At 41.0% G+C, this 62,179-nt stretch overlaps 2 protein-coding genes and 1 pseudogene across 2 annotated transcripts; 2 read left to right on the top strand and 1 right to left on the bottom strand.

Moving 5' to 3' along the window:
- The first annotated feature begins 15,448 nt into the window (after window positions 1–15,448).
- LOC121483425 (nuclear RNA export factor 2-like) lies at window positions 15,449–25,230 on the top strand. Its single transcript, XM_041741933.1, has 20 exons — window positions 15,449–15,621; window positions 15,854–16,007; window positions 16,519–16,602; window positions 16,716–16,820; window positions 16,934–17,014; window positions 17,133–17,202; window positions 17,350–17,438; window positions 17,559–17,666; window positions 17,846–17,955; window positions 19,615–19,651; window positions 20,051–20,119; window positions 20,201–20,256; window positions 20,396–20,503; window positions 20,624–20,682; window positions 20,797–20,912; window positions 21,005–21,047; window positions 21,623–21,695; window positions 22,228–22,410; window positions 24,987–25,047; window positions 25,186–25,230. The coding sequence occupies exons 1-20, from the start codon at window positions 15,587–15,589 to the stop codon at window positions 25,228–25,230; spliced, it is 1,686 nt and encodes a 561-aa protein (XP_041597867.1). The 5' UTR covers window positions 15,449–15,586.
- A 1,364-nt stretch (window positions 25,231–26,594) lies between these two features.
- LOC121482586 lies at window positions 26,595–36,466 on the top strand (annotated as a pseudogene).
- Window positions 36,467–41,879: 5,413 nt separating this feature from the next.
- On the bottom strand, window positions 41,880–44,967 carry LOC121482585 (melanoma antigen preferentially expressed in tumors-like). The gene is made up of 4 exons (XM_041740446.1): window positions 44,672–44,967; window positions 43,597–43,801; window positions 43,262–43,305; window positions 41,880–42,393 (listed from the first exon to the last, which is right to left on the bottom strand). Exons 1-4 carry the CDS (start codon window positions 44,965–44,967, stop codon window positions 41,880–41,882), a joined length of 1,059 nt encoding a protein of 352 aa, XP_041596380.1.
- Between the last annotated feature and the right edge of the window lie 17,212 nt (window positions 44,968–62,179).

The following is a 62,179-nucleotide window of genomic DNA, read 5'->3' as shown; positions in this document are numbered from 1 at the left end:
GCCGATCACCCAGGCACCCCCACCCCCCGCCCTCCTCCCCTTCCACCACCCCTAGTTCGTTTCCCAGAGTTAGGAGTCTTTCATGTTCTGTCTCCCTTTCTGATATTTCCCACTCATTTTTTTTCTCCTTTCCCCTTTATTCCCTTTCACTATTTTTTTATATTCCCCAAATGAATGAGACCATATAATGTTTGTCCTTCTCCAATTGACTTATTTCACTCAGCATAATACCCTCTAGTTCCATCCACGTTGAAGCAAATGGTGGGTATTTGTCATTTCTAATGGCTGAGTAATATTCCATTGTATACATAAACCACATCTTCTTTATCCATTCATCTTTTGATGGACACCAAGGCTCCTTCCACAGTTTGGCTATTGTGGACATTGTTGCTATAAACATCGGGGTGCAGGTGTCCTGGTGTTTCACTGCATCTGTATCTTTGGGGTAAATCCCCAGCAGTGCAATTTCAGCAAGGAATCTGCTTGAGATTCTCTCTCCATCTCACTCTTCCCACCCTCAGGTTTTCCTTCTCTTTCTCTCTCTCAGATAAATAAACAAATCATTAAAAAAAATAAAAGGGGCATTCACCACAATCAAGTGGGATTCATTCCTGGGATACAAGGATGGTTCACTATTTGCAAATCAACCAAACTGATATATCACCTTAATAAAATGAGGGATAAAAATAATAAGATCTTCTCAATAGGCTCACAAAAAACATTTGACAAAATTCAACATCTGTTCATAAACTCTCAACAAAGTGGGTTTCAAAGGAACATACCTCAACATAATAAAAGCAAAATATGACAAATCATCAGCTTAAATCTATGATGAAAAACTGAGGAGTTTTCCTCTAAGATCAGGAACAAGACAAGGATATCTACTCTTACCACTTTTATTCAACATAATATTAGAAGCCCTAGCTACAACCATCAGACAAGAAAAAAAAAACATCCAAATTGGAAAGGAAGAAGTAAAATTGTCACTATTTGCAGATGACATGAGACTATATGTAGAAAATTCTAAAAACTCCACCAAAAAGCCATCAGAAATAATAAATGAACTCAGCAAAATTATAGTATATAAAATTAATACATAGAAGTTGGTTGCATTTATATACTCTAGTAACAAAGCAGCAGAAAGAGAAATTAAGGAAACAATTCAATTTACAATTGCACCAAAAAAGAATAAAATATCTAGGAATAAACTAAACCAAGGAACTTGAAAACCCTACTCTGAAAACGATAAAATATTGATGAAAGAAATAAAAAAGTGACACAAGTGGAAAGATATTCATGCCCATCGACAGAAAGAATTAATATTGTTAAAATGTCCATATTACCCAAAGCAATCTTCAAGTTCAATGGAATCTCTATCAAAATACCAACAGCAGGGCAGCCCAGGTGGCACAGTGGTTTAACACTTTCAGCTCGGGGCATGATCCTGGAGACCCGGGATCAAGTCCCACATTGGGCTCCCTGCATGGAGCCTGCTTCTCCCTCTGCCTGTGTCTCTGCCTCTCTCTGTGTGTCTCTCATGAATAAATAAATAAAATATTTTAAAAATGCCAACAGCATTTTTCACAGAACTAGAACAAATAATCCTAAAATTTGTATGAAACAACAAAATGCCCTGAATAGCTGAAGTAATCTTGAAAAAAAAAGGACAAAACTGGAAGTATCACAATCCTGGATTTCAAAATATACTAAAAGATATAGTAATCAAAACAGTATGGCACTGGCACAAAAACAGACACATTGATCAATAGAACAGAATAGAGAGCCCAGAAATAAACCCACATTTTTATGGTCGGTTTATGAAAAAGGAGGCAAGATTATGGGAAAAAGTCTCTAATTAATGGTGTTGGGAAAACGGGATAGTGACATGCAGAAGAATAAAACTGGACCACTTTCTCATACCATATAAAAAATAAACGCAAAATAGATTGAAGACCTAAATGTGAGACATGAAACCATAAAATTCCTAGAAGAAAACACAGCCAGCAATCTCTTTGACATCAGCTATAAAAATTTTTTTAGATATGTCTCCTTTGGCAAAGGAAACAGAGGCAAAAATAAGCTATTGGGACTACAACAAAATGAAAGGCTTTTGCATAGTGAAGGAAACCAACAAAACAAAAAAGGCAACCTACAGAATGGGAGAAGATATGTACAGATGATATATCTGATAAGGGGTTAATACCCAAAATATATGAGGATTTTTTACAACTCAACACCAGAGAAAAACAATCTGATTTTAAAATGGATAGAGGACCTGAATAGACATTTTTCCAAAGACAAACAGATGGCAGATACATGAAAAGATGTTCAACATTATTCATCAGAGAAATGCAAATAAAAATCACAGTATCATTTTTATACTTGTCAGAATGGCTAGAACCAAAAATACAGGATATAACAAGTGTTGGCAAGGATGTGGGGGAAAAGGAACCCTTGTGCACTCTTGGTGGGAATGTAAATTTGTGCAGCCACAATATAAAATAGTATGGAGGTTCCTAAAAAAATTAAACATAGAAATATCATATGATTAATTCCACTACTTAGTATTTACTTAAAAAATGCTAATTTGAGAAGATTTATGTATCCCAATATTTATTGCAACAGTATTTACAATAGCCAAGATATGGAAGCAACCCAAAATCCATCGATAGATGAATGGATGAAGAAGTGGTATATGTATACAATGGAATATCACTCAGTTATAAAAATGATATTTTTCTATTTAAGACAAGGATAGACACAGAGGGTATTATACTAAGTGAAATAAGTCAGAGAGAGAAAGACAAATACTATCTTATTTCACTTATATGTGAAATACAAAAAACAAAACGATCGAGCAAAAAGAAACCCATAAATAAGAGAACAAATTGATGGTTGCTGGAGGGGAGAAGAGTAAGGGTATGGGCAAAAGTGGGTTAAAGGGAGTGGAAAATACAGTCTTTAAGTTATGAAATGAATAAATCATGAGGATAAAAGGTATTCCATAGGAAGTACAGTCAATGGTATTGTAATAGTGTTGTATGGTGCATCTAAGGTTGTGGTGAGTATAGCATAAGGTATACGCTTGTCAAATTATTATGTTGTACATTTGAAACTAATGTAACATTGTGTATGAAATACACTTCAATAAAAAAGAAGCAGATTCATGATTTCATATTTGTCACTCAGGTCTTTTTTCTCATGTCTGTACTGGGCTTGTCCCTGCATACCACAGCCTCTCAGGAACTTGCCACAGAATGATTATTGCTGAGAAGGGGATTGATTATGATTTATATTTTCTTATTTATGCTTTATATGTTTTCAGACAACAGAGAATATTTTACTGACTTAACAGAAATTGTGTTTGTGCCATCTTTGCTTTGATCCCAAGCCTATAATAGTCATTAACCTTCTCAGCAGACTGTGATACAATTTTCACTATATTTATCTTTGACATGATAGGGAAGAAAGTTAAGATTTTATCATAATTTCATTTCACATATTCTTTCAGCACCTGCAAAAATAAGCATGTAGCAAATTGTTTCATTGCTCAAATATTTTTGTCAAAGAAAATTTAGAAATTGGAGGTCACTGACCACTGGTGTCAAAAAAGTGATGGTTGTATATGTACATGAGACACGCACACACAGAGAAAATGTCAATGTAAATAAATATGTGTGTATATACACACACACCCATATGAAACATACATACTTTGTGTTTATCATCTTTTAATATCCAGAAATATCTTTCCACAATGTTGTTTTTGTAATGAAATTATCAAACAAGAATATATCTAGTTACCAAAATCTTGTCAGTTATTTTTGATGACTTCAAAATTAAGAAATTTATTCCAAAAATACATGCAGAGGAGAAATATGTATTTATTATAGCAAATTTTCTTGTATTTTTCCTTTATCCTGTTGCATAGTAAGATGTCTACTCTTGATAATTCAGGCTTTATTCTCTAGATATATTTCCATGTGTATAATAATATATATAGGTAGGCTAACATGAATATATATACTCTTCCTTAAAATTTGGATCTATCTACCTAAAAAACAATATAAAAATGGTTGACAATCAAAGAGATGCTGGCCAGTTTGGCCTTGGGAACCGTTGGGAAGAGATCTAGGAGAGGCTCATGGTTGTTAGAGGGTCTCCCCAGATACCCGAGCACCCACCCGATTCGTGGACGACGAAGAGCTAGCATATGTGATTCAGCGGTACCGGGAGGTTCACGACATACTCCACACCTTGCTGGGGATGCCCACCAACCTCCTCGGTGAGTGCTAGCCCCAGCTGCCTTGAGAGTGGGGCTGGGTGGGATGGGGCAGCTCAGTGCCTCATTTTCTGCTTTCTGAACATCTTGGTAGCATCTGTGCCACACATCCCCTCTCCATCCCACTACCTCTGTGCTTCCTAAGCTGATGTAGCAGCACCCAAACACCAGGGCTGCCGGCTCTGAAACCGGCCACAACTCCCTGAGGCCTGCAGGAACAGTATATATTTATATACTGTTCTTCAATTCTCTTTTTCATTATTTACCTAATGGCTTTTTGTACTTTAATCTTTATATTTTTTATTGTGGTCCATAATTCTCCCCTGAATTACTTCACTGTATACTTTGAACAACACTTTTCAGTAATCAGATATATCAGATATATTTATATGATAAGAATTTGCCGGACGCGTGGGTGGCTCAGCAGTTGGGCGCCTGCCTTCAGCTCAGGTCATGATCCCAGAGTCCAGGTTCGAGTCCCGCATTGGACTCCCTGTGAGCAGCCTGCTTCTCCCTCTGCCTGTGTCTCTGCCACTCTCAGTCTGTGTCTCTCATGAATAAGTAAATAAATCTTAAAAAATAATTTGCCTATAAAACATGTTCTAAATTTTCCAAATATAAGTGGAAATTTTTTCTAATAATTTACTTTTCTTTATGTGTGACCTTTTGGGGTGGATAGACAAAAATCTTTTTAACTTCACCTTAATTTTCTAAATAAGTTTGTGACATAGTAAAAAGCTTTTTCAGGGTCACACAGCTGGTTATAAATTCCCTTGGTGTCTATATCATGCCCATAATGTACACAAACAACCCACCCACTTGGTGGTGAAGATGGTTGAGAAAAAATTCTGTCCCAGGCCTAGAAGCTTAGATATAGGGCTATGCAGAATTGTGGTGTGTGGGCCCCAGGAAAGGTGACCTTTAAGGAGAGAAAGAAATTATTAACACTTCCCATGGTAGCTCCTTTAAGCCAAACAAGTCTTCAGTTATCATTCACATTATTCAAAAATGTATATTTAGGTCTAAAGTTTTTTCCATTGTGTTCTGCAGCCTTCGTGGCTTTGAATGTAGAAATCCCTAGTAGTCCTGGTACTTGATACAACACTCTTTATTGCTCAACTTTTTTCTGCTATGAGTTGTTCATCAGGGATATTGGCTTGTAGTTCCCTTTTTTGGTGGAGTCTTTATCTGATTTTCGTATCAGGGTACTGTTACCCTCACAGAATAAACTTGGAAGTTTTCCTTCATTTTCTGTTTTTTGGAATAGTCTGAGAAGAATAGGTATTAACTTTTCTTCAAATGTTTGCTAGAATTTGCCTATGAGGCCATCTGGCCCTGAATTTTGTCTGTTGGGAGATTTTTGATTACTGATTCCATTTATTTGTTGGTTATTGGTCTGCTCAAGTTTTCTATTTCTTCCTGTTTCAGTTTTAGTAGTTTATATGCTTCTAGGAATTTATCCATTTCTTCCAGATTGTCCAATTTGTTGGCACATAGTTTTTCATAATATCCTCTTATAATTGTTTCTATTTCTGTGGTGTTCATTGTTATTTCTCTTCTCTCATTTGTGATTTTATTTATTTGAGTATTTTTTTGTTATTCATAAGTCTGTCTGGAAGATTATCAATGTTATTAATATATTTTCAAAGAACCAAGTCCTGGTTTCATTGATCTGTTCTATTGTTTTGTTTTTTAGTTTCTATATTATTATTTTCTGCTCTAATATTTATTATTTGTTTCCTTCTGCTGGCTTTAGGCTTCATTTTTTGTTTCTCCAATCTGGTATCCTCTCCTCTTTGTACACCTTCATATATCTTTTACTGTATGTTTCAATAACTTGCTTTTCTTCAGGCATTTCTATAGGATAAGGCATTCTTTTCTTTTGTGCCACTACCATACTGTTTTGATCACTACAGCTTTCTAATACAGCTTGAAATCTGAATTGTGATGTCTTCAGCTTTGCTTTTTCCTTTTCAAGGCTGCTTTGGCTATTTGGGGTCTTTTGTGATTCCATACAACTTTTAGGATTGTTTATTCTAGTTCTGTGAAAAATGCTGTTGGTGTTTGCATTAAACAGCATTTAATGATTTGATTGGGATTGCATTAAATGTGTATATTACTTTGGATAGTATAGACATTTTAATAATATTTATTCTTTTGATCCATGAACATGGAATGTCTTTCCATTTCTTTCTGTCATCTTCAATTTCTTTTATCAGTGTTTTATAGTATTCAGAGCACAGATCTTTCACCTATTTGGTTATGTTTATTCCTAGATATCTTATAGGTTTTGGTGCAATTGTAAATGGGATTGATTCCTTAATATCTCTTTCTGCTGCTTCATTCATTACTGGTGTATAGAAATGCAACAGATTTGTGTACATTGATTTTGTATCCTGTGACTTTACTGAATTTGTATATCAGTTCTCAATTTTTTGGTAGAGTCCTTTGGGTTTTCCCTACAGAATATCATGTCATCTGTAAATAGCAAAGCCTGCATTCTTCCTTCCAATTTGGATGCCTTTTATTTCTTCTTTTCATCTGATTGGTGTGGCTAGGACTTCCAGTGCTATGTTAAATAACAATGGTGAGAGTGGACATCCCTGTCTTGTTCCTGACCATACAGGAAATGTTCTCAGTTGTTTCCTATTTAGGAGGATATTCATTGTATGGTTTGGGTATATACCTTCATTTTGTGGAGGCATGTTCATTCTAAACCTACTTTATTGAGGGTTTGTATCATGAATAGATGTTGCACTTTGTCAAAGGTTTTTCTGCATCTATTGAGAGGATCATATGGTTCTTATCCTTTTTTTTTTATTAATGTGATGTATCACATTGATTTGAGAATTTTGCACCACCCTTGCAACCCAGAAATAAATTCCACTTGACCATGATGAATGATTCCTTTAACATACTGTTGGATGTGGTTTGCCTTTAAAAAGTAGGAAATGCTGTCATTTGTGACAACATGGATGAACTTGGAGGACATTATGCCAAGTGTTTTTCACTTATTTAGCCAGACCCACAAACATGAGTACTATATGATATCCTCTAAATATGAAATAAAAAATCAGGTACAGTTAAATTAATTCATAGAAGCTGGGGTAGAACAGTGTTTACCAGGGGCTGGGAGGTGGGAAAATTAGAAGATGTTGGTCAAAGGATACAAAGTTTCGGTTACACAGGATGAACAAGTTCTGGAAATCTAATGTACAGCATGGTAAATGTAGTTCATAACAGTCTAGTGTTTTTTGAAATTTGCTAAAAGAGTAGATCTAAGTGTCTTATTACAAAAAGAAAGGTAATTATGTGAGGTGATGAAAATGCTAATTAGCTTAATTACAGTAATCATTAACCATTTAACAACACATACATATGTCCTCTTGGTGAATTGACCTGCTTATCATTATCTAATAACTACTTTGAGGCTTGTTTTTTTAAAAGATTTTATTTATTCATTCATGAGAGACATAGACTGAGAGAGAGAGGCAGAGACACAGGCAAAGGGAGAAGCAGGCTCCATGCAGGGAGCCCGACATGGGACTCGATCCCAGGACTCCAGGATCACGCCCTGGGCCAAAAGCAGGTGCTAAACTGCTGAGTCACCCAGGGATCCCCTATTTTGAGGCTTGTAACATTGTTTAATAAAAGTCTATTTTGTATGATATAGGTATGGTCATCGTGCTTTCTTTTGGTTACCATTTGCGTGAAATATTTTTTCTATACCTTGATTTTCAGCCTCTCTGTGTCCTTTGAGCTAAAGTGAGTCTTTTAAAAAAAAAAAAAAAATAAAGTGAGTCTTTTGTAGGTAGCATATATTTAGCTCATGTAAAAGTCCGTTCAGGTCCTATATGTCTTTTGATGGAGATATAATCCATTTTTATATAAAGTAATTCTTGATCAGTAAAGAATTACTGTTGCCCTTTCTCTGTTCTGTTTTGTAGTTCCTTTGTTTCTTTCTTCTTTTCAAGCCATTTTCTCTTGTGGTTTATTTTTTTAATAGTGCTATGCTTTGATTCCTTTCTCTTTTTTTGTGCATCTACTATAGATTTTTGTACTATGGTTATCAATATGCTTATATAAAATATCTTGTAGAAATATCATCTATTTTAAGATCATAACTTATTTTTGATTATATAGAAAAATTCTAAGTTTGCCTCTTACAGATTTTATTGATATCACAGTTTTTTAAAGATTTTATTTATTCATGAGGGACACACGGAGAGAGGCAGAGACATAGGCAGAAAGAGGAGCAGGCTCCCTGCCGGGAGCCCAATGTGGGACTTGATCCCAGGACCCCTGGATCATTACCAGAGCCAAAGGCAGACACCCAACCACTGAACTATCCAGGTGTCACTATACATACATAAATACGTACATACATACATTAATAATGTGTACAAGTGAAAACAAAGCTGTCCCTATAGTATCGTTATCTTCACGTAAATTCAAGAGAAGTTATAGAAAATTAAGATAATAGAAATTAAAAAGTTAGTTGGGTGTAAGATTAATACATACAAACTAATTGTAACAAAAAGAAAATGCCATTTCCAGGATGTCTGTGTGGCTCAGTGGTTGACATTGTCACATGTCCTTTTACCCTGAATTCCTTGTTTATATTTGCACTTAAAAAACATAAACATTTGTTAATATCTTCTTCTGAGGAACCGTACTGTAATATACAGTTTTCTTTTCTTTTCAGGTTGTTATCATGTAGTGCGAGGAATATTCTATCTTGCTTTTTGTAACCTACCATTCAAGCCTGAACCATTTCTTGAACAATAATGGGTTTCTTTGCCCAAATTTTGGAAATGGGAACTTAAGCTCCCCATTTATTCCTTCAATATGCCTGTTTCAGTCTGTGATCTTTTAAGTTTGGTTCCCTTAATCAGTATATCAGGTTATTTCCCACCAGGGCTGCCTTGTTTAACCATTGCCACTTTATAAAATACGTGAGTAGCTAACACTGCAACCTGCCCCCACACGCCCATCTGTTTGCCTTCTTGTAACAGCAAATGCGATGAACACACATTCATCCCTTACTAAACCTCAGCTATTGTACTAAGGTTCCTGACCTAGTAATAACGAACTTATTTGTAGTGCTTATTAGGTCACAGGCACTTCTCCAAGGGCTTTGCCTGTATTGCCAGATATTAGCTCAATTCTCACAATTTTTTCATGAGGTAGAAATGGTCACTATCCTCAACGTAAGGGAAACGATAAGGTGAGTCACCATGAAGTCAGAGTTACTTACCCTGGGCCACAGAATTTAGGACCATGATTCAAACCCTGGTTGATCTGACCTCGAATCCTATGCCCTTAACCAATAATGTGTGACTCTGTGTTAGGGCTGAAATGAGCACTGGGACGGGACTCAGAGTCCAGTAGGCAATGTTGGATGTGGTGTCTGAGACCAACATGACCCGAACTCCAGCCCTCTGTCCAAGAAACCCATTGTTGCACACTGTTCCCCATACTGTCTCTCCTTCCTAAGACTGTGTGAGAACTGTTTCTCTGGTGTCCAACTTGAAGATGAAGTAAGAGACACACAGGATATACGTGGAAAGAAAGGACGGTTTCCAGAGGGGTGCATATCTCCAGGATGCATCCAGGTCCTCGGAGGCTTTCTCCACTTCTGTTTCATTCTCTTCCCAGCGGTCACCTCATCTTTCTGGCCCATACGTCCATTCCTTGGCCTTTTTGCTCCGCATGTCAGGAAACCATGTCCCTTCTTTCCTACCTATTCTTGATTCTAGGATTCTAGGAACAATCATTTTTACTCCCCTTCTGTCAAATCAGCCACTCTCTGGTCCCATTGTCTTTCTGTGTCAAAGAGCCTGTAAAGAGGAACAAAGTCTTGCCATTTGCAACAACGTGGATGGAGCTAGAGAGTATATTGCTAAGCGAAATAAGTCAACCAGAGAAAGGCAAATACCATATGATTTCACTTATATGTGGAATTTAGGGAATAAAAGAAATAAGCAAAGGAAAAATAATGAGAGGGAGAGAGAGAGCAAGACAGAGATGGAGAGGGAGAGAGAGAGAGAGAGACAGAGAGAGAGAGAGACAGAGAGAGAGAGAGACAGAGAGAGAGAGAGAAACAGACTCTTAACTATAGAGACCCATCTGATGATTACCACAGGGGAAGTGAGTGGGGTGGGGTGGGGGGTGTGAAATAGTGATGGGGATTAAGGAGTGCACTTGTCGTGATGAGCACTGGGTGATGTATGGAACTGTCGAACTACTATATATATTGCACATCTGAAACTGATATAATGCTGTGTGTTAACTAACTGGAATTAAAATGAAAACTTTTATAAAAGTATGAACTTCCAGTCATAAGAGAAATAAGTATTAGGGATGTGAGGTACAACATGATGATCATAGTTAATACTGCTTTATGGCATATTTGGGAGGTTTTCAGAGAGTAAATCCTAAGAGTTCTCATCACAAATAGAAAGCTTTTATGTATTTTTCATTTATTTTATTTTTGCATCTCTATGAGATGATGGATGTTAATTAAAGTAATCGTGGTAATCATTTATGTAAGTGGAATCATTGTACTGTATTCCTTAAACATACACAGGGCATGTCAATTATACCTCAATAAAAATGGGGTAAAAAAGGGTAAAAAAGCACAGGCATATTCTTATAGGTATATATTTCAGCAGAAAATATTTTGTATCATAAGTTTTAAAAGTGCAATGCCTGGGTCAAAGCATAAGAATGACTTTTGAATGGTTAAGCATGCTGTAGGAAATTAGACTCTTCTGCACTGTTAATGGAGAAGTATACTATTAGTGTAAATATCCTTAGGAAATTCTCTCTTATAATTTAAAATATCTATGTGCTTTTTCTGGGAAGCTGTAGAGCACAGACTCAAATCTTGGGACTGCCCGAAATCTCAAGCTGTGCTCCCCTGGGTAATTTGGCCTCCACCATTAGGAAAACCTTGTATAGAGAATTCTCAAATTAATTCAAATATTAAAATGACAAGATGTAAAATAAAATAAAATAAAATAAAATAAAATAAAATAAAATAAAAAGGGCATATTAAAAACAAGAAACAAAAATTGGCCATATATAATACATAATACATGAAAACAAAATGTACATTAGGGTCCAGTATTGCGTGGCAATGCACTTTCCAACATGATTCAAAATACATGTATCTGTAACCTAATCATACAAATGTAAAACAGATAATATTAACACATGCTCATGCACACACACACACGTTCATGCACACGCCCTTACCTTCCCCTGAGACAAGGACGATACTGCTGTCACAAAGCTGAGCACCCGCAAACATGCATGTAGGTCCAGAACCTTCTTCCTACACATACCAGACACCCAGGAAGCTGTATCTGCTGGATTTAAGGAAAGCCTCTCCTCATTTCCATCACCAGTTTGCAATAGCCTCCCTTCCTCAGATCAGAGAAGCAGTAGTTTTAGCATTAATCAAGAGGGGGGTAATTAGCTCTATTTCTAACTGGACACTAGTGAAACATGCTAAATTTGCAAAAGACAAATTCAACACATGCTAGTTTTACAAGCAGGTTATGAAACAGTTCGGCAGCCCAGTGTATTTTCTGGAATAAATAGATGTGGGTAGAAATGGTTGAGATGTATGGGTTCTCAAAAGTGGCTTTGTTGATCCCAAATCTACATTGCCTACATTCATTGAAACAGATACGAATTAGGCCCCATTATATGCCAGGCACTGCCAGCTCAAAGTGACTCCTAATCTGCAAACGCCGTGATCCAAACAGGTTTCCCATCTAGTCCAAGACCGGTATCTCCACTTGGTCCAAGGCACCTGGATCCGCCCAAGCAGGAGTGACTGGCTCCTGGTCATAAAACATCATCCCTGGTATGCTCAGAGAAATCTGTCCTTGAGATCTGAAAGTTCCCCATTAAAAGAGAACCAGGACACTAGCTGGAGGAACACTTAGGATGTGGAGGCAGACCAATCGATGGGGACACAATTTCTGTTCTGCCACTGAGTTGGCTGAGGAATCCTGGGAAATGTACTTAACCCCTGTGAGCCTAATACTTGTGATCTGAAAAGGGACTGTGGATACAATTGTCATTGGACTTCTGTGAGGAGATGAAAGAACTCTAGCGAGTCTGCCCAACACTGAGCAAATGTTGGTTGCCGCTGGGCAACTGTTGATTTACTTCTCACCCTGTTCTTTCCTTACCATAGTAGGGATGCCATTGCCATGTACTCAGCAGCATAGCAATGATGTAGGCAGAATTCCAAACGGACAGGGCACAGGAAGTAGCCATGTGAACACGCATGATGTCATAAAGGATACTCATGACCATTTCTTTGTGGGAGGATTGATCAGTTAATACTGTGTGGTGGAGCCTGAAGGGCAACTCAGGCAGCCTGGGTGAGAGGCGCCAGCTGATTTCCGATACTCCTGTTGTTGCTTTTGATTTTGGCAGAACAACGGTGAGACAGGGATCGTGCTGAGATGCAAACCTTCAGTAAGTGAGATACGTGTGCGTGCACACACCTGTGCACACGTGGTCTATTTAATCTCATGCCCACTCTCTTGTGAGATTCCCAAAATGAGCCTATGCTTGAGATGGCTCCTGTCTGAATCTCCTTGATGAGAGAGGCCTCTGGCCTTCTTTAGGCACCCAGTGTAGCTGGTTGGTCTGGGGATTGCTGTAGCTGTTAGCTGGCTCAGTTTTAACACTTTCCCTTTGCCAACGTTATCTCTGAAGTGATGTCAGTTCTCAAAAATGACTCTGGTGCCTCTGTACACCTTATGTTGACTTCAGGCTGTTATTCCTCCTTTTAATATTTGAGTTTTTTCCTTTCATTGGTGGATTTTCATGAAGACCACGTGGTTTCCTGGCATTCTCCTCTAATAAGGTTCCTCTTTGTGGTGGTTATTGTTGTTTAGAATTATTATGAACTCATGGCCTTTTAACATGTTGATGGGCTTCAAACCATTGTTACATCATTTTGAGCAGAGGAGTGAAATGATTTGAGTTATGCTCTGCAGACAGACAGCAAAGGAGCAAGGATGAAAGCAAAGGGACCAGTTGGAAGGCAGTATAGTCCAGGAGATAGACATTGGTGTCCTGGCCAGGGTGGTTGCTAATAATGGCAGTGGTGAGAAGTGGTTAGATTCTGGAGGTACTGGAGAGAGGGGGTGAGAGAATTTCCTGATCAGTTGGATGTGGAGTATGAGAGAGAGAGCTCTCCAGGCCACTTTTAAGTTTTGAGGACTGAGCCATTGGCATTTCTGGGTCAAATGCTCTATCCATGTTTAATTCCACTTCCAGGGCCACACAGGGAAGGTCCCAAAGGTTGTGAGTAGCAGGATGGTCCTGATAGCAAGGCCACACAGTGAAAGCAATGACTCCTCAGAGGAGTTAATCTGAGGCCTGGTTGTCCTCACTACATCACGGAGCAATCAGCAGTGAACAGATTTTTACTCATAAATGTACCCTGAGACAACATGGAGTAATTAATTAAGGTACAAAATGTACAACACACAAACTGAGAGAGGCTTAAATATTAGAACCCAAAAGGAAGCTGGTTTCTGCCAGTCTAGTTACCTTAATACTCCCCCCACTGCCCGCCCAAACCACTAGTATTATTTTCTGCTGGTACACTGTTTCAGTTGAATGTGGTAAAAATAAAATACCCTCAGTGAATCCACTGTGGGAGAGAGAATTGGGACTCCTATTTCAGTAGATGCCAGGAAACTTCCAAATCTTTCCACAAGGTGAATTATATAGGTTGGCAGGGAGTATTTGAGGGGGGATGGTGAACATCAATGCAACCTGTAGGAGTGAATATCAGGCAAAATATCACCTAGACACTGTCTAAGTATACCTGTGGCTACAATATCCAAGAAAGCAGATGTCAGAGCAAAGAAAATTGATAAGAGATGGAAAGAGGCATTACATAATTATCAAAGGATCAATCTACTGGGGAGTCATAATGATCCTAAATGTGCATGCACCAAACAACAGAGCATCAAAGTACATGAAGCAAAAACTGATAGAGCTGAAAGGATAATAAATAACCACGTCCATAATTATAGTTGGGGCCATCAACACCACCCTCCTTAGCAAGGGATAAAATTGCTGGAGACAAAACCAGCAAGGATATAAGAGATATGAATAACACAATAAACCAACTGGATCTACATGATGTAAATAGAGCACTCCACCCAACGACAGCAGAATACACCCCCCCCCGATAGCTATGTAATATTCATCAAGCCAGATCATCTCCTGAACCATTGAACAAACCGCAGCCAATTTTAAAGTAATTGAAATCACACAGAGAACCTTCTCTGACCATATGGACCCAAATTAGAAACCAACAATAGAGAGAAAAAAGAAGAATCCCTACACACTTGAAAATGGTAGTTGACATTTCATCCCAGTTTGTCATTCAGACCCTTGTTACAGAGGAGCTGAGGTTAGGAAGAGTGGTCTCCTCAGCTGAAGGGCATTTCAGGCTGGGCAAAAAAGAAAGCTCCCTCTGGATATTTCAAACTGAGTATTGTTGACAGCAAGGCTGGAGGGAGGGGGGCCAACTTAGGAAGCCGTTACTTCAGTCCCACCTGACGTTAAAGCTTGTACTACACCAGCAAAGGAAGTACAGCCTGCTGATCATTGGTGGGATAAGTTTGGTGGCTGATTGTATTTGGAAAGCATGAGAGAGATTGCCTCCCTGGGATTGGTGTGGTTTTTTAGACAGGTCTGAGAGAAGGTACAATTCAGATGTCTTCCTGGTGTATGGCTGGTTTCCAATCTAACCCATGGATGATGCATAGATAGATGATAGATGATAGATGATAGATTAGATAGATAGATAGATAGATAGATAGATAGATTAGATAGATATTGATATATATCAATCCTGCTTCATTCTTTAAAAGGTTCAATACAGTTTCCTCCCTATCCTCCAAGATTCTTTCCCTGATAGTGCCATGTGTCAAACAAGGCTCTCCTATCCGGACAAGCAGAGGAGTTTCCTTTTTGGGTTTAGAGGATTGGACCCTTAGGGCAGGTTGACACTTTGCTCACCTAAATGGTGTTAGCCTAGAACGTGGTACATGGTGAATAGACCACTGATGTATTTTCAATCTTGTATTTTTGTTCCCCTTTTGAGAAAACAATGATGATGGTAGTTCATCTCAAAGAAGAAAGAAGGTTTGGAGTTCTTTCCGAGGTAATTTTGGCAAGAGGGACCCTCGTTATGAACATGGTGGATATGAGCTGCAGCCTTCACACCTCCAGGAGGATGATGAAAATGTGTCAATGGGGGATGTCCAGGAGGACCCCCAAGTAAGACAGTAAGTGAACAGGCAGCCTGGTTTGCATGTAGCAGCCCCTGGGACTCTGCAACTCTTTTACTCTCCCTGGTCTTCGTTGTCTTCTCTCACTGGAAAACTGAAGAATGCTAGAAGTGGAATAATGGTTAAGCAATCTTAATTGTAGTCCTGGTGACAGAGAGATGATGGTGTATAGAAGAAGCCTTTCTTAGCATTAATGGCCACTCTCCTCCTCTCCACTTCCCATCCACAGCACTCCCTATAGCACCCGATGCAACAAGAGGAGAGTGAAATGGCATAATGAAGGCCATATCCATATTACTGTGTGGAAAGGTAGAAAAACTCTGAAGAGAGAAGTGGGGGAGAACACACAAGATGGAACCTCAGGGAGCTGGTTCAAGATCACTGTGAGTGTCTTGGCAAGGTCTGCATATTAGATAGACCATCCTGGAATCTTATTAAAAAGGAAGACCAAAAAAAAAAAAAAAAAAAAAAAGGAAGACCACAGGATGCCTGGGTGGCTCAGCGGTTGAGCGTCTGCCTTTGGCCCAGGGCGTGATCCTGGAATCCTGGGATCGAGTCCCACGTCGGGCTCCCTGCATGGAGCCTGCTTCTCTCTCTGCCTATATCTCTGCCTCTCTCTGTGTCTCTCATGAATAAATAAATAAAATTTTTTAAAAAAGGAAGACCACATTAAAGAACCTTATGGCAATTATTTGGAGGGGAGCTTTCCAACGGAGAGAAAGTAGGCTGAGGAAATCCATATTTGGCACAAAAATGAGAAATAATGCCATGGTCTCTTCTTTAGAGGCCCTCTATGGCTCAGTAGAAGGTCGGACAAGAATGCTGCTGGGTCTGTTTTCCAGCTTTAATTCCATGTTGTCCCTCTTCACTCCCATCCCTTCTTTTCACTTTTAGATTCCCTATGGGAGAAAGTACGACAAGGCATGGCTAATGAATTCAATCCAGAGTCACTGCAGTGTCCCCTTCATTCCAGTGGATGTAAGAGAGGATGGTGAAGCCAGATGAGTGGGCACAGGGAGGTGGGGGTGGGGGAGCTCACTGAGCAGGAAGACTCTATCCTCCAAAATTATGGTTGCCTTCCCCTCCTGCAGTTTCACTATGTGAAAAACCAAGCTCGATTCTTTGTTCAGGATGTTGGCACTGCCTCTGCATTGAAGGATATCAGCTACAAGATTTGTGACGATGAGAACCGAAAGGTATGGGTTGAGGGCATTACCTCTACCTAGTCCTGTGGCAGAAGGACAGGGCAGGGGCTTGTCTTCTTTGGCATGAAAGTTCTTGGTGCTCACGCCACCTCTCCTTCCTGCAGATATCTATCTTTGTCAATCCCTCTACCGTACCCTACTCTGTGAGGTACAAGTTGGAGCCAGAAGAAATGGAGCAGCTAAAGGTAATGCAGACTCAAGGCCCATTGTGTGTGCACACTCAGCCGCACCTCTTAATCCTCCAGCCCCCAATTTCCCTATCCCCACCAGTCTTCCAGTGGCTCTCTCCAACTCTCTCTGCAGCTGACCATGAACAAACGCTATGATGTCTCTCAGCAAGCTCTTGATCTCCAGAGTCTCCGTTTTGACCCAGGTATACTTGATGTCAGTAATTCTAGGGCAGGTGAGGGCACAGGGATCTGCCTGGGAGGGAGACTGAGGGATGGTGATGTGGGCAGGGGTTGGGGCTGGCCATGGGCCTCTCTCAGCCTTCTGATTGCCTCCTCTCGGCTTCCTGAAGACTTGGTGGGCCATGATATAGATATAATCCTGAACCGAAGAAACTGCATGGCTGCCACCCTGCAGATCATTGAAAAGAATTTCCCTGAGGTGAGGCTTTAGGCCCAGTGCTGTTATTAATGGTAAGGGATGGAACTCATGGGGTGGAGAACAGATTTGTCTCTGAGGCCTTAGACAGTAACTGTCTCTCTAACTCTTCTTCACCAATAGCTGTTGTCCTTGAACTTGAGCAACAACAAACTGTATGGGCTGGATGGCCTGTCTGACATTATAGAGATGGCCCCCACAATAAAGATCTTGAACCTCTCCAAAAATGAGGTGGGAAGAGGGAGCCAGGTCAAAGTTGGGTTTGATAGTGGGTGGTAGTGCTCATCAGAGTGATAACAGGAGGCAGGAGAAGGTACCTGTGCGGAAAGGCGGGGGCTGGGGGCGCAGGGGGCCCCGTGTGTGTCTCTTTCTCTGGGACTCCTTTCCAGTTTCCTCCCCATATTTCTCAGCTGAACTTGGTGTGGGAGTTAAGCAAGATGAAAGGGCTGAAGCTTGAAGAGCTTTGGCTAGAAGGGAACCCCTTGTGTGACACCTTTCCAGACCAGCCCACCTACATAAGGTCAGTGTGAACCCCTGTTGCCCTTCCTGGGGACCTTTGGGCCCCGGGAGCCTGAGCTGTCCCTGAGAATGTACATATTCAGGAATGTGCAACCCTGGTCCTCTGGAAGGACCATAGGCCCCACCTTCTCTCTCTATGCCCCTCAAGCGTAATGAGTTTCCTTCCTCTGACCTGCTCACCTGTTCTCCTGGTGTGGGGTCTGTTTCCACCTCCCTGCATTCAGTGTTCTTTAGCATGCCCTCCAAGAGTGTGCTCCAGGAAGCAGGGCTCCTCCTCCTCTCCAGGACCAGGAGTGACCAGCCTCGAGCCAGATGCTGGTGCCCTCCTGGACTGAGAAGGGTCCTCCAGCCCAGAGCCTCAGGCTGAGACAGGCCTTCCTACTCCCTGCTGAGATGGGGCTTCCCTCCCTTGTTCTGAGAGGGGACCTCCTTCCTTTGCTCCTGAAGGGTTTCCCCTCTAATCTCAGGCTGCCATGGTGGCTTTCCTGCCCCATGCTGAGGGCCGAGGCTATGAATGGCTGCCATCATGACATCCATTTCTCTGACCCAATGCCAGGAGTGGGGTCCTCCTTGGGAGATACCAGTGTTCCCTGAGTCAAGGAACCAGAAGTGGATGACTGCCAGTGAGCAGAGGGCTTCCTGAGGCAGGAATGGAAGGCAGAGAGGGCAGAGGTGCTTGAGGAGACGGGAGGACAGGCCTCTCAGAGGCACTTCCCACTCCCCTCCCTCCACACATTGCATCAACCTAACTGGTCCTTCAGAGAAGCCCTGGGTATCCCAGCACAGGTATAATACCTCAGGCTAGGAACCGACCGAGACAGGCACAGGTGCACAGGGGCCATCAGGAGGGAAGGCAGTGGTCATAAGAGGGGGCCATAGACCCTCAGCCCTATGCCGACCTGGAGCTTGACCCTCTACTCTTTCTGGGGCAGGTCTCCTGCCCCCCGTGGTTGCCTTGTTCCCCATGTCCAGCTCAGATTGAGCTCACACAGGTGGCAAAGTTTCAACCAGCACACACTGGGCCCCCAGCCCAACACCTGCATGTTTTCCATTCCTATCTGGGTGCCAGGGCCAGCCAGGGCAGGTGAAGGAAAAGGCTGCAGCCATGGGACCTTTTCCTCCTTCTCTCTTCCATCCTGACCCCTACCACCCTGGTAGAGCTTCTTTCCCTTCCCTTTGCTTTGCGTTCTCTTCCTCCTTTGTCTCTGGTTCCCCTATGTCTCTCCCACCTCTCCCCTCCTTCCTTCACTCCCTCTTCTGTCTTCATCCCCCTCCCTCTTCCTCCCTGCCTCCTGGGTCTTGCCTCACTCACCTCCCTGCCCCAGCATCCAGGGCCATCCCTGGGGGTGGATGTCATGGTCCTGCAGAATGCTGGACCCCTAGTGAGGTAGCAGAGCCCTGGGCTCCCAGTCCATTCCCTCTTATCTCTGGGAGCCTTCACTGGGGACTTGGAGGAACGAAGGGAAGCAGGGAAGGGAAGGCAACCCTGGAGCCTGGGCTCCATATGTTGCTTCTTATGGCACTGAAGAAAGGATTCAGGGCAGTCTAGGTGGGAGCTACACAGTAGAAAAGAGAGGGAGGGGAGGGAGGGAAAGGGAAGGAGGGAGGCTTCACAACTCTGACCTATCAGTCACTTCTTTCTATTTTGGGTTTTGAACAGTGCCATCAGGGATTGTTTTCCCAAGCTGTTACGCCTGGTAAGTGCCTACATTCATCATTGTCACTTACTAACATTGATTACCTCCACACCTGCCCTCTAGCCTTTTGGGTCTTGCCTAGATTACATGTTTGTGTCAGATCCTTATCCATTTTAGGGGACCAGGACTCCTGAAAAACACATGAATATGCTCTCTGGAAAAGTTTCCAAACACACACACACACACACACACACACACACACACACACACACGTTGCATATAGTAGTAAAGACTTCCAGGACCTCATGATGAAAATTCCCACTGTAATCTTGTCCATGTAATTTCCAGCGCTTATTCGTACCTGACCTCTGACTCTCACCATCTTTTGGGATTGTCTTTTCCCTTGAGCATCCAGGACCACCTCTGTGGTCTCCACTACTGACTTCTTCCCTTCTCCAGGATGGCCAGGAGTTACCACCACCAGTTATCATTGATGCTGACACACCCTGCTTGATAAAGCCCTGCAAGGTGAGGGAAAATGATCAATGTTTGGAGTATTACAAGGGAGGCTTTATCAGCCACATAGTCTCAAGTGTCTTTTGATTCCAGGAAAGTTACAAAGGATCTGAGACACTGAAGAGTCTAGTCTTGCGATTCCTGCATCAGTAAGTACTCCTGGGAATCTGAGGAAGGGGAGGGCCAGTATGGGTGAGGCCACCCAAGCTCAGGACTGCTGACTGGGTCTTGAAATCTCATTTGGGGTCCAGACCACAGAGATAGACTGTCCTCATTACTCCCCCACAGGTACTACTTGATCTACGACTCTGGAGACCGTCAGGGTCTCCTCGGTGCCTACCATGATGAGGCCTGCTTCTCCCTGGCCATTTCTTTCAACCCTGAGGACCCAGCCCCGTGAGTACCAAAGCTTAGACTCTGCCCTTGGGCCCTGTGTCTCCTGGGGAGCCACATGGAAGCCCTTAGAAACATTCACACTGGCCAGACCACCACCTTCTGTTCCTCTTTCTCTGCTAGAAGCAGCTTGTGCGAGTACTTCAAGGAAAGCAGGAATATGAAGAAGCTTAAGGACCTCTGTGCGTGTGTGATGGGGAAGACTGGGCAGGGAACGGGGGTGTGAAGGGATAATTATAGGGCCCAGGGTGTGGCCACCCTGACCCTCGCTTGCTTTTCCACACCCCTCCCCATAGCCCAGTGTGTTCAGCTGCTGAAGCATACAAGCTGTGACATCGTGTGCTCCCTCTGTGTGCTGCCCAAAACACAGCACGACCTCAGCTCCCTTGTGGTGGACATGTGGTTCCAGACGGTGAGCACCCACTCCCTCCCAAGGGCAGCCCCAGAAAGCCACAGGTGGATGGGAAGTTTAAGTGACTTAGCACCTGTGCTCTTCCCTTTCAGGAGAAGATGCTCTGCTTCTCTGTCAATGGGGTGTTCAAGGAAGGTCAGTGTGCATGGAACCCCTCCCCAGATGCCCCACTGCTCCATCGCCACTGGCTGGGCTCCCTCTCAGAACTCTCCAAGTTTCCCTGATCCCTTTCCTTCTCTTCCTATTCCCTCTGTGTTCTCCTGCCTCCACTATGCCCCCAAACCATCCTGGTCTGACCTGGGCCTATGCCTGTCTGTCCCACACAGCTTGGACATTAGGGACACAGTCTGTGCAGTTTCATGCCTGCCATTCTAGATCCTTACTCTGAGAACTACTTGGGGTGATTACTTAACCTCTAAGCTTCTTCATTTACAAAATGGAGCTAATAATGTCCCCCTCTTGGGCAGCTGTGAAAAATGAATTGAACAAACTTGTGAAGTGGTTGTCACAGCACCTGTCACATAGTAGAGGCCCTGTCATTTGGGAGCAGGTTGTTCCCACTGTTGCCATCGCCATACCAGACACCCTGACTCCCAGTGAACAATTGTCCCCTTCAGCATGAGTATCAATTCAGACTCTGAGTGGGGAACACGGCGTGGGAATGTGAAGCATGTGCGACTCTCAGGGGGTATTGTTGTTTGTTGTTGAAGTGGAAGGAAAGTTTCAGGGTTCTGTTCGTGCCTTCACCCGGACCTTCATCGTTACCCCTGCCAGCAATTCCAGGTGAGTGCTACGTTGTAGGTGGAAATGCTCATCCCAGCCTGGGCTCAGGGGTGTGGGAGCATGGTGGAGTAGACATCTTGTTTTTTTCAGTATTGTGGAAAGCCAACAGGTAGATCCAAGGAGCAGTCTAGTCTGGTGGTTAGAGGACTGGGTTCTCTTCTTGACCATAGCACTCACTAGGTATGTGCCATCTTGGTTAAGTCACATGACCTCTCTGTGACTCATTGTCTTCCTTGGAAAATGGGGATTAGACTGTCCATTCCTTTGGGCTATTGTAAGGGATAAATGTGAATGTAGAATCTTCCCTGGTTTGCAGGTTGAGTACACACCTAGTGAGGCTGGTAGACAGTCCCTGCAAAGGTGGGCTCTGTGGGAGGGCTGGAGGTACCAGCCAAGGAATCGATGTGTGGGGGCAGGCACAGTAGGCATATGGAAGGAACCTAGTTGCTGAGTGGCAGTGGGAGCAGCATCATTGTTGGAGATGTGGGGTTGTACATTCGTGCACTTGTCTGAGGGCCCATTTTCCCTCCAGTCTATGCATTGTGAATGATGAGCTATTTGTGAGAGATGCCACCCTTGGTGAGACTCAGAGTGCATTCTCCAACCAAGAGCCTACACCTACCTTCAGCTCCATGCCTACCCTCTCCCAGGAGCAGCAGGAAATGGTGCATGCTTTCTCCACTCAGTCTGGGATGAAACTTGAGTGGTCTCAGAAGTAAGTGGTGGATGTGCATGGGAAGAAGGATGAGTTACTACAGTGACTTGGGTGGAAGCTGGGGGTTGAATCAAAGAAACTCACAGGAAATTTGGAAAAATAACATTTTGGATAGTTTGCTTCGGAAAGGAAAGGAAAGGAAAAGAAAGGAAAGGAAAGGAAAGGAAAGGAAAGGAAAGGAAAGGAAAGGAAAGGAAAGGAAAGGAAAGGAAAAGAAAAGAAAGGAAAAGGGCTGATGGAAAAGGTTTCATAGCATTATATATGTGAAGGATTTAAAACATACTATAATGGTCAATGACATTGTCTTACATATAGAAAATCCAAAAGAATCCACCAAAAAGCTACTAGAACTAATAAACAAACTCAGTAGGGTTGCAGGATAAAAACCAATATATGAAATGCACTTGTATGTCTATGTACTTGGAATGAGTAGTCCAACAATGAAATGAAGAGAATAAGCCCACATACAATAGCATCAAAGTAATAAAATATTTGAAAACAAATGTAACAAAAGAAGCATAAATCTTATACTCTGAAATCCATAAAACATTGCTGAAAATAAATAAATAAATAAATAAATAAATAAATAAATAATACCCCATGGAAAGACATCTCATTTCCATTGGTTGGAATATTGCTAAATGGCTTAATATTGTTGAGATGATAGTAATATCTAGTCCAATCTACAGATTCAACATAATCCCTGTCAAAAATCCTTCTCTGCAAAAATTGACAAGGTTATCCTAAACTTCATATGTAAGTGAGCCAAAACAAGCTTGAAAGAAAAGAACAAAGTTAGAGGACTCACACTTCCTAATTTCAAAGCTTGCTGCAAAAGTACAGTAATCAGGACTATGTGGTCCTGGCATATGGACAGTGCATGAATCAATGGAGTGGAGATGAGAGTCCACAAATAAACCCTCACATTTATGGTCAATTGATTGTGAATGAGAGTGATGAAAAAAATCTGTTGGGAAAAAAATCTGCTGGGAAAAAAATAGTCTTTTCAGCAGATGGTGATGGGACAACTGGATATCCACATGCAAAACAATGAATTTTGACCCCTGATTCACATTGTGTACAAACATAGACTATAACAGATCAAAGATCTAAAGGTAAGAGCTAAAACTATAAAAATCATGAAGGAAAACATCGGTGTAATTCTCCATTAATTAGGCAAGTGTTTCTTAAATATGACACCAAAAGCACAAGCAACAAAAGAAAAAAATAGATAAATTGGGCTTCATCAGAATTAAAAGCTGTTGTGCACCAATGGACACTATCAGAAGAGTAAAAATTCCTGCCAAAGGAATGGGAGAAAATATTTGCAAATCACATAGCTGACAGGTATATATGAAGAACTCTTGCAGCTCAGCAGTAAAAGGGCAAACAGCCCAATTTAAAACGTGGAGAAAGGGCCTGAATAGACATTTCTCCAAAGAAGATATACAAGGGGCCAACGAGCACATGAAAAACTTCTTAGCACCATTAGTCATTAAGGATTTAATGCAGATTGAAACCACACAATGCGTTACTGCTTCACACCCACTAGGCTGGCTTTAATCAATAAAATGAATGATAACAAGTGTTGGTGCAGATGTGGAACAACTGGAGTTCTCATGTATTATTGTTGAGAATATAAAATGGAGCAGGGGTTGGGGAAAACATTTTGGCAGCTCCCGAAAATGTTAAACATGGAGTTACCATATGACCCAGTCATTCCACACCCAAGTATCTACCAGGAGGAATGAAAACATATGTTCAATCTAAGACGTATACAGGAATGTTCATAGCAGCATTATTTGTAATAGCCAAAAAGTGGAAACAACCCAAATGTCCTTTAGCTGATGAATGGATAAACAAATCTGGTATGTCCGTCCACATGTTAGAACATTATTCAGTCATAAAAAAAAAGAATACAGTGCTGATATATGCCATGACATGGATGAACCTTGAAAACGTTATGCTAACTGAAAGAAGCCAGCCCCAAAAGGTCACATATTGTATGATTCCATTTATATGAAATGCCCAGCATAGTCAAATCCACAGGGACCAAAAGCAAATTAGTGATTTCCAGGGTCTGGGGAAAGAGGAGGAATAGGGAGTCATTGCTAATGTTTAAGGAGTTTCTTTGTGAGGTGATAAAATTATTTGGGAATTAGATAATGGTGATGGTTGCACAATCTTATGACTAAACTAAGGAAACACTGAATTGTACACTTTAAAATGTTATGTGCATAAAAATGATAACATAGTTATGTGTATTATATCTCAAAAAATGATTGGAAACTTATACGTTTTAAATATCCATATATTTTCTTGAATGTCTTTCTTTATCAATATACATTAAGTTCCCTTGTTCTTTTGGAGAGCTCTATTTTTCTGTTTTGAATTCTAGTGGGCATAAATTATAGAGGGCCAGTGATAGACATTTTCACTAGGTCTTTCTTCATCATTACACATAATGTTCATACTGGTACATGCACCCCGGCAAAAGAGTGGCACAAATTTAGAGCTGCAAGGTCAGCGTGTCTGTACTGTGGTACTAATGGAGATCACCTGTTCTCCCATTCCAGGTGCCTTCAGGACAATGAGTGGAACTACACCAGAGCTGGTCAGGTCTTCACTGTGCTCCAGGTGAGGTCTGGGAATCATTAAGCAGGCTACAGATGGGTGTTTCTGGGCCTCAGGAAGGCCAAGAAGGTGGAGGCTGGGTGGCCTGGGGATGAAACTCTGGATTCTGGCTCTTCTGATGTCTCAACTCATTCCCTCCAGAAAGAAAGCAAGATCCCAGAGGAGGCCTTCAAACAAATCACCTAAAAGAAGCCTTGGATGTCCACATCATCATTGTTTCTCTTTTCTCCGGCCTATGCCCATGCCCATGACTGGGAAAAGAGGCCTGGCTGACCAAGGAGCCAAAGTTATATTCCAGGCCAGGTGACATACCACCGGGAGGATCAGTTGTTCCATGTATTTTCCCCACTCATGATTGCTGTTTAGTTTCATAGTAAATAATGATGCTGCATGTCGTATGTTGTGTGTCCTGCATCTCTCTTCCTCTGTCCCAACATGAGCTAATGAGTCCAAGACTGAAAGACCTTGCCCTCTCCCCCACATTATTCACCCTGGCAGTCCCTGGCAGGTGCTAATTCCATAGGTAGTGTGTCAAAAAATTCTGATGAGAAAGGACGCACGCTGCTTCCAGGGATTAGCCTTTGGAAACAGTGTCACTCAGTCAGATGCTCTACCTGGAGGCCTGCAGAAGCAGGCATGTGACCTAAAACCACAGGGGCTTTGCAAGGGCTGCCTACCAGCTAGTGAGGGTTGTGGAAGGAAGGAAGACAAGGACTCACATATTTCACTTCTTATTCCTAATCGTTTGAATGCATTCAAAGGCATACCGTCAACAATTTTATGATTTGCACACAGGTGAACGGGAAATGGGCCTGTTCACACCTCTCACCATGCTTACATTTGTCTTTTCATCCACCCCCTGTACTGTCCCCTCCCCAGCTCTGAAGGTGCACTGTGGGAGGGATCTCACTTTAGCACCGAAAGTGAGGAAGAGTCAGCCTGTTTGCCCAGTGCATTTGTCAGAGAGCTGACAAGGGTGCTCCATGTCCATGTGCTTAGACCACAAGCAGGCATTATTTTTGAAATTACAATAATAGTAGTATCAAATTTCAAGTTACCATCCTATAAATGATGGCATAAGTGAGGTACCACCAGTTTACAAATTATGCCTCTATTGGCAGGTCTCACATAAGTTATCTCTTACCACTTGCCACTTTTTAGTTCTCTATGTACATTTACACGAGGAATCTGTATAGGGATGTGTGAATTTCTTGGAAATACGACCTAAGGGAAAAATAGGGAGTAATCTATGCTATTCCATGTAGTGCCTCCATGGTCAAAGACAAGTCTTCAGCCTCCTCACCTAGAGAATTGAACCCACAGTGCACACTTCCCAGCTGCATCGTGAGGAATAGAGGCAGTTCACATGTTAGCAAGCAATTGCAGTGTTTGGCTCAAATTAGGCTCTCTGAGCTGTCTGAGTTCTCCTCTCATGGGCAGGGACCACGGAACTCATTGCATGGCCCCTTTACTTCCTCTCTCTACATCATTACATCTACATCATTAAGTTTCCACATCCTTGACCTCCTTCCCTAGCTAGCTCAGATGCCATGGTCTTCCAGTCATTCACTCTCCTGCCAATTCTCCCAAGTCCCTTGGTGCCATGGTACAAAGGCATCAAGTTTATGGACACCTCCAATGAGATGCCCTTCTCACAAAGGCTGCTGCTGGGGATGGGTGGTGGACCCCTTCCTATACCCCATCAGGGCCCAGGAGCCTCTGGGGGGAAAGAACCCCAGAAGCAGCTGCAGGAACTCCAAGAGGAGTGGCCTTGATGATGACTTTTTCTATCTCCAACTGAATTCTGTGCCTTTCCTAAAAATCCCTCTGACTCCATTGTGTTACTCTCTGCTCTCAACACTTTGTCCCAGATCTTGCTTTGATCTGATATGTTTATCTCTGGGATCCCTGCCTCGAAACTCCACCCCTAGCTCTAGTGTATAACTGCTGCTTAGCTTCCTAAATATGGATTCTATTTATCTTACTTGCCTGCTCATAAGGCCTTAATGGTACCATTTCTTTAACGATCAGAGAATTTCTCTTGAAGCACTGCTCCCTATGATTCTACCACCCTGTAACCAGGGAGAAAGTCAGTCATTGGATGTGAACACATCACCCCTTCAGTGACCATAACCAAGGGCAGAAGCCTTGGACCTAGATCATACAAGATTAGACACTGTCTCACATCCCCACCGAAATAAAATAAAGCAGGGAGAAATGGTATCTGGCTGTTCTTAGCACCCTAACCGGCATCAAAGAAAGGCAATAATGTAATGGTAGGATGGCATGATTTCTGGGGGTTGGAGAGAGGAGTGTCTGTGGCAGGGTCTGAAATTTTGCAGTTGTAACAGGATCCCAGCTGTGATGGTTAATTTTCTGTGTTAACTCACGTAGACTGTGGTACCCAGATATTTGCCCAAACATTATTCTGGGTATTGCTACGATGATTGTTTTTGATCATATTAATATTTAAATCAGTAGACTTGGAGCAAAGCTGATTACTCTTCATTGTGTGGGTGGGTCGCATCCAATCAGTTGAAGGCCTGAATAGAGGAAAAGACTGACCTCCCTGAAGGAAGGGGGCATTCTGCCGGCAAACCACATTCAAAGTTGAACTGCAGCTCTTCCCTAGGTCTTCAGCCACCTGCCAACCTATCTTGCAGATCTGGGGCTTGTCAGGTTCCACAATAGCATGAGCCAACTCCCTAATTAAGAAAAAAAAAAGAATGAACAACTATACACCAACAAAATGGACAACCCCAAAAGAAATGGAAAAATTCTTGGAAACATACAACCTACTAAGATGGAATCAAGATGAAAAAACGAAACAAACCTGAACAGACCAATTATGCATAAGAAGATTGGATGACCATTTAAAAACAAAAACAAAAACAAAAAACCCTCCCAATGAAGAAAAGTATAGGACCAGATGGCATCACTGGTGAACTTTACCAAACATTGATAAAAAAATTAATGTCAATCCTTCTCAAACTCTTCCAACAAATTGGAGAGGCAAGAATACTCCCCAATTCATTTTACGAGGCTAGCATTACCTTTATATCAAAACTAGAAAAGGACACTACTAGAAAAGAAAACTATAGGCCAATATCCTTGATGAACATAGATGCAAAAAAATATCAGTAAAATACTTGCAAACCAATTCCAGCAGCACATTAAAGGATAATTCACCAAGACCAAGTGGGATTTATTCCTGGGATGTGAGGATGGTTCAACATCTTCAAATCAGTATATGTGATATATTGTATTAATAGAATGGAAAAAAAATGAGATCATTCAATGGATGCAGAGAAAGGCTTGACAAATTCCGACATCCGTTCGTCATAGAAACTCTTAACAAATTAGTTATAGAAGGAACATATCTCAACATAACAGAGGCCATACATGACAAGCCCACCACTAACATCATTCTCAATGGTGAAAAGTTAAAAGCTTTTCTCAAAGATCAGGATTAAGACAAAGGTGCCCACTTTGACATCTTCTACTCAACATAGTACCAGAAGTCCTTCCCAGAGTATTTAGGTGTTAAAAAGAAATAAAAGACATCAGAATTGGAAAAAAAGAAGTTAACCTATTTCTATTTGAAGATGACATGAATTTATACAAAGATAATCCTAAAGATTTTACCCCAAACTGCTAGATCTAATCAATGAATTCAGTAGTGGCAGGACACAAAAATTAACATGCAAAAATCAGTAGCATTGCTATATGCCAACAGTGAATTCCTGAAAGAAGAAACAATCCCATTTACAACAAAAGCAAAAATGAACTATTGAGACTTCATCAAGATAAAAACGCTCCTGCACAGTGAAGGAAACAATCAACACAACTAAAAGGCAGCCTACAGAATGGGAGAAGAAATTTGCAAAAGATATATCTGATAAAGGGTTATTATCCAACGTCTACAAAGAACTTATCAAACTCAATACCCAAAAAACAAATAACCCTGTTAAGAAATGGGCAGGAGACATGAACAGATACGTTTCCAAAGAAGACATCCAGATGGCCATCAGACACATGAAAGGATGTTCAACATCACTCATCATCACGGAAATACAAATCAAAACCACTATGAGGTACCACCTCACACCAGTTAGAATGGCTAAAATTAACAACACAGGAAACAACAGATGTTGGCTAGGATGTGGAGAAAGGGGAACACTCTTATACTGTTGGAGGGAAAGCAAACTGGTGCAGTCATTGCCAAAAAGAGTATGGAGGTTCCTCAAAAATTTAAAAATAAAACTACCCTACAGCCCAGCAATTGCTCTACTAGGTATTGACCCAATGGATACAAAAATACTGGTTTGAAGGAGTACATGCATCCCGATATTTATAGCGTTGTTATTAACAACAATCAAATTATGAAAATAGCCCAAATGTCCATCAACTGATGAATGGATAGAAGAGGTGGTATAGGGGAGCCTGGGTGGCACAGTCGGTTGAGCATCGATCTCTTGGTTTTGGTTCAGGTCATGATCACATGGCTGGTGAGATGAAGGCCCACTTGAGGCTCCATGCTCAGTGGGGAATCTGCTTGAAGACTCTCCCTCTGCCTCCCCTCTCTCTCTCTCAAATGAATAATAAATCTTTTTAAAAAGAAGAAGAAGAGGAGGGGAGGGGCAAGATGGTGGAAGAGTGGGGTCCTCAAGTCACCTGTCCCCACCAAATTAACTAGATAACCTCAAATCATCCTGAAAATCTACGAATTCGGCCTGAGATTTATTTTTTTTTTATTTTTTTTTTTAAAGATTTTATTTATTTATTCATGACAGAGAGAGAGAGAGAGAGAGAGAAGCAGAGACACAGGCAGAGGGAGAAGCAGGCTCCATGCACCGGGAGCCCGACGCGGGATTCGATCCCGGGTCTTCAGGATCGCGCCCTGGGCCAAAGGCAGGCGCCAAACCGCCGCGCCACCCAGGGATCCCTCGGCCTGAGATTTAAAGAGAGAACAGCTGGAATGCTACAGTGAGAAGAGTTCACGCTTCTAACAAGGTAGGAAGACTGGAAAAAAAGAAATAAAGAAACAAAAAGCACCCAAGGCAGAGGGGCCCCACAAGGAGCCGGGCTAAGGCCCAGGCGAGTGCCCCAGGACAGGAAAGCATCATCCCGGAGAAGCAGGAGCTTCACCAATCTTCCCGGACAGAAAGGGGCTCCCAGGGAGTTAGAGTAGGACCCCAGGAGGAGCGGGAATGCCCTCAGGCTCCCAGGGAAACTAACAGACACCTGTGCCCCGGGGAGAGTGCGCCCAGCTAGCTCCCTATAGGGCTGCAGCGTACACGGCTGGACCCGGGAGCAGCTCGGAGGGCTCGGGTGGCGGCTCCGCGGAGAGGGGGCTGCCTGGCCGGGAGCGCAAATCCGCCCTGCACCAGGCAGGGGGCAGAGCAGCTCCCCCAAGTGCTAACACCTGAAAGTCAGCACAACAGGCCCCTCCCCCAGAAGACCAGCTAGACAGACAGGAAAAACAAATTACTGACCAAGCAGCCCTGGAAAGTTCCAGGGGAAGTCAAGGGACTTAGAGTATACAGAATCAGAAGATACTCGCCCGAGTTTTTTTTTTTTTCTTTTTTTGTTTCTTTTTTGCTTTTTGATTTCTGTTTGCTTCCCCAACCCTTTTTTTTCATTCTCTTTTTCTTTTCTTTTTTTTTCTGTTTTTCTTCCTTTTTTCTTTTTTCTTTTGATCTTTTTCTTTCCTTTGTTCTACCCTCTCTTTTTCTCCTTTTCCCAATACAACTTGGTTTTGGCCACTCTGCACTGAGCAAAATGACTAGAAGGAAAACCTCAACTCAAAAGAAAGAATCAGAATCAGTCCTCTCTCCCACAGAGTTACAAAATCTGGATTACAATTCAATGTCAGAAAAGCCAATTCAGAAGCATAGTTATACAGCTACTGGTGGCTCTAGAAAAAAGCATAAAGGACTCAAGAGACTTCATGACTACAGAATTTATATCCAATCAGGCAGAAATTAAAAATCAATTGAATGAGATGCAATCCAAACTAGAAGTCCTAACGACCAGGGTTAACGAGGTGGAAGAACGAGTGAGTGACATAGAAGACAAGTTGATGGCAAAGAGGGAAACTGAGGAAAAAAGAGACAGACAATTAAAAGACCATGAGGATAGATTAAGGGAAATAAATGACAGCCTGAGGAAGAAAAACCTACGTTTAATGGGGTTCCCAAGGGCACCGAAAGGGCCAGAGGGCCAGAATATGTATTTGAACAAATCATAGCTGAAAACTTTCCTAATCTGGGAAGCGAAACAGGCATTCAGATCCAGGAAATACAGAGATTCCACCCCCCCCCCAATTTCAATAAAAACCGTTCAACACCTCGACATTTAATAGTGAAGCTTGCAAATTCCAAAGATAAAGAGAAGATCCTTAAAGCAGCAGGAGACAAGAAATCCCTGACTTTTATGGGGAGGAGTATTAGGGTAACAGCAGACCTCTCCACAGAGACCTGGCAGGCCAGAAAGGGCTGGCAGGATATATTCAGGGTCCTAAATGAGAAGAACATGCAACCAAGAATACTTTATCCAGGAAGGATCTCATTCAGAATGGAAGGAGAGATAAAGAGCTTCCAAGACAGGCAGGAACTGAAAGAATATGTGACCTCCAAACCAGCTCTGCAAGAAATTTTAAGGGGGACTCTTAAAATACCCCTTTAAGAAGAAGTTCAGTGGAACAATCCACAAAAACAAGGACTGAATAGATATCATGACGACACTAAACTCATATCTTTCAATGGTAACTCTGAACATCAACGGGATTAATGACCCCATCAAAAGGCGCAGTGTTTCAGACTGGATAAAAAGGCAGGACCGATCTATTTGCTGTCTACAAGAGACTCATTTTAGACAGAAAGACACCTACAGCCTGAAAATAAAAGGTTGGAGAACAATTTACCATTCAAATGGTCCTCAAAAGAAAGCAGGGGTAGCCATCCTTATATCAGGTAAACTAAAATTTGCCCCGAAGACTGTAGTGAGAGATGAAGAGGGACACTATATCATACTTAAAGGATCTATCCAACAAGAGGACTTAACAATCCTCAATATATATGCCCTGAATGTGGGAGCTGCCAAATATATCAATCAATTAATAACCAAAGTGAATAAATACTTAGATAATAATACACTTATACTTGATTCTAGCTCTTTCTATACTCGATAGGTCTTCTAAACACAACATCTCCAAAGAAACGAGAGCTTTAAATGATACACTGGACCAGATGGATTTCACAGATATTTACAGAACTTTACATCCAAACTCAATTGAATACACATTCTTCTCAAGTGCACATGGAACTTTCTCCAAAACAGACCACATACTGGGTCACAAATCTGGTCTGAAACGATACCAAAAGATTGGGATCGTCCCCTGCATATTCTCAGACCATAATGCCTTGAAATTAGAACTAAATCACAACAAGAAGTTTGGAAGGACTTCAAACACGTGGAGGATAAGGACCATCCTGCTCAAAGATGAAAGGGTCAACTGGGAAATTAAGGAAGAATTAGAAAGATTCATGGAAACTAATGAGAATGAAGATACAACCGTTCAAAATCTTTGGGATGCAGCAAAAGCAGTCCTGAGGGGGAAATACATCGCAATACAAGCATCCATCCAAAAACTGGAAACAACCGAAATACAAAAGCTAACCTTACACCTAAAGGAGCTAGAGAAAAAACAGCAAATAGATCCTACACCCAGCAGAAGAAGAGAGTTAGTAAAGATTCGAGCAGAACTCAACGAAATCGAGACCAGAAGAACTGTGGAGCAGTTTAACAAAACCAGGAGTTGGTTATTTGAAAGACTTAATAAGATAGATAAACCATTAGCCGGCCTTATTAAGGAGAAGTGAGAGAAGACTCAAATTAATAAAAACATGAATCAGAAAGGAGAGATCACTACCAACACCAAGGAAATACAAATGATTTTATTTTTTTAAAGGTTTTATTGATTTATTCATAGAGATGCAGAGAGAGAGAGAGAGAGAGAGAGAGAGAGAGAGAGGCAGAGACACAGGCAGAGGGAGAAGCAGGCTCCATGCAGAGAGCCTGACGTGGGACTCCATCCAGGGTCTCCAGTTCACGCCCTTGGCTGCAAGCGGCACTAAACCACTGCGCCACCGCGGCTGCCCACAAACGATTTTAAAAACATATTATAAACAGCTCTACGCCAATAAATTAGGCAATCTAGAAGAAATGGACGCATTCCTGGAAAGCCACAAATTACCAAAACGGGATCAGGAAGAAATAGAAAACCTGAACAGGCCAATAACCAGGGAGGAAATTGAAGCAGTCATCAAAAAACATCCCAAGATACAAAAGTCCAGGGCCAGATGGATTCCCAGGGGAATTCTATCAAACATTTAAAGAAGAAACCATACCTATTCTACTAAAGCTGTTTGGAAAGATAGAAAGAGATGGAGTACTTCCAAACTCGTTGTATGAGGCCAGCATCATCTTAATTCCAAAACCAGACAAAGACCCCACCAAATAGGAGAATTATAGACCAATATCCCTGATGAACATGGATGCAAATATTCTCAACAAGATACTAGTCAATAGGATCCAACAACACATTAAGAAGATTATTCACCATGACCAAGTAGGATTTATCCCCGGGACACAAGGCTGGTTCAACACTCGTAAAACAATCAATGTGATTGATCATATCGGCAACAGAAAAACCAAGAACCATATGATCCTCTCATTAGATGCAGAGAAAGCATTTGACAAAATACAGCATCCATTCCTGATCAAAACTCTTCAGAGTGTAGGGATAGAGGGAACATTCCTCAACATCTTAAAAGCCATCTGCGAAAAGCCCACAGCAAATATGATTCTCAATGGGGAAACACTGGGAGCCTTTCCCCTAAGATCAGGAGCAAGACAGGGATGTCCACTCTCACCACTGCTATTCAACTGGAAGTCCTAGCCTCAGCAATCAGAGAACAAAAAGACATTAAAGGCATTCAAATTGGCAAAGAAGAAGTCAAACTCTCCCTCTTCGCTGATGACATGATACTCTACATAGAAAACCCAAAAGCCTCCACCCCAAGATTGCTAGAACTCATACAGCAATTTGGCAGCGTGGCAGGATGCAAAATGAATGCCCAGAAGTCAGTGGCATTTCTAGACACTAACAATGAGGCTGAAGAAAGAGAAATTAAGGAGTCAAACCCATTTACATTTGCACCCAAAAGCATAAGATACCTAGAGATAAACCTAACCAAAGAGGTAAAGGATCTATACCCTAAAAGCTACAGAACACTTCTGAAAGAAATTGAGAAAGACACAAGGAGATGGAAAAATATTCCATGCTCATGGATTGGAAGAATTAATATTATGAAAATGTCAATGTTACACAGGGCAATTTACACGTTTAATGCAATCCCTATCAAAATACCATGGACTTTCTTCAGAGAGTTAGAACAAATTATTTTAAGATTTGTGTGGAATCAGAAAAGACCCCGAATAGCCAGGGGAATTTTAAAAAAGAAAACCATAGCTGTGGGCATCACAATGCCAGATTTCAGGTTGTACTACAAAGCTGTGGTCATCAAGCATGGTACTGGCAGAAAAACAGACACATAGATCAATGGAACAGAAGAGAGAATCCAGAAGTGGACCCTGAACTTTATGGTCAACTAATATTCGATAAAGGAGGAAAGACTATCCATTGTCAGAAAGACAGTCTCTTCAATAAATGGTGCCAGGAAAATTGGACATACACATGCAGAAGAATTAAACTAGAACACTCTCTTTCACCATACACAAAGATAAACTCAAAATGGATGAAAGACCTAAATGTGAGACAAGATTCCATCAAAATCCTAGAGGAGAACACAGGCAACACCCTTTTTGAACTCGGCCACAGTATCTTCTTGCAAGATACATTCACGAAGGTAAAAGAAACAAAAGCAAAAATGAACTATTGGGACTTCATCAAGATAAGAAGCTTTTGCACAGCAAAGGATACAGTCAACAAAACTAAAAGACAACCTACAGAATGGGAGAAGATATTTGCAAATGACATATCAGATAAAGGGCTAGTTTCCAAAATCTATAAAGAACTTATTAAACTCAACACCAAAGAAACAAACAATGCAGTCATGAAATGGGCAAAAGACATGAACAGAAATCTCACAGAGGAAGACATAGACATGGCCAACATGCACATGAGAAAATGCTCTGCATCACTTGCCATCAGGGAAATACAAATCAAAACCACAATGAGATACCACCTCACACCAGTGAGAATGGGGAAAATTAACAAGGCAGAAAACCACAAATGTTGGAGAGGATGCGGAGAAAAGGGAACCCTCTTACACTGTTGGTGGGAATGTGAAATGGTGCAGCCACTCTGGAAAACTGTGTGGAGGTTCCTCAGAGTTAAAAATAAATCTGTCCTACAACCCAGCATTTGCACTGCTGGGGATTTACCCCAAAGATGCAGATGCAATGAAATGCCGGGACACCTGCACCCGGATGTTTCTAGCAGCAATATCCACAATAGCCAAACTGTGGAAGGAGCCTCGGTGTCCATCGAAAGATGAATGGATAAAGAAGATGTGGTTTATGTATACAATGGAATATTACTCAGCCATTAGAAATGACAAATACCCACCATTTGCTTCAACGTGGTTGGAACTGGAGGGTATTATGCTGAGTGAAATAAGTCAATCGGAGAAGGACAAACATTATATGGTCTCATTCATTTGTGGAATATAAATAATAGTGAAAGGGAATAAAGGGGAAAGGAGAAAAAATAAGTGGGAAATATCAGAAAGGGAGACAGCACAAGAAAGACTCCTAACTCTGGGAAATGAACTAGGGGTGGTGGAAGGGGAAGAGGGTGGGGGGTGGGGGTGACTGGGTGGCGGGCACTGAGGGGGAACTTGACGGGATGAGTACTGGGTGTTATTCTGTATGTTGGTAAATTGAACACCAATAAAAATAAATTTATTATTAAAAAAAAGAAAGAGAAATGAAAACTTATATCCCCCCTGAAGGGGAAACAAAAAAGAAGTTCAATGATCCCAATGCTCTCAAGAGGCCTCCCTCATTCTTTTTCTTGTTTTGTTCTGAGTATCGCCCAAAAATCAAAGGAGAGTATTCGGGCCTATCCATTGGTGATGTTGCAAAGAACCTGGGAGAGATGTGGAATAACACTCCTGCAGATGACAAGCAGCCTTATGAAAAGAAGGCTGCTAAGCTGAAGGAAAAATATGAAAAGGATATTGCTGCATACTGAGCTAAAGGAAAGCCTGATATGGCAATAAAGGGAGTTGTCAAGGCTGAAAAGAGCAAGAAAAAGAAGGAAGAGGAGGAAGCGGAGGAAGATGAGGATGAGGAGGAGGAAGAAGATGAAGAAGAAAATGATGATGATGAATAGGTTGTTTCTAGCGCAGTTTTTGTTCTTGTCTATAAAGCATTTAACCCCCCTGTACACAACTCACTTTTAAAGAAAAAAATTGAAATGTAAGGCTGTGTAAGATTTGTTTTTAAACTGCACAGTGTCTTTTTTTTTTGTATAGTAAACACACTACCGAATGCGTCTTTAGATATCCCTGTCATGATGGTATTTTCAATAGCCACTAACCTTGCCTGGTACAGGATGGGGGTTGTAAATTGGCATGGAAATTTAAAGTCGGTTCTTGTTGGTGCACAGCACAAATTAGTTATATATGGAGATGGTAGTTTTTCCTCTTCAGTTGTCTCTGATGCAGCTTCTATGAAATAACTGTTGTTCTGTTAACTGAATTCCACTCTGTAATTGAAAAAAAAAAGTTGCAGCTGCTTTGTTGACATTCTGAATGCTTCTAAGTAAATACAATTTTTTATTAGAAATAAAATGAAATGAGTTTCTTGGAGACAGCATATAGATGGGTCTTGCTTTTTAATAGTCTGAAACTCTGTGTCTTTTGTTGGGATAATTTAGCCCATTCACATTCAGAGTAACTATTGAAAGATATTAATTTAGTGTCATCATAATATCTAATCAGTCCCTGTTTTTGTGGATTGTTTCTTTGGGCTCCTTCTTTCTTTTATAGGGTCCCCCTTAATATTTCTTGCAGAGCTGGTTTGGTGGTCACATATTCTTTCAGTTTCTGCCTATCTTTATCTCTTTATCTCTTTTTCTATTCTGAATGACAGCCTTGCTGGATAAAGCATTCTTGGCTGCACGTTCTTCTCATTTAGTACCCTGAATATATCATGTCAGCCCTTTCTGGCCTGTCAGGTCTCTGTGGAGAGGTGTGTTGTTAATCTGATATTTCTCCCCATATAAGTTAAGAACCTCTTGTCTTGAACTGCTTTAAGAATTTTCTCTTTATCTTTAAAACTTGCAATTTTCACTATTACATGTTGAGGTTTTGAATGGTTTTTATTGATTTTTTTGGGGGGGTCCTCTCTATCTCTTGGATCTTAATGCCTGTTTCCTTCCCCAGATTAGGGAAGTTCTCAGCTATGATTTGTTGAAATATACTTTGTGGTCCTCTCTGTCTCTCTCTCAGCCTCTTCTGAAATCCCAATTAGATGTATATTCTTCCTTCTCAAGCTATCATTTATTTCCCTATGCCTTTCCTCAGGAGCTCTTGTTTTTTTTTTTTCCTCAGCTTTCTTCCTTACCATCAACTTGTCTTCTATGTCACTCACTCTCTCTTCCACCTATCTAACCCTAGCAGTTAGGACATCCAGTTTGGATTGCATCTCATTTAATCTATTTTTTTAATTTCAGCCTGATTAGATCTCAATTCTGCAGTAACAAAGTCTCTATAGTCCTTTATGCCTTTTTCCAGAGCCACCAGTAGCTTTATAATTGTACTTTTGAATTGAATTTCTGACATCATATTGAAATTCAAATTCTGTAACTCTGTGGTAGAGAGTACTGTTTCCATTTCTTTCTTTTGTATTGAATTATTCCTTCTAGTCATTTTGTCCAGTGCAGAGTGTATGTGCAGGCTGAGTAAAAAATATCAACCACAATCTAAGTAAATTACACCCTAGATGATTCCAAAGAGGTCATAGACCAGAAAATAAAAGAAAAAGAAGAACAAACAAAATAAAACAAAAGGACCACTAATGTGAAAAACGCATTTTAAAACAAGTAGTAAAACATAAGAGGTCAAAAACAAAAATCAAAGAAGAAGAAAAGAAAAAAAGTAAAGAGGGAAAAGAGGAAATAAAGGGTGGATGGTAGTGGTGAGGAAGTGGTAGTGCAGAGAGAATGTAGTCTCCCTGAAGGATCATAGAGGATGTTCCCCTTGGTTCTGAGTGTATTTTGTTCTGTATGTTAGAAGATGCTCAATCCCAAATTTATATAAACCAGCAATACTTATATAAAGCCCCAACAGTGACCACCAAAACAAACGAGATAAAAGAGGGGTGCAGAATGGGAAGGAAGAGAGATTATAATCTCACAGAATGAACCAGCATGGTATTACACTTGATTTTGGGTGTATGATGGTCATGTTTTAGAAGGTATTAACTTCCACCATTGTAAAACAAAATGAGGCAGAAAAAACAATCTCGTATATCTACCAAAATTAAATAGAATACATTGAAGGGAATCCAGAAGTGAAAAATATATCTAAGACATGTAATTGTAGAAATACGAAGGTCAAAAAGGGAAAAACTTAAAAATGAAGAGCTGGTAAAGTATTGTAGTTAAGGTGGGAAAAGAGAGAAAATATTGGAAATTTTTAGTCTGATATAAAAATGAGTTGTAATGGAAAAAGGAAGAAAAAGGGACCCTCTAGTTCTATATACTATTTTCTCTCAGTCCTGGTGCTTTCCAGCACTGCTTGGTCAATAACTTGCTTTTCCCCTGTTTTTGCAGCTGGTCTTCTGGGGGAGGGTCTCCTGTGCTGATTCTCAGCTGTGTGTGCCTGGGGGAGATGCCCCACTCCTTGCCAGTGCCAGTGTGGGCTCAGTGGGAGCTGTTTACCCTGTGAGGCCTTTGATCCCTGGTGGCCCCGCCCCTCCCAGGCACAAGGTGAAACAAGGAGGAAAAACAACAATGGTGGCGGCCAGACTTCCAGCTCTGGAATCAAGCTCCCCTCGAGTAATTAACTGCAGTCTTCCAGTACACGCTGGCCTAGACGCTCCCGGGGCAGGCGCAGGTGCACTCATCTGCGCAGCTTGCAGGGCGCCCAGCAGCAGAAGAGTTCTCGCTTTCCTGTGCCCTCCCCATTTTAGCCTGTTCCAGGGCAATGCAGGATCCCTGGCTTTCTCCACTTGGGCACCCCAGGATCCATGGCCCTGGGCTATTAGACCCCCACTCCCAGGGACCACCTCTCCCAAAGGGAATGGGGTACAGCCACCTCCAGCTGGAGCCGGCCTGCCTCACCTACTGGCTCCTCCCAAATACCCCAAAGGGCTGTGGCGCTCCAATCCTTTACTGATATGGAACCATGGTTTGTGATACACTTTCCCCCAATCACTCTTCCTCTTATAGTGACTCCAGGAATCTTGAGGCTTCACTGCCCTTCCTGCAATTCTGCCTGATTTCCCTGCTAAACACTTTTCCATCAGGGAAGACTCCAGCACAGATTCTTAAAGTTCCTGCTTCTCCACGGCTGGGTTTTCCTGCCCAGAGGCTTTTGCCACTCAGCTTTAGCCTGGCTCCTTGCAGTTACCCTCCCCCACTTTATTCTTTTTTATTTTTTTTTCACTCTCCTACCTTAGAAGCGAAAACTTTTCTCTCTGTAGCATTTCACCTTTTCTCTCTTTAAGTCTCAGGCTGAATTCATAGATGTTCAAGATGTTTTGAAAGTTATCTAGGTAAGTTTGTGACACCAGGTAAGTTGAGAACCCCTACTCTTCCACCATCTAGCCCCTCCCTCCCTTCTCTTACCAAGTCTTTGAAACATAGTGCTATGATTTCAAAATGTAAACAATATAAAAGTTAATTCACATTTGTCTTTATGACCTCTGACATGCCATTTCAATATATAATGAATGTAAGTTAACCATTATGTAAGTTATATAAAGATATTGTTATTCTAAATATAGATATATAAAGATTAAATATATCTAAATATAGTTATTCTAAATATAAATATCAAATATATCTAAATATATATTTTAAGATAGTTATATATTTACATTTATAAAAACATCTATATTATATATAGACATAAAGATAAATATGTAAATTATTAAGATATAGTTATTTTATATCTTTTGTTTCTTACCAAGTCTTGGATATACACTGTGCATTTAATACTTATAGTACATCACATTTCAGAGTAGCCAAATTTCTAGTGCTTAGTAACCACATAATGGTGTTTACCATAATGAACAGTGCAATTCTAGTAGAAGAGCAGAAAGAGAAAATGTTGGGCTGGCGAGATTGGGGATCTCAAAACAGTTGACCCCAGGCCAGCAACCTCTCAATAAGGCTGCCTTGCCACCCTACTCTAACTTAGCACACAAAGACCTGTTACCCTTCCCCTAACTGGACTGCCACCCTACCCCCATCTTCCCCACCGAAAACTCTTTCTAGACGCCCCCCCTGCAGTTTGCCTGGGGACAACTTCCCCTGCCCATGACTTTCCACTTTCTCCCTCCCCTGTGGGCCGTGGAAACTCGCCCAAGATCGCGTCCCATTAAAAGCCTGTTTTGACCAACTTTTGCCTGGCCTCTCTATTCCATTTCACTACCGATCGGATTAAACCTGATAGAAAATACATATGGAATTATGTGTATCATGAAGGAAATGTACATGGTACATTAGGAGAGCAGCAGCAGAGTAAATCTATTTAGATAAGAAAAAACCTCTGAAGAGGAAACATTTAAGCCATGATCTGGGGGTTATACAACAGCATAATGAGTTCAACATGGATTGAGCAGAGTATATAAGAGAAAAAGTGAAAAAAAATCTGGAGTTAGGGGGTAAATAATTTTCCAAAATGCCCTAAAAAAGAGTGAATAAACTGACAAGTCATAGGAATATCTATACTTTGAATGGTTTGAGATCAGGGACTTTATATTTCACAGCACCTGGAACAGTACCTAAATCATAAGAAGTACTTGGTGAATGTCTGTGAAATAAGGAATAATAGAGCCAGGGGTCTGAGACCTGGGAAAGCAGGTAGCAACATGCTAATCAAAACATCAGCAGGAAAAGGCACAGCATAGGAACTATAGTCAATGATATTGTAATAGGGTTGTATGGTGACAGATGGTAGCTACACTTGTGGTGAGCATGGCATAACATACAGAGAAATTGAAATTACTATGCTATACACCCGAAATGAATGTAACATTGTGTATCAACTATACTCAAAAACAAACAGCAACAAAACCACCAGTAGGTAGTGGGCATAGTTTGTTTCCTTTTACCCACACAGGATTTCTAATAAGTAACCCTAGGCATTTATAAATATAAGAAGCTTGCAGGACACTAAAGGGTAAAATTATTGGCTTTAACAATTACCACATCCAGGAAGAGTTTCAATTGATCTGACTTGTGTCACATTTCCATAAGTGGATAGGTGAACCAATCAGTGTGAGCAGAAAAATAATGGTACCATCACTGGGTTAACCTATGTCATATACCCAACACCGTGGTTAGTAACCAGAAAAGGATGTGGAGCAAAAGATCCACAGGACCTTTCAAATTCTTCTATTTCCTTTTCAGAGATTTTCTTTTATAGATATCAGTTACATATACAATCTCCCTAAGCTGCTTCCTCAAACAGTAGAATTTATCTATGTGTCTAACAAATTTGACCTTCAGACAAAACACTGAATGTTTTAATGATCACACATGAGTGTTGAAACAACTCCCTGTACTATGGAAATCACTCAGTACAAGTGGTCCAATTCATGTCACCTCGCCATACCACCTGCAGCATTTCTGTCAACTGGGTCTGCACTTCAGCAAGTTTCTGTTGGTCCAAACTTCTGGGAAAATTCCAGTGTTCATAGCAATGGACAGGAACAGAATAAATAACATGCTTCAGCTCCATCAAGGATATTAAACATTGCAGAAGGCCCATGAGCAGAGGCATTGTAATGGGTTTGAAGGCAAAGCTAAGGACACGGAGATGGGTACAGTGGCTCAGGGCTGGGAGGACGGCAGAGAGAGTAGAATCAGTTATCAGGAAATTATTTATCTCCAGATACTCCAGGGTGCCTGAGACCTTCTCTAGCAGAGTCTGGAAGGGCTCATAAACTTCTGAGAATATCTGGTTGTTACTGAGATTCAACAGCCTTAGGTCAGTAGCCTGAGAACTCTGGGACAGGACAGTGATATCTTTGTTAGACGGGCCACAGAAAGACAGACACAATGCATCCAACTGAGGTGGCAGGATTCTGTAGAGAGAAAAAAGAAAGCCTATTTCAGAAAAATGATCATTGGACAGGACAGCAAGACCTGAATTATAGGTACATAAGGCACCAGAATAAACCAATTTGTACATATTTTGCAACAATGGTCAACAATGCATTTTTGCAATCAGACTTAATAGGCTTGTAACCCTGAGAAAGTTACTCCTATATTCTGAGAGAGAGGTTTTTAATCTTTAAAATGTGCACAACAGGGGATCCCTGGGTGGCGCAGCGGTTTGGCGCCTGCCTTTGGCCCAGAGCGCGATCCTGGAGACCCGGGATCGAATCCCACATCGGGCTCCCGGTGCATGGAGCCTGCTTCTCCCTCTGCCTGTGTCTCTGCCTCTCTCTCTCTCTCTGTGACTATCATAAATAAATAAAGATTAAAAAAAAAATAAAATGTGCACAACAGTAATTATTCTATATGGTTGTGGGAAAGAGTAAGTGAAAAATGTTTTATGTACTTAAATATAACACAATCAATAATGGATCTTATTCACTTACTTGGTGAAGATAGGTCTAGGAAAGCACCCAACCGAGGGTTCCCTTTGATTAGCTCCCAGAAAACAAGTTCTCCATTCAAGGTCTAAGCCTTGAAGAAAATACAGGTGCAAAATGGTCTGCAGTGTTAACTATTGTGGTTAGTCAACGGGGATGTGCATCAGTGCTTCAACTGAATGCCTCCCTTCCTTTTTAGAAAGATGTAAACTCCAATAGAAGAAGAATGGAGTCTTTTTCACCAATGTATTTACAAACTTATCATACTGTCTGCGCATGGTCAACTGAATGAATAAACGAATGAATGAGCACAGCTTTCTTTTCAAATAATGTCTGTCTCCTCACAATGAGATACCTCTCACTAGGCTCACCAGTTTCTAACTCCTGCCACTGCTCATGCTGATGTGAAAGGAGAAATAGGTTACAAGGAGCCTAAGATATTCACATATGGCCTCTTCTCCTAACAATGGGGTGTTCTGGGAGCCCAGGTTCCTCCCAACCCCTTCACCTGAGCAGTTTGTGCAGTTGTTCTGTAAGGTAGAATAAAGCCTATCTGAGCTCCTGGAGGTTGTCAAGTTGCCCAAACTGAGTGAGAAAAGTTTTGAAGTCCTCCTCCTTACAATATTTAAAGGAGATGTTAGACAAACTAAGGCTGTTCAGATGGATCATCTGAGCCAAAAGGGTGGTTACTTCACTCAGATAAGCCTGATTCAATTCCAGGTGATCAATGCATCCCAGATCCAGGAACTGCAGGACACTTTTGTGGGCAGACATTTTATCAATATGCAAATCTCTGAAGCAGAGGTCCAAAGCCAAAAGGGTGGTGACTTCACTCAGATAAGCCTGATTCAATTCCAGGTGATCAATGCATCCCAGATCCAGGAACTGCAGGACACTTTTGTGGGCAGACATTTTATCAATATGCAAATCTCTGCAGCAGAGGTCCAAAGCTCTGCTCAACTTTACTCTGAAGGAAAGAAAGAAATTGCTTTGTTTTCAAGGAACCATTGAAAGAAAGGTCTAATAATAATTCCATGGGTTTCTGGGTTGACAGAGGCTCAGACTCTGAATTAACAATTCCAAGGCACTTGACATTATGCTGGGCTTCTTCTATTTTAAGGATAGAGTATTGAGAATAAACACAAGACTGAAAACAGGATGGAAATGTGGTACTGATTTCGGAGCATGCTGTCCTACAGTCTGGGTCCTGCCTCAAATCTAGGATCCTCAGTTTTGGCCCCCTGTAAAGAGAGGAGGAGACAGAACATATATGAGAAGTAGCTAATTTTAATATAACCCAGCAAGATCAATGATGGGAAGCAGAAACAGAACTCTTTACCCCTGGTTTTCACACCATATACCATTCACCAAGAAGTTCTTTTATACAAGTTTAGTATCTTTCTCTCTTTACCCGTACTTTCTTCACTTTCTGGTCCTCCACAGTCTCAACACCCACATACTTTTATGTAATCACCCTCAGGAGATAGATCTATCTACCTCAATGACCTTTATTCTATAATTGAGCCTGTGTGTTTTTCTGTATGTTGGTAAATTAAACACCAATAAAAGTTAATTAAAAAAAAATAATTGAGCCTGTAAGACATTGGAGTCCCAAAAGTAACCCCAAGTGCTGGACCAATAGCCCCGCAGGGATCTTCAGCATTCACCATTGGCTACTCTTGAGTGACTGTTAGGTATCCCCCTGCCCTAGGCCCTAGCATAACCTTCTGCTGACTCACTATGTTTCTATTGGATGTAGTCTTACCAAGCAGAAGAGTTCTGGTCAGAGAGGATCTGCAAACCATCAATCATGGCTTCCAAGATTTCATAGTATGACTCTTGTACATTTAAGGTCCCAATATGGAGACAGTGAAAGGGCCAAACCCTCACCATTGCTTTTAGTATCCTCTTGTGCCCTCCCAAGAAGGCATCAATGAACAATGGAACAAAGAGGTCTCTTGGGAGTTCTTCCAGGGCATCAATAGCTGCAGACTCATTACTCAGAAGACTTTTTGCAGCAAGCTCTAGCAATGTGGGTATGGCCTTTTGATCCATCTTCATGAATGTGCTTCAGGGTGAGGAATATTTAGAAATCCTGAAAAGATATCTACAGTCTTATTTGCCTCCAAGATTAGCTATGAACAAAATTATTATTGAATAAATATATGGTGAATCATGTAGCCAACTCAGTGACCTCTACCATAGAAACAGAATAAAAATAGACTTCTATGTGTGTCTAAATATATATGTGCATGCATTCACATACACATATATGTATATATATATATATATATATATATATATATATATATATACTCTCACACACACATATATATTTACATAAGATAAAAGGCCATTAGAAATCAGAGGTAAGTTAGCAGAACACAATCTTAACCACCTAGGTACCTTATTCCCAATATTTCTTTCCAAAAGGATATAAGCCAATATGAAGAAAAATGTAAATGTGCCACAGCCTTAATATTACTTTAAAATGGAAAATGCCAGGGGCGCCTGGGTGGCTCAGTCAATTAAGTGTCCAACTCTTGATTTTAGTTCAGGTCATGATAGGGTCATGAGCTCAAGCCCTGTGTTGGGCATGGAGCCTGCGTAAGATACTCTCTCTCCCTCTGCCCCTCCTCCACTCATGCTGTCTCTCTTGCTCTCTCTCAAAAAAAACTTTTTTTAATGGAAAATGCCAAACTTTTAAAATCATTTTAAGTAAAAAAAAAACACACACACATAAAATCCCAGCATACAATTTGTTATATTCCCATCACTAGCTATTGTGGCAAGCAAAGACAGACCAAGAAAAGCTGCAAGAGACAAAGAGGACGAAAGATGGTGAAGAGTTTAAAGTTGATCTAAAACTATAGCAGAATGACTAAGCACAGAAGGTGTCCTGGAAGATGAGAGCAGGGAATCCAGGGTAGGGACTCCAAAATAAGCACTTAAAGGGACAGGAATGATTTTCAGTCTTTGAAATACATAACTTCTAGGAAAGAATAAAGGCAAAAAGGAAGGGAGAAGCACCCTTTAGCAATTGGGTATGACAGGGAAAATAAACAAGAGAAAGAGGAAGGATCTTGCAAGACGGAAAAGAACCACAAAATCAGAGCACTCACAACTGCCTCCATTACCAAAACAAACATACAAAGTAAATAAAGGATCTGGGCTTTGCTATAATGACAGAAAAGGACATCATTAAACTAAGACTCTTGTAGAACTACTAAATATCATACCAATGAACAAAAGGAAAGGGAATTCCATATAAAAGCGTTGCAAAAAAGATGAGGAAATAAACTTCCCACATATTAAACAACCATGAATCAGAAGGAAACTGTGAGTCAACACTCCAAACAGAATTAAATACTCAAGCAAGCATTTGAGGATATGAAACCTACCTTGAATCAGAATGTTTTCAAAAATCTATAAACAGAAATGTACTAAAAAAAGTAATGTATAAGGAGTATAGTCAACAATATTCTAATAACATTGTATGGTGACATATCATAATTATACTTCTTGTGGTGAGCATTGTGTAATGTATAGAAATGTAAAATCATTGCTTTATACCTGAAACTAATATAACATTGTATATCAACTATGCTTCAATAACAAAAATTTGTTTTTAAGAATCTGGGGTACAGATTTTATATCCAGTTGGAGTGTCCTTCAAATATCACAGCCTATTAAAAAAAAACAGTTTTTCAACATACAGGATCTTAGGAAATTGTGCACCCCATAGTCCTTCCTCAGGAATCTACTAGAGCAGGGGCTTGAAATTATGGCCCGAGTATGCCAAATAAAGTCCACTTCTTCATTTTGTAAATAAAGTTTTACTGGAAAAGAGCCATTACTAATCATTTATGTATTATTTATAGATGCTTTAGTACTACAATGGAAAAGCTGTTATAACAGAGACACTGTGGCCTACAAGCTTAAAATATTTACTAAATGTCTCTTTACAGAATTTTTGTCAAGTAATCTTCTAAAAGATGAACTGAGAATGTAATCCTACATGTGATAACAGGGAAAATATTGCCAAAATAACCGATTTTAACATCTAATACTAAAATCAAGGTGAAGGAAAAGAGGGAAGACTAATGTACAAATGCTTCATGTTGTGAAAAGCAAAACAGAAATCATGCAACTAAAAATGAGAGTAAGGAAATAGACAAAAGAAAATAGATTAAACTTTTGACCATAATGCAGTAGCAGTATCAGTATTAAATGATATTAGCAGGGGTAGGGGGCGGGGAGGAAGAATGGACAAGATAGTAAGCAGTTAAGGGAACAGGTTGTTAAGGATAATTTTTTTTTTAAATTAACTTTTATTGGTGTTTAATTTACCAACATACAGAAAAACACCCAGTGCTCATCCCGTCAAGTGTCCACCTCAGTGCCCGTCACCCATTCCCCTCCAACACCCGCCCTCCTCCCCTTCCACCACCCCTAGTTCGTTTCCCAGAGTTAGGAGTCTTTATGTTCTGTCTCCCTTCCTGATATTTCCCAACATTTCTTTTCCCTTCCTTTATATTCCCTTTCACTATTATTCATATTCCCCAAATGAATGAGAACATACACTGTTTGTCCTTCTCCGATTGACTTATTTCACTCAGCATAATACCCTCCAGTTCCATCCACGTTGAAGCAAATGGTGGGTATTTGTCGTTTCTAATTGCTGAGTAATATTCCATTGTATACATAAACCACATCTTCTTTATCCATTCATCTTTCGATGGACACCGAGGCTCCTTCCACAGTTTGGCTATTGTGGCCATTGCTGATAGAAACATCGGGGTGCAGGTGTCCCGACGTTTCATTGCATCTGAATCTTTGGGGTAAATCCCCAACAGTGCAATTGCTGGGTCGTAGGGCAGGTCTATTTTTAACTCTTTGAGGAACCTCCACACAGTTTTCCAGAGTGGCTGCACCAGTTCACATTCCCACCAACAGTGTAAGAGGGTTCCCTTTTCTCCGCATCCTCTCCAACATTTGTTGTTTCCTGCCTTGTTAATTTTCCCCATTCTCACTGGTGTGAGGTGGTATCTCATTGTGGTTTTGATTTGTATTTCCCTGATGGCAAGTGATGCAGAGCATTTTCTCATGTGCATGTTGGCCATGTCCATGTCTTCCTCTGTGAGATTTCTCTTCATGTCTTTTGCCCATTTCATGATTGGATTGTTTGTTTCTTTGGTGTTGAGTTTAATAAGTTCTTTATAGATTTTGGAAACTAGCCCTTTATCTGATATGTCATTTGCAAATATCTTCTCCCATTCTGTAGGTTGTCTTTTAGTTTTGTTGACTGTATCCTTTGCTGTGCAAAAGCTTCTTATCTTGATGAAGTCCCAATAGTTCATTTTTGCTTTTGTTTCTTTTGCCTTCGTGGATGTATCTTGCAAGAAGTTACTGTGGCCAAGTTCAAAAAGGGTGTTGCCTGTGTTCTCCTCTAGGATTTTGATGGAATCTTGTCTCACATTTAGATCTCTCATCCATTTTGAGTTTATCTTTGTGTATGGTGAAAGAGAGTGGTCCAGTTTCATTCTTCTGCATGTGGATGTCCAATTTTCCCAGCACCATTTATTGAAGAGACTGTCTTTCTTCCAATGGATAGTCTTTCCTCCTTTATCGAATATTAGATGGCCGTACATTTCAGGGTCCACTTCTGGGTTCTCTATTCTGTTCCATTGATCTATGTGTCTGTTTTTGTGCCAGTACCACACTGTCTTGATGACCACAGCTTTGTAATACAACCTGAAATCTGGCATTGTGATGCCCCCAGCTAAGGTTTTCTTTTTTAAAATTCCCCTGGCTAGGGATCCCTGGGTGGCGCAGCGGTTTAGCGCCTGCCTTTGGCCCAGGGCGCGATCCTGGAGACCCGGGATCGAATCCCACGTCAGGCTCCCGGTGCATGGAGCCTGCTTCTCCCTCTGCCTGTGTCTCTGCCTCTCTCTCTCTCTCTCACTGTGCGCCTATCATAAATAAATAAAAATTAAAAAAAAAAATTCCCCTGGCTATTCGGGGTCTTTTCTGATTCCACACAAATCTTAAAATAATTTGTTCTAACTCTCTGAAGAAAGTCCATGGTATTTTGATAGGGATTGCATTAAACGTATAAATTGCCCTGGGTAACATTGACATTTTTACAATATTAATTCTGCCAATCCATGAGCATGGAATATTTTTCCATCTCTTTGTGTCTTCCTCAATTTCTTTCAGAAGTGTTCTATAGTTTTTAGGGTATAGATCTTTTACCTCTTTGGTTAGGTTTATTCCTAGGTATCTTATGCTTTTGGGTGCAATTGTAAATGGGATTGACTCTTTAATTTCTCTTTCTTCAGTCTCATTGTTAGTGTATAGAAATGCGATTGACTCTTTAATTTCTCTTTCTTCAGTCTCATTGTTAGTGTATAGAAATGCCATTGATTTCTGGGCATTGATTTTGTATCCTGCCATGCTACCAAATTGCTGTATGAGTTCTAGCAATCTGGGGGTGGAGGCTTTTGGGTTTTCTATGTAGAGTATCATGTCATCGGCGAAGAGGGAGAGTTTGACTTCTTCTTTGCCAATTTGAATGCCTTTAATGTCTTTTTGTTGTCTGATTGCTGAGGCGAGGACTTCCAGAACTATGTTGAACAGCAGTGGTGAGAGTGGACATCCCTGTCTTGTTCCTGATCTTAGGGGTAAGGCTCCCAGTGCTTCCCCATTGAGAATGATATTTGCTGTGGGCTTTTCGTAGATGGCTTTTAAGATGTCGAGGAAAGTTCCCTCTATCCCAACACTCTGAAGGGTTTTGATCAGGAATGGATGCTGTATTTTGTCAAATGCTTTCTCTGCATCTAATGAGAGTATCATATGGTTCTTGGTTTTTCTCTTGCTGATATGATGAATCACATTGATGGTTTTACGAGTGTTGAACCAGCCTTGTGTCCCAGGGATAAATCCTACTTGGTCATGGTGAATAATTTTCTTAATGTGTTGTTGGATCCTATTGGCTAGTATCTTGTTGAGAATTTTTGCATCCATGTTCATCAGGGATATTGGTCTGTAATTCTCCTTTTTGGTGGGGTCTTTGTCTGGTTTCGGAATTAAGGTGATGCTGGCCTCATAGAACGAATTTGGAAGTACTCCATCTCTTTCTATCTTTCCAAACAGCTTTAGTAGAATAGGTATGATTTCTTCTTTAAACGTTTGATAGAATTCCCCTGGGAAGCCATCTGGCCCTGGACTCTTGTGTCTTGGGAGGTTTTTGATGACTGCTTCAATTTCCTCCCTGGTTATTGGCCTGTTCAGGTTTTCTATTTCTTCCTGCTCCAGTTTTGGTAGTTTGTGGCTTTCCAGGAATGCGTCCATTTCTTCTAGATTTCCTAATTTATTGGCGTACAGCTGTTCATAATATGTTTTTAAAATCGTTTGTATTTCCTTGGTGTTGGTAGTGATGTCCCCTTTCTCATTCATGATTTTATTAATTTGAGTCTTCTCTCTCTTCTTTTTAATAAGGTTGGCTAATGGTTTATCTATCTTATTAATTCTTTCAAAGAACCAACTCCTGGTTCTGTTGATCTGTTCCACAGTTCTTTTGGTCTCGATATCATTGAGTTCTGCTCGAATTTTAATTAACTCTCTTCTTCTGCTGGGGGTGGGGTCTATTTGTTGTTTTTTCTCTAGTTCCTTTATGTGTAAGGTGAGCTTTTGAATTTGAGATCTTTCCAGTTTTTGAATGTATGCTTGTATTGCGATGTATTTCCCCCTCAGGACTGCTTTTGCTGCATCCCAAAGATTTTGAACGGTTGTATCTTCATTTTCATTAGTTTCCATGAATCTTTTTAATTCTTCCTTAATTTCCTGGTTGACCTTTTCATCTTTTAGCAGGATGGTCCTTAACCTCCACGTGTTTGTGGTCCTTCCATATTTCTTGTTGTGATTAAGTTCTAATTTCAAGGCATTATGGTCTGAGAATATACAGGGGACTATCCCGATCTTTTGGTATCGGTTCAGACCCGATTTGTGACCCAGTATGTGGTCTATTCTGGAGAAAGTTCCATGTGCACTTGAGAAGAATGTGTATTCAGTTGAGTTTGGATGTAAAGTTCTGTAGATATCTGTGAAATCCATCTGGTCCAGTGTATCATTTAAAGCTCTCGTTTCTTTGGAGATGTTGTGCTTAGAAGACCTATCCAGGGTAGAAAGAGCTAGATTGAAGTCACCAAGTATAAGTGTATTATTATCAAGGTATTTCTTGAGTTTGGTTATTAATTGGTTTAAATATTTGGCAGCTCCCACATTCGGGGCATATATATTGAGGAGTGTTAAGTCCTCTTGTTGGATAGATCCTTTGAGTATGAGATAGTGTCCCTCTTCATCTCTCACTATAGTCTTCGGGGTGAATTTTAATTTATCTGATATAAGGATGGCAACCCCTGCTTTCTTTTGAGGACCACTTGAATGGTAAATGGTTCTCCAACCTTTTATTTTCAGGTTGTAGGTGTCCTTCTGTCTAAAATGAGTCTCTTGTAGACAGCAAATAGATGGGTCCTGCTTTTTTATCCAGTCTGAAACCCTGCGCCTTTTGATGGGGTCATTAAGCCCGTTCACATTCAGAGTTACTATTGATAGATATGAGTTTAGTGTCATCATATCTATTCAGTCCTTGTTTTTGTGGATTGTTCCACTGAACTTCTTCTTAAAGGGGAATTTTAAGAGTCCCCCTTAAAATTTCTTGCAGAGCTGGTTTGGAGGTTACATATTCTTTCAGTTCCTGCCTGTCTTGGAAGCTCTTTATCTCTCCTTCCATTTTGAATGAAAGCCTTGTGGGGTAAAGTATTCTTGGTTGCATGTTCTTTTCATTTAGGACCCTGAATATATCCTGCCAGCCCTTTCTGGCCTGCCAGGTCTCTGTGGAGAGGTCTGCTGTTACCCTAATATTCCTCCCCATAAAAGTCAGGGACTTTTTTTCTCTTGCTGCTTTAAGGATCTTCTCCTTATCTTTGGAATTTGCAAGCTTCACTATTAAATGTCGAGGTGTTGAACGGTTTTTGTTGATTTTAGGGGGGGATCTCTCTATTTCCTGGATCTGAATGCCTGTTTCCCTTCCCAGATTCGGGAAGTTTTCAGCTAGGATTTGTTCAAATACATATTCTGGCCCTCTGGCCCTTTCCGCGCCCTCGGGAACCCCAATTAAACGTAGGTTTTTCTTCCTCAGGCTATCATTTATTTCCCTTAATCTATCCTCATGGTCTTTTAATTGCCTGTCTCTTTTTTCCTCAGTTTCCCTCTTTGCCATCAACTTGTCTTCTATGTCACTCACTCGTTCTTCCACCTCGTCAAGCCTCGTCGTTAGGACTTCTAGCTTGGATTGCATCTCATTTAATTGATTTTTAATTTCTGCCTGATTAGATCTAAATTCTGCAGTCATGACGTCTCTTGAGTCCTTTATGGTTTTTTCTAGAGCCACCAGTAGCTGTAAAATAGTGCTTCTGAATTGGCTTTCTGACATTGAATTGTAATCCATATTTTGTAACTCTGTGGGAGAGTGGGCTGTTTCTGATTCTTTTTTTTGAGGGGTTTTCCTTCTAGTCATTTTGTTCAGTGCAGAGTGGCCAAAAACAAGTTGTATTGGGAAAAGGAGAAAAAGAGAGAGAAGGAAAGAAAAGAGAAAAAGAAAAAAGAGAAAGAAGAAAAAAATAGGGGAAAAAGAGAAGAAAAAGAAAGAAAAAGAAAGAAAGGAGAAAAAAGAAAAAAGGGGGGGTGGGGGAAGCAATCAGAAATCAAGAAGAAAGAGAGAAAAAAAAAAGCACAAAACAAAACAAAAAAAAAAAAACAAAAAAAAAAAAACAAAAAAACAAAAAACAAAAAAAAACCACGGGGGAGTATCTTCCGATTCTGTGTAGTTTAAGTCCCTTGACTTCCCTTGGAACTGGTCCGTCTCGCTGGTCTTCTGGGGGAGGGGCCTGCTGTGCTGATTCTCAGGTGTTAGCACTTGGGGGAGCTGCTCTGCCCCTGCCTGGTGCAGGGCTCGGTGGGGGTTGTTCACCCCGTGAGGCCCCGGGAGGAAGCCACAGTATCGGGGGCAGCTCTGGGACCCTGGATCCAGCCCCCGCAGTAGCTCCGGGGCTCTCCTTCTGCAGGGTCTGGGGGCTCCGGGGCGGGGCCGCTGATCTGCTCAGTTCCAGGCAGGAGCGTCCTTGCTGTCCTGGGCCCTCCCGGCCTCTGCCTGTCCCGGGGGAGGCCGGATCCTGGGCTGTGTCCCGGCGCCCTGTGCTCCGGGGCCTGCGCTGTTGGATTCGCGCTCCCGGCGGTGCAGCCCCCTCCGCGGAGCCGCCGCCCGAGCCTCTCCGAGCTGTTCCCGGAGCCGCGCAGCCCCCTCCGCGCGGAGCTTCTTCCTCTGCGCGAGCCGCCGCCGCTGAGCTGTTCCCGGAGCCGCGCAGCCCCCTCCGCGGAGCCGCCGCCCGAGCCCCTCCGAGCTGTTCCCGGAGCCGCGCAGCCCCCTCCGCGCGGAGCTTCTTCCTCTGCGCGAGCCGCCGCCGCTGAGCTGTTCCCGGAGCCGCGCAGCCCCCTCCGCGGAGCCGCCGCCCGAGCCCCTCCGAGCTGTTCCCGGAGCCGCGCCGCCCCCTCCGCGGAGCTTCTTCCTCCGCCCGAGCCGCCGCCGCTGAGCTGTTCCCGTAGCCGCGCAGCCCCCTCCGCGGAGCCGCCGCCCGAGCCCCTCCGAGCTGCTCCGGGTCCCGCCGAGCGCTGCAGCCCTTAGGGAGCTCGGCGCATCTCCCGGGGCGCAGTTCCTCTGTTACTGTCCCAGGGAGCCCGAGGGCGTCCCCGCCTTTCTGGGGATCCTGCTCCAATTCCCGGGGAGCCCCTTTCCGCGGGGAAGGTCGGTGCAGCTCCTGCTCCTCCGGGACGGGGCTCTCCTGTCCTGGGGACACTCGCCCCGGCCTCAGCCCGGCTCCTCGGGGCCCCTCCCCCCTGGAGGCCTTTTGTTTCTTTATTTCTTTTTCCCCTTCTTCCTACCTTGATAGAAGCGCGAACTCTTCTCACTGGAGCGTTCCAGCTGGTCTCTCTTTAAATCTCAGGCCGAATTCGTAGGTTTTCAGGATGATTGGATGGTTTTCTAGGTAATTTGCTGAGGACAGGTGACCTGGAGACCCTACTCCTCCGCCATCTTGCCCCTCCCCCAAGGATAATTTTTTAAAGCATTAAACCTGACAAAGAATGTATCTTAATGATAAAAACCAAGATTCACAATAAAGATACAACACTTCAGAACACTTACTCACCAAATAACATAGCAACCACTGTTATAAAGCAAAAAGGAAAGGAGACTTAGATTTTATTTTATTTTATTTTTAAGGTTTTATTTATTTATTCATGAGAGAGAGAGAGAGGCAGAGACACAGGCAGAGGGACAAGCAGGCTCCATGCAGGGAGCCCGACGTGGGACTCGATCCCGGGTCTCCAGGATCACGCCCCGGGCTGACGGCGGTGCTGAACCACTGAGCCACCAGGCTGCCCGAGACTTAGATTAAAAAAAAAAAAACACAGTAATAATAGGAGATTTAAGAAATCAGTCTCAGTACAAGACAGATCAAGTGGTATAGGAATACAGACGAAGAAAATCTAAACAACATAATCAATAAGGTAAGCCATATATATTATACATGGTGTGTGACACACACACACACAAAGTGAAAGAGAATACAGAATATATTTTCTTGTCAAAAATTGATAATTATTTCACAGAAACATCATTAATCTCCATAAAGTAGAAATATCATAATCTAATCACAATGCAACAAAAGTTAAACTTACTAAAAAAAATGGAAAACAGAGGATGGCTCTGTCAGTTAAGCATCTGCCTTCAGCTCAGGTCATGATCTCAGGGTCCTGGGACTGAGCCTTGCATTAGGCTCCCTGTTCAGTGGAGGGCCTGCTTCTCCCTCTCCCTCTCCCTCTGCCTGATGCTCCCCATGCTTGTGCTCTCTATCGAATACATAAATAAAATCTTTTTAAAAATGGAGAACAGGTTTTTCTACCCGAAAAAGTTTTTAAAGCATCTATTTAAAAAATGTTAAGTTATAAAGGAGATACAAAGCTTGGTAGGAGGAAGATGGCATTGGAGTAGTAGGACCCTAGGCTTGCCTCATCCCATGAACACAAATGGATAACTATCAAATCATCCTGAATACTCCAGAGGTTGGCCAAAAGACTGACAGAAGAAACACCACAACTAAAGGAAGAGAAAAGGGCACATCAAAGAAAGTAGCAAGTGTGGTGACACAGTTTAGGGAAGAAATGGATCATGGGTTCAGCAGAGTAGAGGAAGAGGAAGACATGGTCACAGAGAAGGGCAAGAGAGAGAGGAGCACACAGGGAAAGAGAATAGTGGAATATTTCCCCAAAGCCATAGGCTTGGAGAATCAGAGGGTTTGAATCATAAGTCTTGCAACCAGAGGGGCTTAAAGCCAGGAGTTTCAAAAGTCAGTGGATTTGGCTAGGATAGAGTCTTCAGGGCCCTGCACTGCTCCTGGAGAGAAGGCAGGCAAACCTAAGGGCAGACAGCATGGAAACAGCAATCTGAAGAGTGTCTGAGGCACACAGTGAGGAGATGATTCACTCTTCTCAGAGTGTATCCCTGAATGGTAGCATTCAGAGACATCATTTCCCTCTTCTACTGCTTGGCATAAACACAGAGCCACCTGTCAGAAGCAGTGCACTGTTGACACTGGCTACCTAACTTGCTTACATTAAGCTCCACCAACTGCATTCCCATGGAACTACCCATCTCAGTCATGCTTGCCTCAGTCCCAGTGTGGTAGGGACCCTACCCCAGAAGTCCAGCACAAACCCCTGCCCAAACCACATCTCCTGACCAGAGTATTCTGCAGGGCCTCAGTTCTGGTGGAGGAGGTGTCCAGTCTAATTTCATAAGCAGACCAGAGGACACCTACTTAAAACTTCCCACATTCAAGCCAGGGACCAAACATTGCCCACAGGAGGCAAGGAGAGACTCTGTAGATGACTAGCCTGAATGACAGAGCAGCCAAAACACAATAGTAGAGCACATGCAGCAAACACCAGAGACATCCATGAAGCACCAGGCACTGGGCAGTACATGACTCTTCTTCAAAGGCTGTTCCTTTTATTTATTTTATTTTATTTTTTACATAGGCCATTCATTTTAGAAGTACAAGACATAACTGGCTTTTCTAACACACAAAAGGAGGTGGAGAAATTCATCCCAAATAAAGAACAAGATGCTGTCATGGCCAGAGATCTAACCAACAAAGATATAAGTAACATGCTATAGGGAGAATTTAAAGCAACAATCATAAGGGTACTCATTGGGATTGAGAAAAGAATGGAAGACTTAGGGTGGCCCTTACTGCAGAGATAAAGGAATTAAAAAAAGAAATGAAACATAAAATAACTGAGATTTAAAACACATTTGATGCAATGAACAAAAGCATGGAAGAAGCAGAGGAACAAATAAATGATATAGAAGAGAAAATAATAGAAAATAATGAAGCTGGAAAAAAAGATTATGGAACACAAGAACAGATTTAGAGAAGTCAATGACTCAATCAAAAGTAATAACATTTGTATTATTGGAGTCCTAGAAGAAAAAGAGAGAGAGAAAACTTCCTTAATCTGGGGAAGTAAAAAGGTATCAAATCCAGGAGGTATAGAGAACTCCCATCAAAATCAGCAAAAGCAGGCCAACACCAAGACGTATTTTATTTTTTTTTTTTTATTTTTTTTTTTTTACCAAGACGTATTTTAATTAAATTTGCAAATTACAGTGATAAAGAAAAAAATCTTAAAAACAGCATGACAAAAGAAGTCCGTAAGTTACAAGAGAAAACTCACAAGGCTAGCTGTGGATTTTCCAATAGAAATCTGGCAAGCCAGAAGAGAGAGGCATGATATATTCGACATGCTGAATAGGAAAAATCTGAGGCCAAGAATATTTTATCCAGCAAGGCTATGATTGAGAACAGAGGAGAGATAGAGTTTTCCAGACAAAAACTAAAGTTCATGATCACTAAACCAGCCCTCCAAGAAATATAAAGGGTATTCTTTGAGTGGAAAAGAGAGACCAAAAGTAACAAAGCCAAGAAAGGATCAGAGGAAATTTTCAGGAACAATGACAAAACAAGTAATAAAATGGCACTAAATACATATCAATCAATAATTATATTGAATGTAAATGGAACAACCACTCCAATCTAAAGACGTAGGATGTGAGACTGGATTAAAAAAAAAAAAAAACACCCACCAATATGCTGCCTATCAGAGACTCATTTTAGACCTAAAGATGCCTGCAGATTGAAAATGGGGGGATGGAGAAATAGCTATCATGCAATTGGACATCAAAAGAAAACTTGAGTAGCAATACTTATATTGGGTAAACTAGACTTTAAAACAAAGACTACAACAAGAGCTATAAAGGAGAAATTAAATTTAAAAAAAGAGATATAAAGGAGAAAATCCAATAAGATATAACAATTATAAATATTCATGCACCTAACATGGGAGCCCCCAAATATATAAGATGATTAATAACAAACATAAAGGAACCAATCAATAATAATACAATAATAGCCGGGGACTTCAACACCCCCTCTTACATCAATGGACAGATCATCTAAACAGAAAATCAACAAGGAAGCAATGGCTTTGAATGACACACTAGACCAGATGGACTCAAAGAATTATTCAGAACTTTCCATCCTAAAACGGCAGAATACATATTCTTTTCAAGTGCATATGGAAGATTCTCTAGAATATATCACATACTAAGACACAAAACAGGCCTGAACAACTACAAAAGTACTGAAGTCATACTATGCACCTCTTCTGACCACATGCTACAAAATATGAAGTCAACTACAATAAAACCCTGGAAAGACCACAAATATATAGAGGTTAAAGAACATGCTACTAAGAAATGAATGGGTCAACCAGGAAATAAAAGAAATTTAAAAAATCGATGGAAACAAATGAAAATGAAAATACAATGGTCCAAAGCCTTTGGAACACAGCAGATATGGTCCTAAGAAGGAAATATAAAGCAACACAGGACTACCTCAAGAAGAAAAATCTCAAATAAACACCCTAACCTAATCCCTAAAGGAGCTAGAAAAAGCACAATAAATGCAGCCTAAGCCAGCAGAAAGAAGGAAATAATAAAGATTAGAACAGAAATAAATGAGATGGAATCTAAAAAAACAATAGGACAGATCAATGAAAGTAGGAGTTGTTTTTTGAAAAAATAATGCAATTGATAAACTTTAGATTTGTCACCAAGAGAATGAACCCAAATAAATAAAATCACAAATAAGAGAGGAGAAATAACAACCAACACCACAGAAACACAAACAATTATAAGAAAATATTATGAAAAACTATATGCCAACAAACTGGACAACCTATAAAAAATGGATAAATTCCTAGAAAAATATAGATTACTAAAACTGAAACAAGAAGAAATGGAAAACTTCAAAAGACTAATAACTAGCAAAGAAATTGAATCAGTAATCAAAAACTCCCTATGAACAAAAGTCCAAGAACACATGGAGAGTTCTACCAAACATTTAAAGAAGCATTACTACTATTTACCTCAAACGATTAAAACAAAAACAAAAACAAAAAAACAGAAAAAGAAGGAAAATTTCCAAATTCTTTCTATGAGGCCAGCATTACCCCAATATCAAAATCAGATAAAGACTCCACTAAAAAAGAGAACTACAGGCCAATAACCCTGATGCACACAGATGCAAAATTTCTCAAGAAAATGTTAGCAAACCTAATTCAGCAATACATAAAAACAATCATTAACGATGATCAAGTGAGATTTATTCCTGAGTTGTAAGGGTGGGTCAATATTTACAAATTAGTCAATGTAATACATCACATTAATAAAACAAAAGATAAGAACTATATGATCATTTCAATAGATGCAGGAAAAGCATTTGACAAAGTAAAACCTCCATTTATGATAAAACCTCAACAAAGTAGGTTTAGAGGGAACATACTTCAACACAATAAAGGCCATATATGAAAAACCCATAGCTGATATCATCATAAATAGGAAAAACTGAGAGCTTTTCCTGTATGGTCAGGAACAAGGCAGGGATGTCCACTCTCACCACTTTTATTTAACATAGTACTGGAAGTCTTAGCCACAACAATCAGACAACAAAAAGAAATAAAAGGCATCCAAATTGGCAACTAAAACTTTGATTATTTCCAGGTAACATGATACTATATACACAAAACCTGAAAGACTGCACCAAAAGACTTCTTGACCTTAAAAATGAATTCAGCAAAAATGCAGAATACAAATTCAATGTACAGAAATTTGTTGTGTTGCTATACACCAATATTGAAGCAGCAGAAAGACAAATTAAGGAATCAATCCCATTTAAAATTGCACCAAAAACTGTGAGATACCAAAAATAAACCTAACGAAAGAGGGAAAAGACCAGCACTTTGAAAAATATAAAATGCTAATGAAAGAAATTGAAAATGATATAAAGAAATGGAAAGACATTCCATGCTTTTGGATCAGAAGAACAAATATTTTGAAAATGTCCACACTACTCAAAGCAATCAACTCATTTAATGCAATCTCTATCAAAGTGCCAACAGCTTTTTTCACAGAGCTAGAACAAATAATCCTAAAATTTGTATGGAACCACAAAAGACCCCAAATTTTGCACCTCAAACTGATTTTACACTGTATGTTAACTAACTGGAATTTAAATAAAAACATTAAGAAAGGAGACACAAATAAAGTTACATAAATTTTTATAAAGAAATACAATAAAAACTACATATCACAATCTATGAGATATATTTAAAGCAGTGATCAGAGGCATATTTGGAGTACTAAATATTTTTTTGATTAATAATGAAAATAAATGAATTAAAATATGTTTTCAAAAAACTACAAAACAGGAAACAACTGAATAAACAAAAAAAAGCACAAGGGAAGAAATAATATTAAAGCAGAAATTAATGAAATGCAAAATTTAAAAAATCAAAATTCTGCTTTTTAAAATAGAGAAACTACAGCTGATAAAGCAAGAGAGGGCGCAAATATACAGAATAATAAATGACAAAGGAATAATAACCATTGAAATAGAAAAGGAAAATAAAATACATTGTTTTGCAAACCTTTATGCAAATAAATTGAAAGTCTACATGAAACAGATAATTTCCTAGAGAAACACAGATGATCAAAATTCTGATGTTAGTGTTAGAAAGCTTAAATTAGCCAATTTTCAAAGAAGAAATAGAGAAAGTTATTAAGAATTTACTCCTAGGAGGTGTCTGGGTGGCTCAGTCAGTTAAGCAATGGACTTTGGATTTCTGCTCAGGTGATGATCTGTGTTGTGAGATCAAGTCCCGCTTAAGAGTCTCTCTCTCTCTCCCATGGCCAGAGGCCCTAGGAATATTACCTTTGAGCCTGGGGACAAGTCTGTGGAGGCCCTCCCCATTCACTGGATTCTCTGGAGAATCACTGGAGGTGGCAGATGGGGTCTCAAGCTGGAGAGGGTTCAAGGCTATTTGGACAAGGTGACACCAGGGGAGTAGAAGACTGAGGAGGAGAAAGGGAGCAGTGTTAAGTGGGGGCAAAGGCAAGGGGGGGCTGGGGCTGAAAGCTTTTTGGGTTCCTCTGCTGACAAGATGGGGTAGGAGAGAGGTAGGTGGGGTGATTTCTCTGGCTGGACCCAGTTTTAACAGGGGTGATCAACCCCACACAAGCTCTCCTCTCAGCCTTTCATTGATTCCTGGTGAACCCCAGGTGGGTGGGGGGCGCACTAGGTCTCCCTCAGACTCTGGACCCAGCTAACACCAACCTCCCTGCCAGGGCTCCCAAACAAAGAGCTTTCCCCTCCAGCTCCTCACCCCAAACTGGTCCCTAACACTAAATCCAGCTTTGCCTCCTTGCAACCAGCACCCAGCTCCCTCACTGTGAAGCTGAGTGTTGGGATCCAGGCTGACATACTCTCAAGACCCATTTTCATGCTGTCAAAGTTAACGTTACAACCTCCATCCCACCCCAGCACTGCTCCTTCACCCCACAATATGGGACTTTGCCAATATCCACCTGTATCTTTTCTTTCTTTAGAGATTTCCAAGGGAGGACAAGAAGGGGGGAGGGGAGGGAAACTTTTTGATAACAGTTGTGGTTTTATTGTGTCCAATGCATCAATAAATGAATTCAAGCCCGAAAAAAAAGAGTCTCTCTCTCTCTCCCTCTCCTTCTGCCACTCTTCCCCACACTGATCTCTCCAAAAAAAAAAAAAAAAAAAAAAGTATTACCCCTAAGAAGCACCACTCAAATGGTAGTACAGGTTAATTCTAGTAACCTCAAAAATCAGATAGTACCAATTTTCTACAAATTATTCAAGAGCATTTAAGAGGAATAAACATTCCTTAACCCCTTTTATGAAGCAAGTATAACATTGACAATTAAGGTGTAGATACAAAAAGAAGAAAATATTGGTAAACATCCAATAATATATTTAGAAACAAATAAACTGTTACCAAGTGGGATTTATTTATTTCATTAATACAAGATTGGTTCTATATTAGGGATTTCATTTATATCATTCACCATACTAATATAGTTAAGGACAAATACCATGTGATTATCACCATAGACACTAAACAAACCTGTGGGGAAAAAAATTCAACACCCATTCATGTTTTTAAAAAGGGGGAAAAAAAACCTCAAGAAAATAGGAATCCGGGCAGCCTGGGTGGGGTGGCTCAGCGGTTTAGTGCCGCCTTCCGCCCAGGGCCTGATCCTGGAGACCCGGGATTGAGTCCCACATCAGGCTCCCTGCATGGAGCCTGCTTCTCCCTCTGCCTGTGCCTCTACCTCTCTCTCTCTATCTCATGAATAAATAAATAAGTAAAAATCTTTAAAAAATAGGAATCAGGCAATGTCTGATGAATTCTTAATGCTAATATTTTATTAATAGGGTACCACTAGAGGTTTTCCATTAAGGTCAAGAAGAACACTACTTCATTTCTATTCAATCCTGTACTATATATTAGTTGACTAGAGAAATCAATTAGATCTATAAGTATGGGTAACAAGAAGGAAAGCCATTTTAATATGGAGATAATATAGTATATCTATACAAACAAAAAGTCCCATAGAGACAATGACAAATTAATGTAAGCAATAAAAGAAATCAATAAGGTAAAAAGTTAACATTCAAATATCAAGTCTTTATACATACAAACATACATACATGCCCCACAT

Source organism: Vulpes lagopus, chromosome X (genome assembly GCF_018345385.1).
Source record: "Vulpes lagopus strain Blue_001 chromosome X, ASM1834538v1, whole genome shotgun sequence".
In the NCBI taxonomy this organism is placed as follows: domain Eukaryota; kingdom Metazoa; phylum Chordata; class Mammalia; order Carnivora; family Canidae; genus Vulpes; species Vulpes lagopus.
Note: the sequence above shows the minus strand (reverse complement) of the source record. Positions and strands in the feature narration are given on the sequence as shown.

Excerpts from the sequence above, each read along its gene's own strand:
- LOC121483425 (XM_041741933.1), top strand. The coding sequence starts at position 15,587 with ATGGGGGATGTCCAGGAGGACCCCCAAGTAAGACA. Across the intron at positions 15,622-15,853 it reads GAGGACCCCCAAGTAAGACA|CACTCCCTATAGCACCCGAT; the intron begins GTAAGTGAACAG and ends TCCCATCCACAG. Across the intron at positions 22,411-24,986 it reads AAACTTGAGTGGTCTCAGAA|GTGCCTTCAGGACAATGAGT; the intron begins GTAAGTGGTGGA and ends CTCCCATTCCAG.
- LOC121482585 (XM_041740446.1), bottom strand. The coding sequence starts at position 44,967 with ATGAAGATGGATCAAAAGGCCATACCCACATTGCTAGAGCTTGCTGCA. Across the intron at positions 43,802-44,671 it reads GACCAGAACTCTTCTGCTTG|TGTCCTGCAGTTCCTGGATC; the intron begins GTAAGACTACAT and ends TGCCCACAAAAG. Across the intron at positions 42,394-43,261 it reads ACTGGTGAGCCTAGTGAGAG|AATCCTGCCACCTCAGTTGG; the intron begins GTATCTCATTGT and ends TTCTCTCTACAG.